Raw genomic sequence first — 71,683 nt, forward strand, 5'->3', positions numbered from 1 at the left:
TAGTCTTTGAGGGACACCCCAAGAAAGTCTATTTCTGTGCCTCAATTTCCTTGTCCCCAGTTACTCCCAAGGCCCTTCTTTCCATTCCATTTGTTCTCTATCAGGATGCATACCCAAACATGGAAGGGTTGCTCTTTTCCCCTCTGTAGCCAGTGAACCAATCACAACTTGGCCTCTGACTCCCTTTTGTGAGAGAAATCTCTGAGTAGGGCAGGTTTTCCACTCTGTTCCAGCTCCTGCAGTTACAAAGCAGTTTCTGATCTGCAACCAGGGGAGCCATGGACTTAGGCAGCGGATAAATGAGAATATGAGTGAGGAGCTAAATTAGATAATGACATCATTAGGTGATAATGACATCATTAGTAATGAGTTAATGCACAAAGAGATACATGGAGGCAGTAAAACGGAAAGAACAAGAGTGAATAAACAGAGGCATAAAGTTCTATACTGAGGCAAACAAATATTCCAGGCACAGTGGAGAATCATGGGAACTTAGAAACTAGGGTGATGGAATCCATAAGGCAGCAGTTCTTAAACTGGAGTGTACACCAAAAATCACTCGGAGGCTTGTGAAAACAGACCGCTGGTTCCCTCTCCAGAGTTGCTAATTCATTAATACTGCAGTGGGACCTGCAAATTTACATTTCTTACAAGTTCCCAGGTGGTACAGGGACTACACTTCAACAAACACTGCCAAAGGGAATGGGGAACGTTGCTATGTTGTTTGTAAGTGGGCCTCAAACCTAAGTGAGGCTCAAAGTAGAAGCGTTTGAGGACTGGAGACAAGGTTGTCTAAGAGGCTCCCCAATGCTTGGGCTTCGTGCCCACGACGAATAGGGTCCACGCCTGTGTTGGGGGCGTGATTGATCATCCGGGCTTATCGCGGGCATCCCTAAGGCCCCCCCACCCACAAGACCCGTCTTCTACAAGCCTTAGGAGGTTGGGGTCGGGGTTTCAAGCCCCCTCTCAAAGGAGTTAGGAAGGTAGCGTATTAAGAGAGCCCCTGGCCCCCTCCAGCCCCTCACCCCCGCATGGTTGGTGACCGGCCCCTAGAAGCCTAGGCCTCGGGCCGCGAAACGCCACCCCCCCTCCCCGGGGTCCAGCTCGGAAGGCGGGCACTTAGGGCGGGGTGGGGCTCCCTCCCTACGCAGGTAGGCTGCCCTGGGGGAGGGGAATGGAGGCTTCGGGCGGAGCCGCGGGATCCGAGCCAGCGAGGATGCTGGACGCACCGCAGCTTCCGCCTCTGGCGGTCGGCAGTGGGGGGCGCACCAAGACAGCAATTCGGGAGCTACGCTTTGTCCCCGTCGCAGCAAGGGGAGGGAGGGGAGGAGGGCGCAGAAAGGGCCGCGGGGACTGGACTGGAAGGCCGACCGGCTCCAGGCCGCACCTGGCAGGGCCCTGCGGGGGACGGAAGGGACGGAGACTCGTCCGGAGCCAGCCTGGGAGCGCGCCCCAGTCCCGGGCGGGGGACACCCTGTCCCCTGGGCGCCCGTCCCTCCGGCTCTCCCTCACTACAGCGGGCTCCTCCTAGCTGGTACCCCGCCGTGCGAAGCTCACTGGGGCGGGCGAGCCTCCCTCCCTCCCCCCCTCCCTCCAGGCCAGGCTTCCGAGCCGGGAGCGCAGTCCCTCCACGTCGCGGCGCCCTCCGGCCCTTCCAGTTCTCAGCCACCTTCCCTGTGCCCCGCTCCTCTGAGACTTACGGTACAGCCCCGCGCGGCTCCCGCCGACCCTGGGCCGCCGCAGGGGCAGCCGCGGCTTCCAGTCACACCCAAGGCACCCCGGTTGTGGCCTGCGCTGTTAGGGGACGCCGTCTCGGCCCTGGGCGCGCAGCGCTAACGTCAGAGAGAACCGGGCTTTTGCAGGCTGGACGACGCGGGTTCAAATCCTCCCCGGGGGGGGGGGGGGGGACCCTAGGCACGTTCCGCAACCTAAGAGTCGGTTTCCCGCTGCGCGACGCGAGGAACTGCACCCCCTCGGGGCTCTCTGCGAAGCTCAGTAGGAGGAATGGAACTAGTCCGGCTCAGGAGAGGGCTCTATAAAAATCAGGCCCCAGAACTCCTCACCACGAGGGTTTTTCCATTTCGCGGGAGGGCGAGGCTTAGCCCGCCCAACCGGTTGGACTTCCTCGCCTTGGGGCGGTTCTCCTGCCCCCACCGCGGGACACCGACTCCGTTTGCAGGCCGGCGCCACCGCGTCTCCTGGCCCGGCGAAGCCGAGTGGAGAGAGAGGAAGGAGGTGGGTCTGCTCCTTGGCCAGGGAACCAGGAGAGACAGACGTAGGCTCAGTGAGCTCGCAGAAACACTCCCAGAAGAAAACCCGCACCCGGAAGAAGCATTTAGGGCCATTTAGGGTTAGTGGAGTCGTAGAAGAGAGATCCCATGGGGTAAAATGATTCCACCCAGATAAGGGTCCCCGTGTCCCCCTGTTGGACCACCCTGACCAGGCCACAGTAGGCCACTTCCCTCTTCCTGAACAGGGATGAGAGTGGAGAGGGCACTGCTGGGGAAAGGGCAGGGCTTTCAGGCTCATCTGGCCTTTGGCCAGTCCAGGGCTTGGAAAGGGTTTGTGTCTGAACAAAATCTATTTACAAACACAAAAAAGTGAAAACTGTCTCCCTCCCTGTCCCTCTCCATGAGTAAAGGAACCAACCCATGGTGTACAGGACTCCCTGATAATAACTGGCCAGTTCCCTGCATTGCATTTCCCCCTTACCCTTAGGCCAAACCAAGTTGTGTCTTTTACAGAAGCCCCAGCCTGGCCATTCTCTCTCCCAGCATACACCTCCAGGGCCTCCATGCACCATGGAGGCAAATGCAGAGCCTGAAGAATATGCTCAGGTCAAGATGCAGGGTGGGGAGTCCCGGCCATACCCTCAGGTTTTGTTCCTTGGGTCAATCAATCCTGGAGGACAGTTTGAGGGAGGCAGCTGCCTTGTCAGAGAAAACACCTTGGTAAAGCAATACCCCCAATCAAAAGGATCTGGCAATTGTGTCTGGGCTTTGTTGGTTGGCATGGGGCTATTGTGGGGAGAGGAATCTCAGAAGTGGACAGCTAACTTCAATGCCTCTATGTACTTTTCCGGGGCAGAGGTTTGCCAGATATGTGAAGGGGTCATGACTCCCAAGAGGTTCAAGTGGGCAAGTATAACTCTAGTGAGTTTTGCCCCCTTTCCAGATGGATGCTCAGGGCCTCAGTGGATTTTTATGATCACAGAGGGACTGGACTTTGTCTCTTAGGGTCTCCAGAATCACTTGCTGAAGTTATCTTCCTGGTATTTTGGAACTCACACCTGAAAACTCTTCCCCTGTGCTCAGGGCAGGACACTTAGGCTCTCCTACCACAACTGTCCTAAGGATGGCTGCAGCCTCCCTGTGAGTGCATACACAATCCCCACTCAGCCTCTGATCCCTGTCTTAAAAAGAGGGCAAGACCTGGAGGCCTTCCCCAGGATACATTTCCAAATGAACTTTTTTTTTTATCTTTACTCTTCTTCATGGTCAGAATGAATGGCCAGATGTTAGTTGGACCCCCTACCCCCACTTCTCCCAATCCCAATGAATTCTTAGGGAGTGAGGAGGAGGAGAAAAGGCCTTGGCAAAAACCACAAGTGGAGTTCTTGGAAAGAAAGACTCAGAATGCAATGCTTGGTATTTTCTAGTAGCTCCAGTTGTTGTGAGTGTGGACTTGAGGCCAGAGGGATAGGAGTTCAGTCTTGACTGTCAGTTATATGTGGGCCTTCTCTCTGCATTTCAGATCACTCAGCTGCAAAAGAGGGATGATTTATATTATATTCTTCAGGCTTGTTGTGAGGGTGGAAAGAGCTAATGTAGCTGAAATGCTTAGAACAGTGATTACTCTGATCATGTGGGGTCCCCAGATTTCCAGATAGGGTTTCTCTTTGCCCTCTTGGGAAATCATGGATGAGGCAGAGTGAGAGCAGTCCAGAAATGTGGGCTCTGAGCCTTTCGGTTCTGAAGACAAGTGGCAACCTCTCTGAGGGGCCCCTGGTCCTACCTACATCCCAGAAGGGGCAGGAGGCTTGTGGAGGATTGCTTTATAGAGAGTTAAGGCACTGTTGGGTGTTTAGGCATCCCTGAAGGCCAGGGAGGGACTGGCCGGTCTAGTGTTTTGTACTCAGCCAGGCCCATTTGAGTCAAGACCACTGGTTACCTTATCACTGTAGGAGAAAAGGCACTAAGGCACGTCGAGGACTTTTAAAGGAATGTTGGGTAGATTAAACGAGAAATGGGCTTGTAATGAAAGGAAATTTTAGGATAGTAATGGTGAAGGAAAAACTCATACTATCTCTCCCAGGGTGGGAGGAGAGGTATACCTGAGCTTTGGTTGCTGGATGTTGGGGAATTGGTCCTCCACGAGAAAAGGAAACCTTCCAGTTGGTGGCTTGAGGCAGAAGCAAGCCTTAAGCTTGTGGAGGTCCTCAGGCCTCCCATACTGACTGCCCTGGGTCCTCCAGCCCTGGGATGGGCAAGCCGTGAGTGTGGGCTGCTCAGGCAGTTGTCTGAAGCTCAGGGTGGGAAAGCCACCTAAGACCTATAGGAACCTGGGGCTAACAGGAGTAGATGCAAGAGCCGCTGCAGGGCTGGCTGGCTCCAGGGACCTAAGGAGCAGTGGGCAGAAAGCATCCAGTTTTCTGTCCCAGACTCCTGGCCCTTCCCTCTGGGAGGTGCAGAGAGAAGGGGCACTTGTCCAAACCAGAGTTCCAGAAGCTGCATGTTCTCCCTGCAGGAGAAGCTGTTCTGTGGTCCGCCATGCAAGCTAGTGCGCCAGGGACTCCCTCTGTGGGGTGGGCGAGGGGTTGGGGGAAGTGGACTAGGTGTGATCCTCTGGCATCCGGACCTCTGGGCGTCTGAGATCGAGAGGGGACCTCGCTCCTGGAGGGGCGCGCTCTGCGGTGCTTCTGCGCTTTGGGTTTCCACGTGGGCGTTGGCAGCTGCAAGGGGACAAGACAGGGACCAACCCCAGAAGTCCCCTCACCCCCATGATTCCGGCGTCGGAGACCCAGCCACGCGGGAACTCCGATGTCCAAGCCGGAGACACGGCCTGGATGACAAGGGCCCAAGATCAACATCCACGACAGTTGGGCAACGCTTATTGTTTAAAAGCAAGCTCCCTTTGTTCTTGGGTTTTACCGAAGTGAGAAGCAAAAATAATTTTTCCTGATCAAAATTTCGCTGGCACCGAAGCAGCCAAACCAGCTTTCGGAAGCCTTCGCCCCTTCCTTTCGGGCGGGACGTGCGCCCGCCGCCCCGCCGGGAGGCCCCGCATCTGTCTGATGCAGATAACTCGGGCGGGGCGGCAGACCACCGCACCCAAGCGGGGTCCGAAGGCCACCGAGGCATTCCCCACCCCCTGCCGTTGCTCTCGGGAGCCGGGGGGTTTTTTGGGGGGAAGCGTAGCGGCTCCAGCGGATCAACGCGTCTGGTGACCCAAGCCCGGCTTCCGATTCCATTTAACACAAGCCGCGCATCTTATCTCCGCGTCTCCTCCCCGGGGGTTCCCACCCACCCCCCGGCCCAGCCCAGCCCGGGCGGAAGCGGAGCCTCGAGCTTTTGAAGTCCAGAGAATTTCAATCGGAGACGAGCCGGCTGGACCTAAACCCGTTTTCCCAGCGGGGGGAGGGACAGCAGGCCCTGGGCGGTGGAGGAAGAGGGTCTTCCCTGCGAGGGGAGGTGAGAAGCAGTGGGAGCCCAGGCCGGACCCCACTTAGGCTGCTATCACCCCCTCTCCGCTTTCGTGGGGTTTCCCAGGCCTCTGCGGGCCCGCGGACTTCACTCCCTTTGCGAATTTACCTTTCTTCTCAGTGTCGTCGGGAATAACCTTCATGATACAGTGATAACGATGCTATTAAAATAGTCCTTCCCCCTATACAGAAAGGCTAAACAAATTGTGTTCTTATTCAGCACCACCCCCCCTTTCTTCCTCTTGTTAAAAATTCGACTTCTCTTCATCTGATGTTGACGACAGGATGCTTTTGGAAGAAGTGACATTTGGTTAAACATTTTTGTTTTTTCCCCCTATGCCAGAGGGTGCAATAGGTCCCCAGAGACTTGGGGAGGAGGGCGGGGAGGTGGTGGTGGGATTGAGGCTGCTTTGAAAGGGCAGAGGTAGAAGCACAGAGAGGGATGGGGCGGAGGGGGCGTCCCTGAAGCTTCAGATCCGCAGCCCAGGGGAGGCAGCCCCCCACCCGAAGAGGCTGAGGCCCCCGCTGGAGCCTCCTTCCTTCCCGGGACAGCCGGGGAAGCCCCGCTTGGGTGGGCCGGACCCAGGAAGGAGACTCAAGTGGTACCTCTTGATCTCTCAATCCTACTCGGCTTTCATCTGGCAGGGAAAACCCAGAGGAAAAGAGGATCAAACGCGGAGCACTCCCATTGAATGCAAAGCTGGGGGCGGGGCGGGGAGCAGGGAGTCCCAGCGCGGACCCGGCCCGGAGGAGGTGAGCGCAGCGGGGGCGGCGGTGAGAAGGCGGCAGGCTCAGGGGGGCGGAGGAGGAGGCGGGGGGCGGGGGCGGGGGTGGGGGAGCAGAGGGTGGGCGAGGCTCAGGCTCGGTGCAGGATGGGCCCAACCGAGGCAGCTCCAACACGGGCTCTGCGGGCTCGACTTTGACAGGAAAGAAAGAGTAAGCCAGGTGCTCCCTCTGGCTCCGGCTACTGGCTGGGAAGGGCAGGGCGTGACAGAAACCCAGGACAACTCTGCGAGGCAGCAAAAGGTTCTAGGGTTTGATCCCCTCCAGTCCCAGTCGCTCCTGTCACCTTTAGAATAGTCCCTAGGAGTTTTGAACTAGCAGTGCTCAGCAGATGGTGGCTTTGGGAGTCCCCGGGAGTGGAGATGTTTATGCCCACGTTACCTTCCGGATCCCCCTGCCCGCCCCCCACCTCCACCCCAGGCGAGGTTAATGAGCATCTTCTGATTGAAGAGGGGAAGTAGAAAGCAGGAGTGAGAAGATAACTTTTGTCTTGCCTGAATCCCTTGCTTCCTCCACGACCTCCACAAGCCCACCGATGGCTTAGATTGAGGCAGGGGAAAGGGAGAGAAGAGTAGAGAAAGAGAAAGGAGGAGGAGAACAAAGTAGGAGATAGAACAAGACAAAAAAGATAGTGATAGACTTTTCTTTAGAATCTCAGAAATGGGGGCTTTTGCCTTGGGACTTGGAGAAGGGCGGGGTGCAGGGGGCAGCCCAGATGGCTGAGAGCTAGGAGCTCTGGGGAGAGACAGAGAAAAGAGAGTTTTAGGGATAGCACAGGGGAGAAGGGGCCTACCTTCTGCCCACAGCAAAGTGGGGAGAGACCTGGCCGCCCATGGCGGTCTGGCCCCAGCCCGCTGCTGAGAGCTGGCAAGGAGGGGTCAGTTTCCTAATGGGTTGTCAGACCTTCCCTGGAAGGAGACCTGAGAAGGTCTCCCAAAGACACCAAGCACTCCAAACTTCCCCCAGCCCTGCCCTAGAGGTTCCCTTTCTGTCCTCAAATATTTAGGAGTGCCCCTAGTCACTTGCTATTTCAGGGCATTTTTGGTGACGGCTCTCTTCTACCCTCAGTGCCACTGAAGCCCGTGGGCAGGAACTGGGGGAGAACCCTGTGTGCCAAAGCTCGGTGAACCCCCATGCCGTGTGCTGGGGCACTCTCAACCCCTACCCCCAGTTACTGGGTGAGAACGCCACGGTTTCCCAGCGAGCAGCCTCTGGCACTGCGGTCATAGGGGCCGCATTTCTCAGTGCCTCTTCACTCGCAAAACCTGTTTCCAGAGGAATTCGTTGACTCTGAACGAATACCTTAAAATATGGACAAGAAAAGAAAAAAGGCCACTCGTAGAACCTCTCCCCACCCTACATACCTGAAGTGCAGGCGAGGCCCAAGCAAATGGGAAAACGATTTCTTCTACGAATAGCCACCCGGAGGTCAAGCCGAGCTGTGGAGAGCTTAAGGCCACCTAGATGGGGGAAGGGGAATAAAAAAAAATCAGCAAACATTTGGAGTCAGCAGCTAAGACAAGCCCTTAAAGAAAAAATATTAAGGCATTTATTTCCTGCTCCTTCGGGAAGAAAAATAGCAAAGTTCTCTTGGTTTCCAGGAGGAAGGAGACATCTGGGGGTAGAGGGTGGGTGGAGGAAGAGAGGATACCCCAGGCTCAAGCTCTCCAGGCAACTGAGCGGTGGGAGGAGGGAATATGTTTTTCGGTAGCTTGTAAAAAAGACTTTGGAGCCCCTAGGAGGTTAGCTCGCCAGGACAGCCAGTTGTAATAATGACGAGAGAAGCGAGGCTTGTGGGTCGGCCTTCACACTTTTAAAATGCAGTTATGGATTCTCTCATCAGTGTTAGATCAAGGCACCAAGTTAAGAAAACAAAAGCCAAAACAACAATCAGGAAAAAAAAGAAAATCAGAAGCTTATTCAATTACCGAGTCCCGCAGCTCCTGCGGAACTCGCCGTGCGCGTTAAGCTCTCTTTTTCTTTCTGCGGAATTCCATTTGCATGCCCTCTGCCTGGGTGTCTCCCTGTCTCAGTGTGTGTGTCTCTCTGTCTGTTTTCACACTCTCCTCCCCATTCGAGCGAGGCCCACACCTGGCGCATCACTGCCGAGCCATTAGCTGCGGGTCTCCTTTCATCTTCGCTGTGGCAGACGTTTCTATTTATCCACTTGCGCTCGCCGAGTGGCGTCACCAGCGGTACTGTAATGACGATTGCAGCAGGAGGATGACAGCTTAGAAAGAAGAGGGCAATGGGGCTTCCTCCCAGAGGCGGTGCGGCACAGAGGAGCGCTCGCATCACAAGGTGACCCCAGCTCCCCACCGCCACCACCGCCGTCACCGTCGACATCGCACTCCGGCCGCTCCGCGCCCGCCCAGTCGCCTGGCCTCTCTCTCTCTCCCTCCCGCAGCCAAGATCTGTCCGACCGCTGGGGACCGGGGAGCCGGGGGCTAGGAGTCACTTGGGGCTTACTCCCTCCCCCCTCCGGCGGGCCCCGGGATGGAGAGCCGAAAGGACATGGTTATGTTTCTGGATGCGGGTCAGCTTGGTACTCTGGTTGGCAAGAGGGTCTCCAATTTGTCCGAAGCCGTGGGCAGCCCGCTGCCGGAGCCGCCCGAGAAGATGGTGCCCCGTGGTTGCCTGAGCCCGCGGGCCGGTCCTCCGGCCGCCCGGGAGCGCGGCGGGGGAGGCCTGGAGGAGGAGCCGGTGGACGGACTAGCAGGCAGCGCTGCGGGGCCGGGCGCTGAGCCGCGGGCAGCCGGAGCTGCGGTGCTTGGCCCCGGACCTCCAGTGTCCTCCGCCGACAGCCTCTCGGCTCAGGGGCAACCTAGCAGCTCGGACACCGAGTCGGATTTCTATGAAGAAATCGAGGTGAGCTGCACCCCGGACTGCGCCACGGGGAACGCCGAGTACCAGCACAGCAAAGGTAGCCACCGCGCCCCTTCTCTCCCCGGGCCTCCCACCGCGCCCACCTTGCACTTCAGCTCTGGAGGGGAGGAAGGCACTCCTTTCCCCCAGGGCAGGGTGGCTGGGGGGACCCACCTGAGCAACTCTCCCCTGATATCTGCGCCCTGGCGGGGGTCTCCTTCTGTGCTCTGGCATTGGCGGGACCGAGGGTGACAGCTGTGCTTTGCGGGAGGAGGGAGACGCAAGCCCTGGGCTTGAGGGGGATTCAAAGTGCACCCCAACCCCCTAGAGTTTTGTGGCACTGCTTCAACTGCTCCGGGCAAGACACCTTCCCCGGCGTGGGCGAGATCAAACGCGGGTCGGGGCAGTTTGTGGCTGGCGGGGTGTAAGGCGCATCCAGGCGCGGAAGCCCGGAGTCCATAAAGGACCGTAAAACCGCGGCTGACTCGGGCTGCCTGGGTGCTGCGGCCCTCCGACCAGTTTGCACGTCGGTCAGAGGTCCAAATTACCTTGTCACTTCCCGGGCTCGGTGGCGCCAGGTCGGAAATGGTCCCAATGATCTAATTGCCTTTGGTCTCCGGTTGCATTTGAAAAGGCAGAGCTCTGGCCCTCCCCCATTCCCCTTTCCTTCCCAGTCCCACTTCTCCACCCAAAGGAAAAGGAGCTGCAGGGGGCAGAAGCCCCACCCTTCCTTGGGTTAGATCCAAAAGGGATGCTGTCACACTGCTTTCACTTGGAGAACCCCTCCCTGATCAGGGGCTAGTTTGTGGGGGAGGTGGCCAGGCAGGGAGTCCCCCAGAGGGGGGTGGAAAGCTAGTAGGAGGGAGAGCCCACCAGCAGACACTCTTCCACAAAGCTATGGGGGTAGATGGGAAGACCCTGGTATGGAAGAAATACCACTTCTTGCCCAGGCAGCCAACACCTGGTTGAGCACCCACATCACTCATTACCATCTTGTCCATTCAACCCAGATTTCCTAACCATAGCATGCCCTCAGAAACCATATGCCACTCAAATATACCAAGGTAATAATGATATTCATACACACACTCCTATGCCATCCCTGCAACGGGTGCAACCTAGTACACATTCCCACACCTACACTGGCAGCCTGGCCCACACAAAAGCAAGGACCCAGCCTGTGTGCAGTATCCTACAATGCACTAAGACCCAGAGCTCACTACACTTCAGCACAAAGGTGCATTTCAACTAGTCTGTCACTTATGCACATCCTTGTCCAGTCCTGCCTACGGTGGGCAGAAAGCTCAGAGAGTCTGCATCTCGTCTGTGTCTCAGGGCAGGTGGCCAAGGTGGCTGAGTTTCCTGTACCCAGCAGGCCTTAAGAGAGGTCTCCCAAACAGCAGTCCAGCCAGGCCTGAGGGCTGCTTTGTGCTCATCTGAATGGTGAGACCCCATCCCTCTTTTCCCGTGTTCTCAAAGTCTCCTGTGCCCCAACGGAGGCAGAAACTGAGGCTACTGAGAGGAGGGGGGTGCCTTTCTACCCCACCATCCACATGCACACTGGGCCTACAGCCCCACATCAGCAGTGTTTTGTGTGTCTGTTGTGTGTTCTGTGTGTGCATGTGCTCTGGGCTCCCCACACAGGGCCCAGCTCAGAGGCATTGGCCAGCAGTCCAAACAGCAGCAGTGAAGCCCCCAAGAGCAACAGCAGCAGCAGCTCCCAGGGCACCCTGGCCTGCAGCGCCAGTGACCAGATGCGCCGCTACCGCACAGCCTTCACCCGGGAGCAGATTGCCCGGCTGGAAAAAGAGTTCTACAGGGAGAACTATGTGTCCAGGCCTCGGAGATGCGAGCTGGCCGCCGCCCTAAACCTTCCGGAAACCACCATCAAGGTATGAGCTCTGGCGACAGGCCACAGGGGAGAAGGGGTGTGCCCACTCAGCAGGAAGTAAATACCGACTGTCCACTCCCTAAATCCTGAGCCAAGAATCAGGGCCTGGGGTCTCCCTGCCCACGTGGTGGCTAGCCTGGGGGTGTCCAGGTCTGGTGCAGGCACCAGGTGTGTGCAGATTTACCTTTCCCACAGTCCCTAAGCAGGAACTGCTGGCGTTCGGTTGCCTCTGTCCCTTTTCTAGCCAAATACACAGTGGCAATGGGGTGCCTCTGCCCCGAGAGCGCGCGGCTGGAAGGGGAGGTGTTTCCGGGGAACCGCCGCCTGCGGCCTCAGACGGGCTGAGATCTTAGTCTACCTCACTCCTTTGCGCACCACCACCGGTTCTGGCACCCCAGGGGTCCCGGCCGCGTGGCCGAGGGAAGGAGGGACGCAGACTGAAGCCACTCCCCGAACCTCTCCGTACGGGATTCCAGCTCCAGGTGGTGGTGGTGGTGCTGGTCGATGCGCCCCCCCCCCCCCCCGCTCCCCCCGCCGGGGGCTCTGCCGCAGCTCTTCCCTGCGCTACCCGCATCCTCCCCTGCAGCGGGGCAGGACTTCTGGGCTCTGCGCTTCGGGCCGTGCCGCCGCCGAACCTGCTCCTCCCCCCCCCCCCCCCAGGTGTGGTTCCAGAACCGGCGCATGAAGGACAAACGGCAGCGGCTGGCCATGACGTGGCCGCACCCGGCCGACCCCGCCTTCTACACGTACATGATGAGCCACGCGGCGGCCGCGGGCGGCCTGCCCTACCCCTTCCCGTCGCACCTGCCGCTACCCTACTACTCGCCCGTGGGCCTGGGCGCCGCGTCCGCCGCGTCCGCCGCCGCCTCGCCCTTCAGCGGCCCGCTGCGCCCGCTCGACACCTTCCGCGTGCTCTCGCAGCCCTACCCGCGGCCCGAACTGCTGTGCGCCTTCCGCCACCCGCCGCTCTACCCGGGCCCGGCTCACGGACTGGGCGCGGCGGCCGGCGGCCCCTGCTCCTGCCTCGCCTGCCACAGCGGCCCGGCCAACGGGCTGGCGCCCCGCGCCGCCGCCGCCGCCGCCGCCTCGGACTTCACCTGTGCCTCCACCTCCCGCTCGGACTCCTTCCTCACCTTCGCGCCCTCCGTGCTCAGCAAGGCCTCCTCCGTGGCGCTGGACCAGAGGGAGGAGGTGCCCCTCACCAGATAAGGGGCCGCCCGCGGGCTGCCGGCTCCAGGACGCCCGTGGGTTGGGGGGCTCCCCCCGCCCCCCGCGGGGACTCAGCCTGCGCCCCCTCCCCGCCCCCAGGGCATCGAGGGGGAAAAGAAGGCCGAAAAGGACCAGAGAGGGACTCGGCCTCCAGGATCGGGACGCCCGGGAAAGCGGCCTGGCGGGCGCGTTTGGGGATCAGGAGTGGGGATGGGGACGCGGAGACCGAGAGACCTTCCTCTGGGGCGGCCCCTCCGTTTTTCACCGGACCCGTTGCCCCTGAGCGGGGCTGAGGCCGTGGCTCCAAAGCCAAATTTAGTAGCAACAGCAACCGATATGCAGCCGGTCAATCCCTCCTCCCACCCCTACCCCCCTGCCTCACCCGGGACCCCGCACCCCCACCCCAAGGCCAAGCCCAAGCACTGGAAAGGAAATTGCTGTCTCTCTGAACAAAATGCTGTGTATGCAGAGCAGATAGAGATTAATCTTTGCCAGCTTTCCCAAGGCAGGGCAAGGGGCTTGTGGATGGCAGTGGCACCAGCCATCCAGCGGAGAGAGTGAGGGGGGATTTACTGTCACGGAGGATCCTGATCCTCCAGGGAACCCAGGGGCTCTCTTGCCTTCCTGGAGCCTCGGTTACACATTTTCTGGTTCTGGCATCTACCAGCACCTGATCTCCTAGCTCCTCTCTCCTAGCTTCCTGATATCTCTCAACTTGCAACTCCGTCTGTCTCTACTCCTGCCTCCATCCCACCCCCACTTTTTGTTTAGCATTGGCAGAGAGGCTGCAGAAGCCTCAGGGCCTCTTGGCAGCTTTCTACCAAGTCTCTCATCTCCCTGGGCCCAATACACACCCTGATTAGCAAGTCATGTGTGCGAGGAGGGGTTTTGAATGTTGAATGTATAATAATGATCGCCATGCGTTGGGCCACCGAGCCCAGGGTTGAGCTGTTAACAAGGCGCCCAGGGAAGAGCTTAGGGAGCAGGGACCCGGTCTCCATCCTTCAGTATCTACCAGCAAATTAGAGGCTATTTCAAGCCTTTGCTTGTTCATCTTCCCTTTACCAAAAGCTTTCTGGCTCTTCCCTTTGCAGTTGGCATTTACATCCTTCTTCCTCTCATTTTTCTCCCAAGCTGCCACTGGGGCTTGGCTTTCAGATACTAGCAGGAGCCTTCGGCCCCTTCTGGGGACCTTGTCTTTCCCCATCACCAGGGTTTGTTTGGGAGCCACTCCCAAACTCTCACTCTCACACTCATTCTTGCAGCCGGTTTTTGGGGGATAGGAGAACGTGTACTCCTCCATAACAAGCTTCACTCTGACTGGGAGGGAGTGGTTCTTCCTGTAGGGAATGAGTTTGGTTTGGTTTTCCTTTGAAGCCTAAAGAATTTGCTGTTACAATTTGTTAACCATACTGCAATAAAAGCTGGACATAATTCTCACTTTAACATTTTAATGTTTTGGGAAGCAGGCAGTGCATTGATTCTTTGATTGCTAGTTCAGCCACCATCCTAAACTTGGGTAGAGAAGGAACCAAACGATGGACCCACAGACAGTCTCCTAAACTTCCCGTTGGACATTAGCAGGCTCCAAACGGTTATTGCACAGAAACGGGGAAGGCAGGCTCCAAGGGGCCCTGAGGTGCATGTTTTCTTAATTCTGTGCACATTAGGGGCCTTCCTTGGCAAACTGGCCCGCCTGGGGCTCACCCCTTCAATGTTTTCTTCTCCAGTTGCTCCAACCCTTGGAGGAAAGGAAACCCTGGACTGTGGTCTCTGTGGATCCTGATTCGACCCCAACCCCAAGTGGAGGCTAATGAGGCAGCAGGGGTGGGGGGGTGGATGGGGGGGGGTGGAGGGTGGGGAGTGGGGTGGTGGAGCTTGAGAACTGTAGGGAGCTAGGTTTGCTGGTCAAGCAGTGTCTGCACCTTAGGGTTTAAGGAGAGGAGCGAGGAGGATTCCTGGCTTGGGAATGGGAGTGTCCTCAAAATGAAAGTCTTCTCCAAGAATGGAATTCCGGCCTGGTCAGGGCAAGGGGACAGATGGTGCTCCAGCAGCCACCTCACCACCATCTTCAGTTCCAAAGGAGAGCCACCCTGGCTGGCTGCCTCTGAGTCCTGCACAAGCAGGGGAGAGATGGGTGTCATGAGGAGGCTGGGAGCTCAGAATTGCATGGACTCCAAGGGTCCTCTGCCAATGTGTATCAGTGGGCAGATGGGGGATCCTTAATGGGCCTCCATCTCTCTTTGGGTTCCAGAGAAACTCTCCTACCACGAAAAGTCCTGAGCTGAGGTTCCCAGCACCTTTCCCTCCACTCCTCCACCACTACCTCCCTCCCCCAGCCTTCCGTAGCTACCTTTGCAGCCCGAAGGCTCGCAGTGCCAAACCCAGGCAAATTTCGCGGTTACTTCGCGGCAGGCTAAGATTGCTTGCGACAGGTAAATGGGCTGCGGGTTGCCGTAATGCCAGGCGTATTTTCAGTTAATAGGGAGGGAAAATGAGGTGTCTGCAGCGATATTGGAAAGTACAAGATCGATGATCCGGCCTCGTGTCCAATCAGCAGCCTTTAATTGACTGTATTTTCTGGGTAATTGAGCCTCTCTTCCTCCAAATTGAAGTGGAAGATATAACAATACATCTTGCCAGGAGGAATTACTCATTACTTCATAATGAAATTTCCCTTTTGCCAAGGTTTGCGGTTTGGCGCTAGGCACCACTTCTTGCTCTGCCTTCTCCACCCCTGCACCTAAAAACAGGTTTTGCCCGCCTGCACCCAGCAACCACACCTGGCCCAATACCTACATTTTGGGGGGAGTGGGGGAGGACGAGAGATGACGGTGAAGAAGGCATTGGCCACTCCACAGCCTCAGTCTCCTTATCTGTAAGAGAAGGCTAAGACAAGCTACAGGGCTGACACGACATTTTTTTTTTTCAACATTCTAAAAGCCTCTACCTAGCTTTGCCCCATCTTGGCCCCATTTTGCAGGTGGGAAAATGGAGGCTCTGGATCTCACACAACTATTAGAGTCCCATGCAGCTATGAGCTTCAAGTTTGGGCTTCCCCTCCAGTCCCCTAGGCCCCTTTGGGGCCCGGAGTCCACCATCACCCCTTGTGAAGTCTGACACTTCACTCTTGAAGTGGGCTTCACACTTTTCCCTGGGCTCCTCAACCACATTGTGACCCGGCGGGGCCTGGGAGAGCAGAGCCGCGCTCAGCCGCTGTCCTCCCAGCCGGGCAAGACCAGCCGCCCCGCAGCCGGAGTGCACGCTCAGCGCTGGCCGTCGCCGGCTTGTTAGCGTGTGATTGATTGCCTTATTAAAGCGTGTTCTTGTAAGTGTGACCAAACTGATTGCATTGCATATGTTTGGGATAATGCTCATTTTAAACAACAGGATAAAGAGGATGAGCTGGGCAGAGCCTCCGAAGACAAAATGATTCCGGCCAGCAGCTCCCTAACTCTGGCATTAAATTGCCCAGTTACATAGCAAATCACTTGGTTCCTCCACCCTTGTCCCCGTTTTATTTTTTCCCCCCTGGCCTGCAATATGATCGCATCCCCCAGTGTGGTCTGCCCCACGAATGGCTGGTCTAGTGACAATATTGGTTCTGCTTTCTCAGCCGCTAACTGTGCATCCTCACACCTCAGGCGTCGAGTCCTCCGGCGCCCTCTCAGGCAGAGGGAGAAGTGATTCAGAATGCACCCTCTCACCTTAGGCTTCCCAAAGGGACAGGGTCCTGATGGATCCCCACAAATGGGAGCTTAGGTCTCCTGCAGCAAGTCGCAGGTCTCCCCACCCCCAACCCACCCAACCTTTTGGCCAAAGTTTAAAAGATTCTTTTGTCCCCCAGGCTTCTCCCGCTCGGTTGCCTCCATTATTTCCCAATTGAGGAAACACCCGCCACCATATGTCGGTGGAAGAGTGTGGGTGTCGCAGCGGTGGGTGGTTGAGGATGGCATTCTCAAAGTGAGAAGAGCTTTTCCTTCTTAGCATCTTCTTCATGCACCATCACCCCAGAATGTGAGAGGGAGTAGGAGTCAGTGAGTCGGGGGAGGAAAAGAAGGTTGGGCAAAAAAAGGGGGGGGATTTCTTCTAAATACTACACCCCCAACCAATCTTTGTAGCCAGGTTCTCTTTCTTTGCCTATTCCCTAAACAAAGAAATCCTCAGCCTTTCTCCACCCATTCCAGTCGACTTGCACGGGAGCCAAACTGCTGGCAGATTGAACTTCCTAAGGGACACCTTTGGGATACGCTGGTATTCTGATTTGTTCCAGATGATGATAGTCATCAGAACAAGTCAGAAAGGATGCCACTCTTTGGGATGTCATTCCTAAGTGCAATCGCTGGGATTCGTTTGCTAGATCCTGCTAAATGCATCTGGATATGTGACTTGGTCCAAAGGGCAAATTTCTCCCATCACTTAGCCTCTCCCTGGCTCTGCCAGGGCAGGCACATCAGACTGCATTAGGGGGAAAACCAAGGTGCAGTGTACCATGTGTGCCAACTTGTGGAACCCCGAAATGCTGACCCTGAGTGAGAAAAAAAAAAGCCAACCACGAAAAGCATGCTACCTTCTACAAAGCAAACAGAAACATAAAGTCCTTTCAAAAATCGCCTTCTCAGCAAATAAGTATGTGATATTCTGAGCAGGAGCAGAAGGAGAAAGATTGCCACTTAAAAATAACATGAAAGCATTAAGTAATTATTTAAAACAAGGCTGTTTAGAAAAATATTTGTATTTATTGCAGCTGCTCAATTGGCCTCGTTAAAGTCGGCAAGCATTTAAATTGTGTTACAATCTCATTTAAATCCCGCTCCGTTCCAGCAGGCTGAAGAGCTTGGATAGACCAATCACTTCATAATGATGATGAATGAGAAATTAATTCAGATACAAGCAAGACAATTTAGGCCTTCATCTGTTTAAATAGCCTTCCAATATTATTCGCGATCGCGGGTCACAGATTGAATCAATTGTCCAATCTTGTGAAAGTCATATCCTTGCATCTTCATCGAGATTATTTATAGCGCAGTGAGGGCTGCTGAAAGGTATACGCTGTTAACAGGGACAATTACTTAAAGAGAAGCGTTTATAAAATGGAAAACAAATGCCGGGGTTAGTAACAAATGGGATCAAAAGCAGTCGTTCCAATCCGGCTCCTCGAGGGAAGGGAGCGGGCGCGGCCCCCGCAGCACGCGGGGCGCCCGGGGCTCTGCGGCCGGCCTCCCCGCGGTCCAGGTGAGGCCAGGTCCGGCCGCTCCAGCCTGCGCCTTGGCTGCGCGCCCCCGGGCGGGCCCAGCTCGCCCGCTCAGGTGGGGCGGGAAGCCCAGCAGGGCCCTCGGAGCCCCCGCCCCAGGGTGAGGTCCCGCCCTCCCGGGCCGCGGCGGCTGCCCAGGGGACCCGAGGTCGGGCACCCCGGGTCGCTGCAGCCCCGCGGACGCAGACCCCAGGGTGCTCCGCTCTGTGCTGGGCGCTCGGCCTCGCCGGGGTGGGACCAGGTCTTGCTCGGCCGCGGAGCTCCGCGGGCCTTGTGGGGGTGCCTGGGGGCTTCTGGACCCTGGAAGCTGGGCCTCCCGAGCCGACCGCGGGGAAGGGGCCCCATTTCCGCAAGGACCCTCGTCCTTGGGGTCCCCAGACGGAAAGTCCCCAGTGCCCTGGGGGTCACTTCAGGTCCTCCGGGGCCTGCGCCCCGCCCTCCCCGAGCCGGCTTTCCTGGGTGCCCTCGGGGCCCGTGAGCAGCGTCCAGGTTCTGCAGAGAAGAGCCCTTTCCTTCCCCCTCCCGGTATCCGGATGTCACCCCTCCCGGGGCCCCCTCCCGCAGGCGTCCCCGCAGCCTCATGAGAACTCGGGGCAGCCGAGACGGCCGCCACGAACTTTGAGGCGACGCGTGCCTCCCCGAGGTGTCTACCTCCCCTTCCTCAGCCCAGTTAGGTAAAGACCCAGAACAAGGTGCGCGGGGAGGTGAGTTGGTGTTTCGGGACTCGGTACAGGCGCGCTTAGGTGTAACCGTGTGCAGCGTCTACACCGGCCCTGTGTGCGCGCGGGTCCAGGGAAGAGAGAACCTTTTCTAGGCGGCGCTCTTTAGGGATGTAAAGTGAGGTGGGTCGGAACAGAGAAGCAGGAAAGATCATTCGATGGACCGAGCCTGGAGTAAGAGAGGAGAGAGAGAGAGAGAGAGAAGAGAGAGAGGGAGGCTCCCAGCGAACACAGAGCGGAGTCCATGCGGTACAGCACACGCGCCACTCCCATCCGCGTCGAGGTGGTTTTTTTCTTCCTCTGTATTTCTGTGTTTTGAAACAAAAGCCCAACTAATGGATTCCTGGCGCTCTGAGGACCCACTCCCGGGAGCGACTTTGATGTATTGCTGTCCAATTAGTGCCTTTAATTGGTGTCCTCGGGGACAGGCCGGCCCGGAGCTGGGACACAGCCTCTTCTCGCCTCTCCTGCACACTGGAAAGGTAAAATTTATAACGCACTGTAGCAATCCCTTGGGACAGCGAGCGAGCGAGCGAGGGAGGCAGGGAAAGAAGGGAGAGGTACAGCTCCGCCTCGCAGACCCCGGATCCTGAAGGCGCGGGGTCACGGTTAAGGGTCCAGATCGCACGCTTTCTACGATTTCCTGACTCCCTCTCGGGCCTCGCAGGAGGGCTCGGGCGGCTGAGTCGCTGAGGATTATGAATTTGCTTGCAGAAAGGCCAAGGGAGCGCGCATTGTCTGTAGAAGCCCACCCCATGTGGTCTCTCATCTCGTTAATAATGGCTGTTTGTTAACAAGGATGCGGAGGTTAAATAATCCGGGTGGAAGATTAAACACGCCTCATCAAGGCGCTGGGAGCTGAGTTGCAGGGACCTGCACCAGAGCCGGCTCAGCTTGCTGGAGCCAGAGGAAAGGTGGCAATAATAACCTGCAGGTAGCCCTGGGGTAGAGGAGAGGGAAGGTCTAGGCCCCCTTTCAGGATGTTTCTACCTAAAGTCAGCACGGCCCGCACCCCTGCTGTGCTGGATAGAAAGCCCTAATGAAATGTGGATGTTAAACCCTGCCAGTAGTCTGCTGGAGGTCAGAAATGGAGGCCTGGGTCTGAATCCAGAGTCCCCCTTTGAGACTATCTGCTGCTTCCCAGGCCTGACAAAACCACACCCCTGAGAAGTTAGGGGCATTTGTACCCACAAGTGAATAGCACTGGATGGGAAGACAGACCACGGGGTTTCTAGCTTGGGCTCGGTTTCTAAATAGCTGTTGTGATGTGTATTACATTATTTTCCTAGCTTCATATTCCTACCCTATAGAATAGGGAGGAGATAGGGCTTGATAGAGATGTTGTATGATATTTCTTCTTCTTTCCTCCAGCTTTCACTAGAGTTAGGGAACTGAGCACCTACCTGGTCAGATACTGTCTCCATCCAGCCTGGGAGGATTCACTCCAGAAGGATTTTATTCAGAGAACATTTGAGGGCCTACTGCGTGCCTCTGCGCTGTGTGCATTTTTAAACTGTGAGAGCAGAATATCAATTTGTATATTCTTGTGTATGTCATCCCCAGATAGAATATTTCATAAAGGAAGATATGGAAGAAAGAACTTGGCAGCGAGAGTAAATAGAATGTGTGTGTATGTGTAGGGTAGAGAAACTGTAGAGCAAAGGGAAAAGGACTCAGAAGTATAGATCTTGCTGAGATGGCAAGAAGGTCAGTGAGGATAAACATGGAAGTAGTTCCCTGATAGAATGTCCTCTCCTGGACTCCTTTAGTGGTTTGACAGTGAGCAAAAGGTGAGGGATCTCTGAATTTGAGTAGATCTATGACTTATGCATCTATTATTCCCAATTTTCTACTTATATCTTGTTTCAGTAGAGTTCTACTCTTTAGCTCATTCCCAAAATGTCTCACTTTTTGAGTCCACCAAACAGGGAACTCAGCTGCTGGGCTGGAACTCTTCATGCTTCTGGCTGATGGGTGTCTGGGCTCAAGCAAAGCAGGGGGTAATCCACTGAGATTTTTCTTTAGATTAGCAGTTATTGTGACTCCTACCTTTCTCAGCCTTTTCTTGTAAAGTCCAGAGACCAGATCTGTGGTGCTAGGCAGTAAGGTTGGAGAGCTAACATTTGTGGAATACTTGTTACATGCCATTCACTGTTCAATGCTCTCCACGTGTTATTATCCATGCATTAGATAAGGGTGGCTAGTGTAGGAGGCAGGAAGGACTTGTGTGTCTGTTTTAAAGACTGCAACTCCACTCTGCCTTTCAAAAAGCCAATCTCCAATTTCTCTAATGGACATTCAGTGAGCAGTTTAGCCCAATGAATGAACCAATATATATTTACTAAGCACCTGGTATGTGGCCAATACCAGACTTAGGTTTATACAATATCTTTGTTGTCCTTCAACTTGGTGTTGATGTGGCTTTGATTGTGTTTGTAATGTATTACAACTAGTTTGTACTTTCCTCAAGAACTCAGTGATGCCAACTGTGGCTCGGGTGATTTTATGGTAGGAAATACATTTGCTTCGATAGGAACCGTGGCAAAAGAGAACTCATCTCTTACTTGATTTAGAGCCTGTACATCTTTAGCATCAACAGCTTTACATTATGTAAAATATAAAATATAAGCATTTTGACATCTATTTATTAAAACTTAAATCATTCAAGCAACTCAAAAAGCGTGGATTCTGGAACCAGAGTTCCTGGGTTTAAATTCCCAATCTAATGCAAATAAAAATAAAAATAAATAAATTCCCAATCTGCCACTTACAAGCTTATACCATTAAAAGTTTCTTAATCTCTCTGAGACACAGTTCTTTTATCTGCAAAATAGAGATGACAACAATAAGCCTGTAGTAGTTACCTCTTGCTGTTACCCCAGAGGTGAGTAGCTTAAATCAATAAACATATCAATTTCTGTGGGTGGGAATATTTTTACAGTTTTAGCTGAGTGTCTCTGGCTCAAACTCAGTCCACTGAGGCTGTGGTCTCATTTAAAGCTCAAGTGGGGTGGGTGAGCAGGGGATTGGCTTCCAACTTCACTCATGTGATTGTTGGCAGGATTCAATTTCTTGCTTGTGGGTCTTTTGACTGAAGGCCTCAGTACTCCACTGACTGTTGGTTGAGGGCTTATTTCAGTTTCTTGCAGTGTGGACCTCTCCATAGAGTAGCTCACAACATGGTAGCAGGCTTTTCAGAGGATGAATAAACAGGCAGTACATGCATACTGGAAAGAGTTGAGAGAGAAAGAGAGAGAAAGCAAGCCCAAGATAGGCCAGTCTTTTTGTTACCTAATCTTTATAAGTGACATTCCGTCACTTTTGCTGTATTATATTGGTTAGAAGCAAGTCACTAATCCAGCCCACACTCAAAGAGAGGGGAATATACGAGGTATCAAAGCCAGGAGTCAGGGATCACTGGGAGCTATCTACATGGCTACTGCCCACAGACCCTGTCTCATAAGGTTGTTGTGAAGATTATACAACTTTATATATATGAAGACCTTAGGACAGCACCTGGGTTTTTGAGTTTGTTTTGTTGTTGTTTTGTTCTTTTTAAGTAATCTCTACACCCAGCATTGGGCTTGCACTCACAACCCTGAGATCAAGAGTCTACATGCTCTACCAGCTGAGCTAACCAGGTGCAGAACAGAATTGCATCATTCTTCTGATACAATTAGCACTTATTTCTTCATCTAGACTTTCTATTTCAATGTCACTCATTTTTTCTTGCAAAGCTGTGTGAAAGAGTGTAGGAAGGGCAAGCAGAGTAACTGCCATGAGGAAAAGAGGAAAAGGAAGCAGAATGGAAAGAAAATAGACTGGAAGATTTGGAAAAAGTCCAGGGGAGGGTACCTAGAGATACGAGATAAACTAGGAGATTCTTTTTTTATTTATTCATGAGAGACACAGAGAGATAGAGGCAGGGACACGGGCAGAGGGAGAAGCAGGCTCCGTGCAAGGAGCCTGACATGGGACTCGATTCTGGGACTTCAGGATCACACCTTGGGCCAAAGCCAGGCACCAAACTGCTGAGCTACCCAGGGATCCCCCTAGGAGATTCTTTTTAGCTAATTTGTTCCTTACTTTTTTTTGTAAAAAAATTTTTATTTATTTGAGAGGTAGAGCACCATCAAGGGGGAGGGGTGGAGAGAGGAACAGACTCCCCACTGAGCAGGGAGCCTGAAGTGGGCCTTGATTCCAGGACCCCGAGATCATGACCTGAGCCGAAGGCAGATGCTTAGCCAACTGGGCACCCTTGTTCCTTACTTTTAAAAGATATTCTTTTCTGCACCAAGTGAATACTATTTGTAATCTTCTATTTGTAATCATACTCACTGACATTTGTAGAGTGGGCTCATACTTTTTAATTAAAAAGTTCCACATATGCTGTCATTCTTAAATTTTATCAAACCTATGTGAGACAAAAATTATTATCACCATTTTAGAAATGCAAGAAAAATATGTGATGGTTAATTTTATATGTCACCTTGACTGGGTCGCAAAGTGTCCAGATATTTGGTTAAACATTATTCTGGGTGTATCTGCAAATAGCCCTTCCCAATGCGAGAGGGCTTCATCCAATCTGTTGAAGGCCTGATAGAAGAAAAGACTGATAAAGAAGAATTCTTTCTCTCTGCCCATCTTCAAGTTGGGACATCAGTCTTCTCCTGCTTTCAGATTTGGACTGGGACTGGAACTTAAAGCTTTGACTTTCCTGGGTCTCTGCTTCTCAGCCCCCAGAATTATGTGAAAAAAAATTATATATAATTGGTTCTGTTTCTCTGGAGAATCCTGACTGATATACCCAGAAAAGTCACACAGCAAGTACATGGGGGAGGATTCCAGGACTCCAATTCAGATGGTCTTGCCCCAGGCCTTGGTTCTTTGTGCTATACTCTGCTGTCTCAGCTGCCTAAGTTTGTTTTATCATGAAGTTATGGATTCAGCTGGAGCCATGGAAGAGGATATGGCACAAATGTAGTGCTGGAGGTGGGGAGGCAATATGTCCAACACTAGACACCAGCCCTGCCTGACCTAGTGAGTGAAATCAATTTGGCTAAAAGCTGACCTAAAAAATAAGCAAAAAAGATGTCAAGTTGCAGCATCCAAAGGGGCTCAGTCCTGATTCTATAAACTGTCAGTCCTGGGCTAGTCAGTTAGGAAGGTGGACCCCAGGAGCAACAGGACAGCAGTTGAAGATGTATTAGTCCTCGGTAGCCGGAGGTAAGAGACAAAAGCTGTGGGACTGGACAGAGAAATTGGTGCAAGGAAGGCAAGACAAATAAGGCTCCCAGACGTGTTCAACTGGTAGAGTTCAGGTTAGGGTTGTGGTCCTAGAGTCCCGTGTCCTGACAGACCCTTCTTCTTTAGTAAAAGAAGACCTGTTCTCAGTGGGGCAAATGGCCACCTATAATAAAGGCTACATTTCCCAGCCAGCTAGATGTGGCCATATGATTAAGTTCTGGCCAATGGGATGTGAGCAGTGTGACTTCAAAGGAAGTGTCTACCAAAAGGGGTGTGTGCGTGCCATTCTTCACCCCTTCTTCTTTCTTCTGGCTGGAACTTGACATAATGGATGGAACTCAAAAAGCCATCTTGGACCATGAGAAGGAAGCCATGTGTTGAGCAAGATAGAACGAGATAGAAGGAGCATGGATCTCTAGTATTGTGGAATCTCCCTGGACCACCTACCTCTGGACTTCTTTTACAGGAGAAAGAAGTAAACATCTATCTTCATTGAGTTACTCTTATCTTTCTGTCCCATGAAATGGAATGTAATCCTAACTAATAGAGTATCTATGATTAAGTAGGGTAAAAGTGAGTAGGAGCCACTTTGGCACGCTGATCACACAAAGACAGCCCTTGGAAGGAAACAAACCCTTAGTACCCAGATTTACATCCCTTTGGTAATGAAGATGAGGAGGTGACGCATGTGGTATGGAGCCTAGAAGGTAGATTGTAGGATAGGGAATATAGCATGGGGAGAACATAGGTTTTGAGGAGAGAGTCTGATTTAAGTTCTCATTTTGTTGCTTATGGGCTGAATGATGTAGCACGTTGTTTAACTGCTTCAAACTGCAGTCTCCTCATCCTGGGATGGTGGTTTTCATTAAATGAGATAATAAGCATAAAGCACTCTAACTCCTTTCCTTTTCTTTGTTCTTTTTCTAATCTTTTACCCCTAATTCTAACTTCCATTTACCCCCTGGACAGGGAATATGATCTAATCTCAAGTACTACCTTCTCTGGGGTGAAGGAAGGTACAGGCCACTTATGTAAGTCTGGCCTGTTGGGTTTTGCCACATAACTAGGGCAGACTGGTTGTAGTTTTAACCATGGGAAGTTTCAACGTTGGCTGCCTGTTACAATCACTGGCAGACTTTTCTGAATCTGATTCTTGGAAGGAAACAAACAGGTAGTCTGGACAGTTACCAAAGCTCCCCTGGATAATCCTAATCCACAGTGAAAATTGGGACCACTGGAGAAGAGAAAGCATAGGCATGCCCTAGCACCTTTTAGGTACTCAGTAAATGCTATTAATTGTAATTGAACTGAGATGGGGATTAGTAGGAAAAGATCTAGGTCTCTTTCTTATCTTTAAATATAGATGACCCACTCAGATTATCTACTGACCAACCCAACTTTTAGTAGTATGGATATACCAACTATGTAACTGGAGGTACCCTGCCATTTAGAAACCGGAATGACCCTCCAGATCATTTGGCCAACTGCTTCACTTTATGGGTCTTTGAGTTTTCTCTAGGCAAAATGAATCTTCAATGGCTACTGTGGATTTAGAGCAGACACAGGATGTTGCACAGGAAATATGCCACCTCTATTCTCATTTTGTTTTGTTGCCAAGGAGGGTGTGATTGTACATTCCTTTGGTGTTTCACTTGGGCAATGCTAACATGTCCAGATCCAAAGGTCAAAGCTGCATTTTTTTCTTTTTTTAAAAAAAATATTTTATTTATTTATTCATGAGAATCACATAGAGAGAGGCAGAGACATAGACAGAAGGAGAAGCAGGCTCTCACAGGGAGCTCTATGTGGGACTCGATCCCCGGACCTGGGATCATGCCACTCAGGCGTCCCCAAAGCGGCCTTTCTTAATGATGCTCTAAGAACTTCATTGAAAGTTGACATTCCAGTTGTTCATCTCTGGGGTCAGTGATTGAAATTAGTGAAAGGCAGACTGCTGAGAAAAACAGGTCAATGGGGCACAATCTCACCAAGATGTCACCCCACTAAACTACCAGGAAAAAATGCAAAGGAGGAGTTACAAGCTCTGCTTCAGGATCCAGAAAGTAAGCTTGCATGTCGACTTCAGTGTGCCTTGGGGTAGGGGAGAAGCTTTGGAGAGCTCTGCTAGTTTCTGTTATCTAGATGACCAGAACTGGCCAGGTGGCTTTGGGAATCATGGTTGTTTAAGATCAGAGATAAGGTTTGGGGGTACCAGTGATTCTGGACAAAATATGCATAAAAACAGTCCTCTACCTCCAAAGAGAATTTCTAGAATTCCGGGAAACTGCTCTTAGCACTGCCTGAACAGAGTCTGCTTCTGAACTACCATGATCTCCCTGTAAAGGAGTCAATAATTCTACTTTCTGCGGGGGAAAGGTTATTAATTTTTTTTAAAGAAATAGATTTAGTTCAGTATATACATAGTAGCTCTTGACATGCCGGAGACATCTTGGTAAGGATATCTTTTCTCTGTTGCCATAGCCAGAGGCTTGCATTTGCTAGGGTGCCTGGATCAGATCAGAGGAGATAGAAAAGAAAGGCAGGGTTGAGTAAAATGGCAACTCTCAGCACACCACTCAGATCATAAAGCAGGCAGGTGGAAACAGGCAGTGCCACTTGGGTCTGGAGACCCACACTTGATTTGAGCTCATGGTGTAAAGTGTGCACGTTCTTGCTCTTGATGGTACCTAGAGGAAAGCCACTGATCACACTTTTAGGATATATTGACCATTCTACTAAGCTAGAGCTATCATTTGGGCCTGGTGAAAATCTCACTCTTATTTTATCCACAACAGGATTTTAGTAAGATGTGACAAAAGGTCCTTTGCTGGTTTCATTGTATTTCCCGATCTGTGGAGGAATCTGGCTTGTGGACAACATAGTAGGAGTGCCATGGACACTTAGATGACTTCACGTGACTATTGAGGGTGGACATTTAATGGACTATTCTGTTTATATGTCACAAGATTGCCTCTTGTTTGAAAGAATGGAGTGAGAGTTTTACGTAGACTCGGAAGAAGCAGAGGGGAGTTCTAAGTTTTATTTGCTGTGTGTGCTGGTTTCCTGGACTATTTGTGGAGAGGTCTGAGTCAAACTCTTAATTTTTTGAACACTGCATTTCTTTTTTTTCTTTTTTTGAGGTAGAACTGATATTTAACCCCATGTAAGTTTCAAATGTACAAATTTTGCATTTCTTAATGACCTTCCTACAGTGAACTGAAGTTCAGATCCACTTCCTATGACCCCTCTATCCACAGTACTACTCAGGAATACTCTTCAAATTGGAGTCTTCAGGGGATCCCTGGGTGGCTCAGTGGTTTAGTGCCTGCCTTTGGCCTGGGGCATGATCCGAGAGTCCCAGGATCAAGTCCCGCGTGGGGCTCCCGGCATGGAGCCTGCTTCTCCCTCTGCCTGTGTCTCTGCCTCTCTCTCTCTCTCTCTATGTATATCATGAATAAATAAATAAAATATTAAAAAAGACAAATTGGAGTCTTCACCTTCTTAGGATGGGATCCACAAATTTTTTTTTGAATTTATATTCAGTTAGCCAACATATAGTACATTGTTAGTGTCAGATGTAGAGTTTAGTAATCCACAAAACTTTTTAAAGGTTACCAGAAATCTTTAGAGGCAGTTTCTGTTGAAAGATAGTTGTGAATTTAACTGGATGCCATTCTAGCATAGTATATACATTTCTGGATGTGTGCTATGCTTAGGTTTGCCTAGTGGTGGGATGGTACTTTGCATCAGCAATGACTTTGATATGGACTCCTATTTTTTAGCGATCAACTGCAGACCCCTTAATTTTTCTCCTTATCTGTGAAGTTAAGGTCCAGTGACATAATGATTCAGTTTGGTCCTTTTGTTGCAATGTAATTTTTAGACATTTTGCCTAAGAGGTTTCCTTGGCTTAGTAAGTGTTCAAATTCTTTATTGATGGACAATCTTGTTGGTTAAAGAAGGTTGCCTCAGCTATTGGCTAATATATATGGTTTAGAATAAATTCTGTGCCTTATTCCTTCCTCCTTTCAAAGTCAATTATTTCAATTTCAGGACAAAACAACACTTTGTTGGGAGAAGAGGTATGTGAAATAGCCTCATTTTGGGCTTGCTGTAGGCACTCTGTCTTTATTTTTTTATTTTTAAAAAGAATAATTTATTTATTATTTGAGAGAGAGAGAGAGAGAGAACATGGGGAGGGGGTACAGGAGAGGGGCAGAGAAAGGGAGAGAGAGAGAATCCCAGGCTGAGTGTGGAGCTGGATGCAGTGCAGTAGATCTGATGACTCAGATCATGGCTTGACCAGAAACCAGGAGTCTGATGCTTAACCTCCTGAGCCATCCAGGCCCCCAGGCACTCTCCCTTTAATCCTATTCTTCAGGCAGTGTCTCCTTTCCCATCACACTGTCATGAAATGCACAGTGAATGGCATAAGGACCTAACAATGTGGTGTGGATGGGGTGAGGAGAATTGATTTCCAAAATTTTGCTTATCAGTTACTTGGTACAGTAAAGTAGGTCAGTGTATATGCTGATTTTGTGAAAGGTGAAAAATTAAACTTCTTCAATTGGCTTATCTCAGAGGAAAATGTTTTATCTCAGGAGCTAAAAATGAGCCAAATTAAAATGAATATTCATGTAAGATTGTTAAATGACTTTCAAAGGGTTAAATCTTTTTTTTTTTTTTAAGATTTATTTTTCCTTAAGTCATCTCTACACTGAATGTGGGGCTCAAACTCACAGCCCCAAGATCCAGAGTCTCACATTCCACCAACTGAGTCAGGCAGGCACCCCTCAAAAAGTTAAATCTTAAAAGAGTAACTTCTAATTTCAAGGATTTTATAAGCTCTAGTTGTAAATATATGAAGGATTGATATAAATTGACTTACTTTTATGTACTTGGTTGGGACATGCAAAAGTTTTATGTATTTATTTTTAAAACATTTTATTTATTTATTTGATAGAAGAAGAGCACAAGAAGGGGGAAGGGGGTATAAGAGAGGCAGGCTCCCCACTGAGCAGGGAGCCCTGCATCTGTGTAGCTCCATCCCAGGACCCTGAGATCATGACCAGAGCCAAGGTAGACACTTAACTGACTGAGCCACCCTGGTGCCCTGAAAAAGCTTTATTAAAAGGAAGTGTTTTTTTGTTTTTTGTTGTTTTTTTTTTAATGTAAGCTCTACGCCCAAGGTGGGGCTTGAACTCATGACCCTGAGATCAGGAGTCGCAGGCCATACCAACTGAGCCAGACAAGTGCTCCAGGAATTGTGTATTTTCAGTTATGCTTTATTAATGATTTGCATTATAAATTGGGGAATATGTTTTTATGTGAATAATTTTGACCTGAAAAATCCAGCTTCACACTTCCAGTATTCATGTCAGGGAGTATTCTCTATCCTTGCTCTCTGTGCCTTTAATTTTCCTACTGTCTCTATTTAAAGAAGCCAATCAAGCAAACAGTCAACCTGTGTGAATTTCAGTTCCCATTGAACACAACACTCAATGATCTCTGCTTGTTGTAAATTCTGTGGAACCTGTAACATTGGTTTTGCTATTGCTTGGGAGTAATTTCAACTCTTCAACTGGAAGTGCAGTATGAATACTTTCTACGATAGCTCAAATGGAAGTAGATCCAGATTCATAAGACACATGGTTCCTTACTCAACACCAAGAAGGGTAACCTGATGTATTGGGAAAGGTGTAGACTTTGAAATCAGGAAAGTTTGAGTTCAAATCTCCCTTTACCACTTACCAGCTGTGTGTGAAAATTAACCTTCTAAACTTCAGGGTCCTCTTTGAGGAAGGATACCTACCCAGCTCCTGTGTAATAAAGAATGTAAAACTGATAGCAATGCCACTACCTTCCTGCTCCCCACCCCCTAAAGACTGAGTAATTAGTAACACACACCCTTCTGACAATTCCTGTACCTAAAGATAAGGTAGGAAGCTTTGAAGTGCAGATGGTATCAACAGGGATAATCTTCCCTGGAGGAGATGTATACTAAGAATGGAGTGAGAATTGCAAATTGTAGCACTACATAGATAAGTTTAAAATCCCTTTTGGACCATTTTGAATTTTGGAAATATCAAGGTGATGTGAGGCACAGTAGCTGGTGCAAAGGCTTTAGAAGCCCTGGTTGGTTTTGTACCGTGAGTTGTTTGGTGAAAAATACACAGAAAAACCAAGCCACTGGCAAAGGCCAGTGGCCCAGGGAACTCAACGAACAGGCCAAGGCCACTTTCTGGATATGGGAGGCCTTCTCTTTTTCCTTTTTCTCAAAGATCCTGAGATAATTTTCAGAGGATCGGTTTGGGAGTTTGGGCCATGGGATGAATTCCAATCTCATTCTGTCCCCAATCCTCTCCCAGGCCTATGCCTGTCCTGGACGGATGCTTCTCCTTATCCCCCTTCCTCCACACACAGCTAGAGCTGTGTTTTCCAAACTGTTGAATGTTTCTCACAATAAAGAAAGGCATATCATGACCCGATACACACACACACCCTGAAACAAAATTTGCTAAAACAATATTTATATTTACTCATACACTCTGATGGTTTCTTTTCCATTCCATTTAAATCCATTCCATTCCAAAACATGCAGTTAACCCACTAAATTTCTTGACTCATTAAAAAATCTTGACCCACAGTTTGAAAAGCACTAGCTTTAGATGACTTCTCAGTGATACTGGCATGTTAGAGTTTTGTACACTAGAGAGCAGTCATAGGTTCACCTTCCCTACCTGCACTGCCTCCAGCTTTATACCCAAATCATGTCCAGGCTGTCACAGGTCCAGAGATTGGCCTGAACTGATTAGGCATTTGGGGGCCATTCATATACTTTCCATAGTTTTGAGAGCCCCAGAAGGTTCCAGGCTAGATTTCTCCATTCTTAGCCTAAAGCTGATTTGGATCAGAAAGCTATGGGCACATGGCCAGAGGGACTTTCTTAAGGTCTGAATTTTTTACAGAGGAGGAAACTGAGGCCAGGAAGTGTAAGTTAATGACCATATGTAAGAAAAAGGAGAGGGGTGCCTAGGTAGCTCATTCAGTAGAATATGTGACTCTTGATCTCAGGGTTGTGATTTCAAAACCCATGTTGGGCATGGAGCCTACTTAATTTAAAAGAATAGGAGAGAAAACACTAATCATGTTTGAATTAAAGTTAAATGCTTGTCCTCATATGCCTGTCTTTTTTTAAAAAATATTTTATTTATTTATTCATGAGAGACACAGACAGAGAAAGAGGCAGAGACACAGGCAGAGGGAGAAGCAGGCTCCATGCAGGGAGCCTGACATGGGACTCCATCCTGGGTCTCCAGGATCAGGTCCTGGGCTGAAAGTGGTGCTAACCACTGAGCCACCTGGGCTACCCATCATATCCTTGTCTTTTTTAAAAAAATATTTTATTTATTTATTCATGAGAGACAGAGAGAGAGAGAGAGGCAGAAACACAGGCAGAGGGAGAAGCAGGCTCCATGCAGGAAGCCTCATGTGGGACTCAATCCCGGGTCTCCAGGATCATGACCTCGGCCAAAGGCAGATGCTCAACTGCTGAGCCACCCAGAGATCCCTCATATCCCTGTCTTAATCCTTTATAGCAAGTCCTAAAATTTACCTTTGTGGGCTATCTCAGATCCTTTAGGCTGCTGAATAATTGGCCTGACTAGATCTGAAAGTATAGGCCTTAAGGGAGTATATTTTCCATTTTTTGATATTTGCAATATAGTGCTTCAAAGCTTTCATTTCATTTTTGTTTCTTATTTTTCAACTTTAGTATTTTGCTTCCTATGCCTGATGCTAGATATTAAATACTCAACATATAGATTTTTTCCCCTTAAATATGTATTATAGAACACAGCCTAGGGGTACCTGGCTGACTGAGTCAGTAGAGCATGTGACTCTTGATGTTGGGGTTGTGAGTTCAAGCCCCACACTCAATGTAGAGATTACTGAAAAATAAAAATAATCTTGAAAAAAACCCCAGTGCCTAGAACATGAATGTCCTTAATATTTGATGAGTGAATGGCTAAACAAACATCATACTTGTAAAAATATTTAAAAACAGGGATGCCTGGGTGGCTCAGCAGTTGAGCATCTGCCTTTGATTCAGGGTGTGATCCCAGGGTCCAGGACCAAGTCCTGCATTGGGCTCCCTATGAGAGTCTGGGTGTCTCTACCTCTCTTCTTTGCATCTCTCATGAATAAATAAATAAAATCTTAAAAAAAAGATATAAAAAAACTTGACAGTTGGAGAGAGGATAATTGGTAAATGGCCACATTTAAATTTTATAAATATGCATCCTGAATTACTTTCACTAGCAGAAAGAGGGTGAGGTTTGGAGTCAGTGATTAGAAGGTAGTGCTTCATTTTCACATTTTGTGGTTCAATTTTGGCCAAGCCAAAGATTTTCTTTTACTTTCTTTTTAAAAGATTTTATAGTGTTAACTATATCCACATTGTTGTGCCCCAATTCCCTTTATCTTTTGAGAAAAATTAGACTAAATATAGGTGCTATGTCCGGACATCAGTCAATGTTTCATTTATATGCATGGTGTATTTTATTTATTTATATTTAAATTCAATTAATTAACATATAGTATATTATAGTATCAGAGAGTTCAGTGATTCATCATCAGTCTTTTTTTTTTAAAGATTTGTTTATTCATGAGACATAGAGCGAGAGAGACAGAGAGAGAGAGGCAGAGACAGAAGCAGGCAGAGGGAGAAGCAGGCTTCTCCCAGGGAATCCAATGTAGGACTCCATCCCGCATCCCGGGATCACAACCTGAGCCGAAGGCAGGCACCCAACCGCTGAGCCACCCAGGCATCCCTCATCAGTCTTTTTTTTTTTTTTTTAAGATTATTTATTTATTTATTCATGATGAGAGAGAGAGAGAGAGAGAGAGAGGCATAGACACAGGCAGAGGGAGAAGCAGGATCCATGCAGGAGCCTGATGTGGACTCGATCCCTGGGCTCCAGGATCACGGCCCAGGCCAAAGGCAGGCGCTAAACCGCTGAGCCACCCAGAGATCCCCCCTTATCAGTCTTATATAACACTTAGTACTCTCTACATCACACACAGTCCTTAATGTCCATCACTCAGTTACCCCACCCCCAATCTCCTCCCCACATATGGTGTCATTTAGGCACCTAAACTCAAAGTTATTTTTGGACTGTCTGTCCTCTTCCACTCAAGACTTCACATTCTTCTTTATTCCACCCCGACTTAAAATTTTTTTGACAAGCCTGTGATTAAAATAATTAATTAAATTCAGGCAGATATCTAAGTGACTTAAGAGGAAATCAGATACAAATCTTCAAGGAGATAATCGCTATCAGGGGACAAATCTTTATGGAATTTCTATACATCTATATCAGCGTTTGTCTCTTGAAGCCTGCTTGTTTGGTAAACAGCCTGAGATGATAGAGATAATATCTTATTCCTTGGCAGAGGGCAGACTAATACAATTAATATCTCTCTCCAGGGTAGGTTTGCTAGCAGTCTTCTTGTGAGATTCAGGGTTTCCTAAGCTCAGAGGACCTCAGCTGTGACACAGACCCACTGTGTGTACAGTATCCTCCTGAACCACTCCACATTGCCTCCATGGGACTTGGACAACCTGGGAACCTGATGCTGCCTGCTATCCCTTGAGTAATGAACTCCTTGGTCTCTGACCAGGGAGTCTCAAGTCTTTTGCTAGTATGTATGAAATAGTAGCAGGTTAACTGGTTAGTTTGTGAGCAGGAGAGTCTCAGATCCTTGCTCGTTCTTGACTATAGACTGGTTAGAGGCCATAAGGCAGTACAGAGAACCATGATAGCAGGGAAGAAACTGACAAGCACTGTACAGGAGATCCAGACAGAATAATTTGGCTATTTGCCAGAAAAAGGGAAGTTAACTTCAGTTAATGCGGGTTAGCAAATCATTAAGAACAAAGTAGTTTTAAAATTGGGGATTAGAGATGCCTGGGTGGCTTAGTAGTTGAGTGTCTGCCTTTGGCTCAGGGTGTGATCCTGGGGTCCTGGATCAAGTCCTACATTGGACTCCCTGCGGGGAGCCTGCTTCTCCCTCTGCCTGTGTCTCTGCCTCTCTCTCTCTTTCTGTGTCTCTCATAAATAAATAAATAACATCTTAAAAAAAGGGGGGGATTAAAGGATGTAGAATTTGAACTGGCTGAAATACCAGAATGGAGGGAAAAATGTCTTCAGGAAAAGGGAACGTCTTGAACTCCAAACTGATGTAGGAATGGGGCAGGGTGGTAATGGGCTGATTAGGGAAAAGAAATTTCAGTGACAAGTAATTAAGATTTATAAAAGACAAAGTTTCAGTATCCTTTATAGCAGGACTCAAGTCCAGGACTTTGGATCTTGTTTTTGAGTCATTTCTATACTTTTCTTTTTTTAAATAATTGCCTTGAAAATTTTAATATGTTAATTAACTCAGTAAAATTTATTTTTTTGCAGATAGTTTTATGAATATTCACACATGTATAGACTCATTAATCACCACCAGTCAGAAAACTCATCACTTCCTGAAACTCCCTTAGCTATCCTTTTGTAGCCACACTAACTCCCGCTGGCAACCACTGATCTGTTCTCCCTGTTTCTCCTATCAATTCAGTCAATTTTTGCTTCATGTATTTTGAAGCTTTGTTAAGTGTATATACACTTAGAGTTATGTTTTCTAGCGAATTGACTCTTTTATCATTATATAATGCCTTTGTTTATGCCTGGTGATTTTGTTTGTTCTGAGGTCTACTTTTTCTGATATTAATATTACCAATCCAGCTTTTTCTTGGTTAGTGTTTTTGTTTTTTTACTTTTGATTTACCTATATCATTTATTTATTTATTTTATTTAAAAAATTTTAAAAAAGATTTTATTTATTTATTCATGAAAGACACATACAGAGAGACAGAGAGAAAGAGAGAGAGAGAGAGAGAGACAGGCAGAGACACAGGCAGAGGGAGAAGCAGGCTCCATGCAGGGAGCCCGATGTGGGACTCGATCCTGGGTCTCCAGGATCATACCCTGGGCCGAAGGTGGGCACTAAACTGCGAAGCCACCCAGGGATCCCCCCTATATTATTATATTTAAAGTGAGTTTCTGATATATTGTGCAGAGTTTGGTAATGTTTTTTAAAAAATCTATTTTGATAATCTCTGTCTTTCAATGGCATGGTTAGGAATTTAAATTTAATGTAATCATTGATATGCTTGGACTTATGTTTGCCATATTTTATGTGTTTTCCATTTTTTTTTCCCTCTTCACTCTTTTATTTCTCCTTTTCTACTTTCTTTGGGTTATTGGAAAATTTTTTTCATATTGCATTTTAATTTATCTAGTTTGTTTTTTCTACATCACATACCTCTTTGTATATTTATTTTAGTGATTTCTCTAGTGATTACAATATACACAATCTTCACAACTTTTATACTTTATCAATATTTTATCACTTTGCTATTTTATCACTTTAAGCAGATGTAGAAATTTTACCAGTTTCTCTCCTTTATGTTTTGTTTTATGTATTACACCTATAAATGGAAAAACTCATCATAAATACTTATATAATATTTATAATTTATATTTATGTTTAAATACAAATTATATTTGTAATTTATAATTTTTGCTTTTGGTCATCAAGCATATTGTAAAGAACTCAAGAGAAGAATAATCTTCTACTGTTACCTGGATAATTAAAATTGCCATTTTTTTTTTCATTTGTGACGTTTGAATTTCTTTTTAATGTCATTTCCCCTATGTGTGAATGATTTACTTTAGCAAGTCTAGCTGGTCTGCCAGCAACAAATTCTCTTAATTTTTTCTTCATCTTAGAATGTATTTATCTTCCTTCCTGTAGGATATATGTATATTTTTGAAGGATATTTTTGCTGGATATAGAATTAACTCTTGATTGATGATTATTTTTTTTTCCTATCCCTTAAAATAATGTTCCACTTGTGCCTTGCCTTCATAATTTCTGATGAGAAATCTGCAGTCATTTGAATTATTATTCCCCTGTAGGTAGTGTGCTATTTTTCTCTGGCTATTTTCAAGATATTTAGTTTTCTGGAGCTTGGTTATGTTGGATATGAGTGTAGATTTCTTTGATTTTGTCCTCTTTGGGGTTTATATCTTTCACTAAATTTGGGACATTTTCAGCCATTATCTCTTCAAATATTTTTTCTTCACTGTACTCTTTTCTCTCCTTCTGGGACTCTGATGATATGAATTTTAGACCTTTCAATAATGTTCCACAACTTTCTAAAGCTCTGTTAGTTTTTTTTTTTCCTTTTTTTAAAAAAATTTTTAAAAATTTATTTATGATAGTCACACACACACACACACACAGAGAGGCAGAGACATAGGCAGAGGCAGAAGCAGGCTCCATGCACCGGGAGCCCAACATGGGATTTGATCCCGGGTCTCCAGGATTGTGCCCTGGGCCAAAGGCAGGCGCCAAACCGCTGCGCCACCCAGGGATCCCCAGGTTTTTTTTTTTTCCAATCTTTTTTCTTTCTGTTGTTATATTGGATATTTCTTGATCTATTTTCCAGTTCACTAACTTTATTCTACTATCAAGTTCTTGTGAGTTTTTAATTTTGATTATTGTATTTTTAAGTTCTAAAATTTCCAGTTGATTCGTCTTTATATTTTCTATGTTCTTGCTGAGATTTTCTATCTTACCTTTTGGCTCAAAGTGTTTACACTTATTTCTTTAAGCATCTGTATCAGAGTTACTTTAACGTTTTTTTCATCTGTCTAATCTTGGGGTTGGTATTGCCTTTTCTTATGTGAGTTGAAATTTTCCTAGTTTTTCAGATTTTAAGCAATTTTGGATTGTATCCTAAACATTTTTTTCTTTTATCAATCAATCAATCAATCAATCCACTTGTACTTAGGTCCCAAGTTCTGACTACTCTTATGCAGGTTATGGTTTCAATGTCAGTACCATTCTTAGTCTTTGTAAGGTTTTTTAGATCTGTCTCACATGTGTGCCACCCAGTGGCCAGTCTGGCACCTGGGCAGTGGTCTGTTGACTTAGTTCAGTTTTCAAAGTTTCTTATAAGCTGTTTAGGAACAGAGCCAAACAGACATAGGATAGAGGTAAGCCCAGGAATTCTAAAAAGCTTTTCAGTATCACCTTCCCAAGCTCCACTTTTTCTGCAATCTGTCTGGAACTTTCTGTTTCCCTGAAGCTCACCTTTTTAGTCCTATGTATATTATCATTGTGCTAGTGTCTGGAGCCGAGCAGCAAGAACAGAGAGAGAAATAAAGTATTGGGAGTTCACATCACCCCCCCTTTATTTTTTTATTTTTTTTCACCACCCTTTAAACCACACTTTCTTGGATAAGAGAAAGTCTTCTTCAGATTTTTGGATGCCTATAGCCTTCTGCTGTTGCCACAGTGGCTGATATAGCTGCCACTACTATGGATACACTTGAGGTGGCTGGGGCATGAGAAAATGGAGAAAAGAGAAAAAAATTCAGTAATTTCTTCATTTTTTCCTGAAAGTTATGAGTCCCTTTTTATGTTTCTCAAGCCATACTAGAGTGCTTATCCTGGAGCTATCTTTGTCAGTGCCCTGGTACCCACTCTGGGTTTTGGCTGTCTTGAATTTGGCTGAGGAATACCAGAGGAAAAATAAAAGACTTGCCACTTGTTCAGTGGTACTTTGAATTACATTCTTTTTCTCCATTTTGCCTACTATTATTTACTTTTCAAAGTCCTGACATTCTGACCAGATTTTATAACTGCATTCAGTGGGAGAAACAGAGTAGACCCTTACTTATCCTGATTTGGGTCCTCTCTTATACTACTCTAGAAACATGGGAGGAATTTTACTTCTACTACTGGTGATAAAAGGAGGGAAATAGCCGAAATGAATTTCAAGTTCTCATCCAGCTCTGATGAGAACCAATTCATCTCTCTGCATTAATGCCCATTATATCATGGAATTCCGTTCATCTCAAGGAGGTTGTTCATGAGGAAGACCTGATAAACAGGGAGTTGCTATCTGGGACCAAATATTAAGCATGTCCTAGCTAGCAAAATAAATATTTCTGCAATTGGTAAGTGAAGGAAAGTCTTTGACACAGACCTGCCATTTCCTTAAAAGTAAAAAATCTATGGTGTTTTGTTCTTTTCTGTTCTTATTGTACATGATCCAATTTCTCTTTCCATTCTAGCCTTGGCTAATGTCATGTACCTCTGAGGACCATGTTGTCCTTTAGTGTTTCTGGAACTTCCTTGTGACAATGGGGGCCCTAATTGGAAATAAACACTTCTATTGTTTTTATGCCATATGGAAGCTGATCTAGAATAGTGGAATTAAAATGGAAATATTATATTCTAAAGTCTAGCAGGGTATGTTTGCTACACAGGCTACTTTAACCCAGTATTTTTCCTACTAGGAAGATATCAGGCATAGACTCTCTTTCCTAATACCCTTGTGGATGCCATTTAAAAATATCTTTGCAGCAAGATCTACTCACTGAGGCAAATTTTCCTGGTCCAAAGCAACAGAATTATTCCACATACTTTCTTTCTTTCTCAGAGAAATATGATGGCATATTCCCTTCCCATACTATTTTAGTATTTTAGAGAGCCCTGGTCCATTGAAAAGTTTGTAAAAATCATCCTGTTTAGAACAAATAATGGTGACCTGAACTTTTTCCATGTCATCTGTAAACTACTTTGTTGTTAGGGTCTATTCTTTTGACAAACATTTTGACATTTTGACATTGTCAACATAAGCCAGCAGACACAAGGGTATATGAAGGGATATGGAGGATAAGGAGGAGGAGGAGAAGGGGGAGAAAGAAGAAGAAAGGAAAAAAGACAGAGACACTATTTTCCAGATTCTTCAAGAGAATAGTCTAGTATAAATACTTCTATTTTAGTGTGATAAATGTCAAGACACGAGTAAGGGTTAGGGATATGGAGAAGAGGAATTTCAACAAATAGCTACTAAATCTTTGTATATGCCAGACCATATGCTAGGTGGTGGGAATACAATGATCTGGCCTAGAGTGGAGGACCTAAGAAGGCTTCCCAGAAACAGTCATGTTTGAGTTGAGTTCTGAAGGATAAGTAAGCTTTAACCAGTAAAGGAGAGGGAGGTGCATATTCAAATACTTTATTGTATGAGTGAGATTGATGTGTTTGAGGAACTGGAAGACCAATGTGATTGGATCAAGGAGAATTAGTGGGAAAGAGACATAGAATATATCTGTAGAAGTGAGTTTTGTGTAGATCTATGTAGGAATTTGGGGCTTAGTAATGGGGAGCCATTTAAGCAGGGGAGAGAGCCTGACGAAAGATGGATTTACATTTTTTTAAAGATTTATTTATTTATGATAGACAGAGAGAGAGAGAGAGAGAGAGAGGCAGAGACAGAGACACAGGCAGAGGGAGAAGCAGGCTCCATGTGCGGAGCCCGACTTGGGACTCGATCCCGAGACTCCAGGACTGCATCCTGGGCCAAAGGCAGGTACCAAACCGCTGAGCCACCCAGGGATCCCCTTGTTTTTTTTTTTTTTTTTTGATTTGCATTTGAAGAGAATACTATGGCTACAACACGGAGAACAGATTGGAATTGGTTAAAAGTAAATTTGGTGAGGGATGCCTGAGTTGCTCAGTAGGTTGAGCATCTGATTTTGGCTCAGGTTGTGGTTTCTGGGTCCTGGGATTTCACCTGGTGTCCACCCCATTTCCAGCTCCATGTCTGGCCTGGTGCTCAGTGGGGAGTCTGTTTCTCCCTCTCCCTATGCCCCTTCCCCCACTCATGCATGCACACACTCTCTCTCTCAATTAAAAAAATAAAATCTTAAAGAAGAGAAAGAAGTAAATATGGTGAGACTAGACAGGAGATGATTTTGGTGAGAAAACTGTTTAAGGGGTGGGAAAACTCAGAGTTGGCATTTTGTCTGTGTTTGAAGGATAAGTAGGCATTTCCCAGTTACCTAGAGAAGAAGAGGATTCTAGGTATTAAGAGAAATATTGAAAAGGTCTGTGAGGCTGGCTTCTTAGGTGTGTGTGTATGTGTGTGTGTGTGTGTGTGTGTGTGTTTGTGTGTGTGTAGGAGAAGTTGAGAAGTTGGAAATGTACATTGGGTCTAGATTGTGAGGAGACTTTGCCCTTTTGTAGAAGATAATGAGATTTTCTATGCTTTTAATCTTTTGTTTTCTTAAGATTTTACTTATGTAGTGAAAGGGAATAGAAGGGAAGGGAGAAGAAATGGGTAGGAAATATCAGAAAGGGAGACAGAACATAAAGACATCTAACTCTGGGAAATGAACTAGGGGTGATGGAAGGGGAGGAGGGCGGGAGGTGGGGGTGAATGGGTGACGGGCACTGAGGGGGGCACTTGACGGGATGAGCACTGGGTGTTATTCTGTATGTTGGCAAATTGAACACCAATAAAAATACATTTATTATTTAAAAAAAAGATTTTATTTATGTACTTGAGAGAAAGAGAGAGAGCACAAGTGGGTGGAGGGGGAGAAGCAGATTCCCCACTGAGCTGGGAGCTCGAGGTGGAGCTTGATCCCAGGATCCTGGGATCATGACCTGAGCTGAATGCAGATGCTTCATGATAGAACCACCCAGGCACCACTATGTTTTTAATCTTATAGTGAGATCATCAGATTGTAGTTTAGCACATTCACTGTCAGCAGGGTAGAGAATAGACAGAAATCAGTAGGGAATTATTATAGTTGTTTAAGAGATGAGAAAGTAGCAAAGAGGCAGAGGGAATAGATTCCAGATATATTTAGGAGATAGAATGTTCAGAATTTCTTAACAGTAAAAAAAAAAAAAAAAGAATTTCTTAACAGTGTGTGTGTGGTAGGTGAGAAAAGGGAGGAGTTCGGAATGACTTTGTGTTTTTTTGTTTGTTTTTGTTTTTAAGGATTTTATTGTATATATATGTAATATATAAAAATAGATTTATATATTATATATGTATTTTATATTATTATAGAATTAACATTTTTATTTTTAAGTAATCTCTACATTCAACATGGAGCTTGAACTCACAACCCAGAGTTCAAGAATCTCATGTTCCATTGACTGAGCCAGCCAAACATCCCCAGGGTGACTTTGAGGCTCTATTTGGGTAGATGGTTAAGCCATTAACCACAACTGAGACTATACAGAAAGGGGAATTATTATTCTTGGAGGTTAGAGGAAGGGGAGGGGGAAGGAAAAGAATGATAAATTTGGTTTGGGAAATGTTCAATTTAAGGTGCTTAAGACATGTACAAGTAAAGATGTCCACTTGACCAAGAATAACCAAGACTATCATTTAATGAAGTCCTACCGTGGGTCAGACACTGGATGGAGGAATTTCAATAGATTTCCTCATTTGGCCATAGCAACAGCCCTAGGAGGTCAGTGTTATTGGTTCCAATTTATATATAAGGAAATTGAGGTGCTGAGAGTTTTAGAACTCTCCTGTACTTGGCTGACAACTTCATTATGTTGTCCTTTAAAAGCCTTCAACAAATCCCCTGTTGAACATTCCACTTTTGGACTATACACTTTCTACCAAGAAGTCCTTTACTTTCTCCATCCATCTGCCTTCTCATGTGCCACATGTAAGCATAGAAAGAATGCTGGCAATTTGGAATGGATTGCATGTTCAATCTCAGCCCTTCCACTAAATAGCTGTATGGCTGTCGTTTGTAAAATGGAGAAAATTTAATGCCAAATCTTTACTTCTCAAATAAGCAGAAATGTTCAAACATCTATTTTGTTAAAAAATATAATGTAATATATTATAAAATATAATGTAATATATTAATATAATATATTAATAAATATAATGTAATATATTAATAAATATAATGTAATATATATTATATAAAAATGTAATACTTTTGAATGAACAAACATATGCTGCTGGCTAGAATGTGAAATTTGTGTGATTTTAAGAGCAATCTCTAAGAACGCAAGAACTGCAAAGAAATTTCATGGCTCTGGTGGACTGTTTTGAACTGCTTCCTAAGATCTTCATGATGAAAGTTCAGCCTCCACAGGCAGGGACACCTAATAAAGAAGGCTGAACTGCCATGCTTTCTATTAATATCTGGAAGGATAGTAATGAGGACCAAGTAATCAATGATATACTTTAATTGAGGAAAGTACTTTGTTATGAAAGTCTGGATAAACAGGACCTACCTTCATTTCAGTTTTTGCTTTAATTACATTTTTTATGCCTGTCCTTCACCCCAGCAACTGATTTACAGACTGATCTTTACCGAGGCCAGTCCTTGCCGACACTGGCGTTGTCACGGGGTGGTGAATACTGTGGGTAAATGCATGTTCTGATTTGCTCTGCTTTTAAAGGCCAACCTGATCTCCTTGTCTTTCTGACTGGCTATGACTCACAGCCCACCTGAACCCTGGGCCCTTGGGACTCCCATGAAGGGTAGAATACTATGTTTTTTCCCTACCCATTCACACTTTCCCAATTTGACTGGTTCAGAACTGGGGTTGAAAATGGGAAGACCAGGCTCCATTGCTATGGTTACCATCTCCATGGATGCTGACTATCAGGAATCCTTCCACATGGACTCAGATCCCACCTCTTCCAGAAATTATTCCCTACTGAATAAAAATGAGTGTTGGGGCACCTCTCTGGATCAGTTGGTAGAGCATGTGACTTTTGATCTTGGAGTTGTAAGTTTGAGCCCCATGTTCGGCGCAGAGATTACTTAAAGATAAAATCTTAAAAAAAGAAATGTGTGTTGAACTCTTCACTCACTTCCTTAAGGTTTCTCTTGAATTTTACCTTACCTGTATCAACAAACTCACCTACATATTTCTAAACATTGAGTAAGAATTTTTACATTTAGAGGAGCCTGGGTGGCTCATTTGGTTAAGCTTCTGTCTTTGGCTCAGGTTGTGATCCTAGGATCCTAGGATGGAGCCCTCCCTGCTCAGAGGAAAGCCGGTTTCTCCTTCTCCCTCTGCTACTCCCCCTTTTTTTTTTAAAAAAAGAATTTTTACCTTTGAATCCAGTTCAAATTTAGGTTACAAACTGAATCTGTTGTGTGTTGTACAGTGTAATATTAACAAACTTAAACTTAAAAAGTCATAAAAGTAGCATAAGCTCCTCAAAGGAAACAATGAAATATTTTGGTGTGCTCCTTTCAATTTTAAAAAATTTTCATTTCTATTGCTCTTTTAAAAGTATAACTTTTGGTACTTTAAAAATGTATCTTTTGGCACATGCATGAATATATTTTTAGGGATCCCCGGGTGGTGCAGCGGTTTGGCGCCTGCCTTTGGCCCAGGCTGTGATCCTGGAGACCCGGGATTGAATCCCACGTCGGGCTCCCGGTGCATGGAGCCTGCTTCTCCCTCTGCCTGTGTCTCTGCCTCTCTCTTTAAAAAAAAAAAAAAAAAAGAAAATATATTTTTAGCTGAGGTTAATTATGGTAGACTTCAGGGAAGTTGTATGTGAAATTGTTTGCACATAGGAGCATATGCATTTTTTTTTCCTGGGGAGAGAGCATGCTTTCTATCAGACATTCAAAAGAATCCATGACTCTAAACATCTTGAAATTCGCAGTAAATTTGCACTATATTTTTTCCACTACTCTAGAAAAGCACGTTTCCTAGAGATGTGGGTGATGTCAGTATATTACTGGGGCCATGACAGGGATCAGCATTTTCATTTTTTTGTTTGCATTGAATTTGTCCTTGTAAAGGATTGGTTCTTAATTTCTCCTACAGAATGTAGGCGAAAGCTTTTGGGCAACCACAGTGTTTTAATTTCCATGATTCTGTTAGATGTATGCAGTGGGAGGAGCCAGAGGGGTCATTGCTCAAGGTGACAAAACATAGAACATATAGACAATCAGCAGTTCCAGATCTCACAAGGGAGGAAGGTCTGACTTGCTGCTGGGATTAGAGTTGGTCCTCAATATCATATCAGAGCTGATTTAGTGTAGTTACTAAAAATAGCAAACATGTACTGAGTACTTACCACAGACTAGATACCATTCTAAATTCTTACATGCATAATTTCACTTAATCTTCCCCATAGCTTATGAAATAAGAAAGGTTATTATTTTTTTAAAGACTTTTATTTCTTTATTCATGAGAGACACACACACACACAGAGGCAGAGACACAGGCAGAGGGAGAAGCAGGCTCCCTGCAGGAAGCCGGACATGGGATTCGATCTCGGAACTCCAGGGTCACGGCCTGGGCTGAAGGCAGTGCTAAACCGCTGAGCCACCCGGACTTCCCAAGAAAGGTTATAATCTCCATTTTAACAGGTGAAGCGTGGAGAGTTTAAGTTAGAGGTGAAGGCAGCATTGGAATTCAGGCAGTTTGGTGCTGGGGCTGGAAAGCCTGATTCCTATACTCAGTTGCCTCTGTTGGCAGTAAGGGCACAAGCCCCTAAATTTGTATACTATATTTTACCTGCTACCTGCTTGCAAGTTTGTTATTTCATCTGTTATTTGACATAGTCTTGCTTTTGTGAAGTCAACATATAGTTATTGCATGTTTTTGATGGAAGATAGGCATAATTATCATTTCTCTTTGACAAACTAGGAAAGTGATGTTCAGTCTGTGTGGTTTTCTAAAGCACTCAGTGGCAGAAAATGAGAAGCCTGGGGATTTGTACGCAGATCATGTGACTACAGTCCAGAAACCTTGCCTCTGAATCATAGTTTATTATAGACCATCCTGGTCAATATTTTGGGGAGCGATTTCCAAGTATTTGGAAATATTTTTGAACGATCAGTTGATTTCTGTAGGCACTTGGTGGTGTCCAATAATAACAAATAAAGTAGATGCTAGGTTTGGCTTGATTGTTATCTCCTAGCTTACGAGGGCAAGAAGCAAGTGTGTAAGTGAAAAGAAAGAAGAAAATTTACTTGCTTGCTCTTGATTTGTGATATCCTATAAAGACCTCTAGAAACTAACTGGATGAAAGAACCTAATTTTCTAAAGATTTATTTCTATTCTGAGCATTGAGCTTACTATGCCATTAAAGGACCCTTCCGCTCTTGTGCTTAAACTTTTTCCTCTTATGTTAATGACATTTATCTTTCATCACTGAAGATAAGTGTCCCATTGGAGAAAGACATGAGCAGGATGTGTGGAATCTCATAGCCTGCAAAAGAGGGACATGACAAATATTTTATATAGAAAGCTACTAAGAAGTAACATTCTTGAATATGCAGATAAGGTTCCTTTATTAACAGACATTCACATTTTTAAATAAAAATGTGCTTATAACAGACCCGGTGAGATTTTTGTAATTATCCTTGTTATTAGAGGGTTTGATTTACATCAATACGATTGACGATGAAACTGCTCAGCAATAGATTTTCAAGATGCTGTACTTCACACATAGTACATTACATTGATTTTCTCATTTCTAGATATTACAGCTTAAATGTTTCTCAAATGCTGTGCAGAGTAGTGAAGATTTCAGAAGACTGAGATTTTATCCAGTATGGTAGATATGCCCTGCAATTGGGCTTCCCAGTGGGGCAACACATTTTTGAGAGAAACAATTAGTGTTGAGTAATTAGTTACAGAAGGTGTGAAAAGGGATCCCCGAATGCCAAGATAAAAATGCTTGACAATTAAGTGCAAATTATTTAGCAAAGATGCCACATAGTAATATGGTATATTTGTAATCAGCATTTTAATGTTTCAGACCATTTGTTATTTTTAATGTAGTACTAGGCACACTTTCCTATATGTGTGTATGTATGAGTATACATATATAGATACATATTTCATTTACCCACTTGGAAAAAGTTAACTGATATTTTAAATTATAAAAGGAATATGCTCATGGAAAAAAATTAAAGCTATATACAAGTCAGAAGCATATACAGGGAAAAACAGACGTCTGTCTCCCTAGTTCTCAATGCTCATTTCCACCACCCAGAGGAAAACGAGGGTAAAATTTCCTGCCATAAATGTTTAGTGTCATATGTATGAATGTCCTTGAAAAAACTGTTTTTTCAAATATTATTATAATACCATTTACCAACTTGCTTTGTTTAGCAAACAATGTCTTAAACTTCACCTTTCTACATCTGTACATATAGATAAGATCACTTTCATTCTTTTTGATGGTTGTGTTACACACCATCGTGAGAATGTACCCATATTCATTAAGCAATTCCTTATTGGTGGACATTTTGGTCATTTCTAGTTTTATTTTTTTCCTCTTTTCATTGCAAACTCATGCACAGGAATGCTCATTATACTGATATCTACCCACATGTGTGCAGGTGTAGTGTTGGATGGTTTAGTAACTTCCTAGAAATGGAATCTGTGGGTAAAGGACATGTCCATTTTTGATGAGAGAGTTTTATATATTTAAGAAAATCTGTGTGAGGGGCACCTAGGTGGCTCAGTGGTTGAGCATCTGCCTTTGGCTCAGGTTGTGATCCCAGGGTCCTGGGATCGAGTCCTGCATCAAGATTCTTGTGGGAAGTCTGCGTCTCCCTCTGCCTGTGTCTCTGCCTCTCTCTGTGTCTCTCATAAGTAAATAAATAAATAAAATCTTAAAAAAAAAAAAAAGAAAAGAAAGAAAATCTGTGCGGAAAGTGAAAAGTACAAGTTCTTTTCTCAAGCTCTGACCTCCCCCCCCCCATAACCACAGTTAAGAGTTTCTTAGTATCCTCATAACTTTAAAATAATATATATTTCATGTTATGTGCATTTAAAAATACAAATGGGATGATTCAGTATGGAGTGTGTGTTCACTTTCCATTTGCTAGGTAATGTGAAATTGTCCTTCCAAATGATTACATTTGTTACATCCCATCAGAAGTGTGTGAAGATACCTTCCCATCCCTACTGTCCATGACAGCCAGCCTGGATATTATCACACTTTGCATGTTTTGTCAGTCTCCTAGGGGAAATAGCATTTAAATATTATTTAAACTTGCCCTTATTCATTTGTGAATAAGGTGGGACCACATTTGATTGACCTTTTTATTGGTTTCCATCCTCTCTTAGCACTTATAATCACACACAAGTATCTCTACTATTACTTGAAGCAAGAGGTCCACTCTGGGGACACCTGGGTGGGTCAGTGGTTGAGCATCTGCCTTCAGCTCAGGTTGTGATCCCAGGATTCTGGGATCGCAGGGAGGCTGCCCCTCCCTCTGCCTATCTCTCTGCCTCTCTCTGTGTGTCTCTCATGAATAAATAAATACCCCCCCCCCCCAAAAAATGTCCATTCTGTCTCTTGATAAGATGCTATGTTTCCTCTTGATATCCTCCAGTCCCAAAGATTGGATCTTTAGAGTACCTGTGTGTTCCCCTTTCTCTGTCTCCTTCCTCTCCCAGATGAGATCTTTGAAATCCTGTACTTGGTATTTCCTTCACCACTTCTCTTCTGCTCTCATCTCCTAGGTTAGGCTGAGATGGTTAGTAATTTTGCTTCTAGACTACGTTTCTTAGATGAGATACTTGGGTGATCGATTCATTGCGTCCTTTGATATATGCAGGTATCTTCCTTTCACCTCTATAGGTGAGCGATATTTAGAAGGACTTTAGCATTCTTAGGTTGCAGCTTCCCTTTTCTCAAATACCTGTGTTAGTTCACCTCCCGTCTGGAGGAGAAGATCAGTGTCAAGAGAGCTGTTTTTTGAGTTACTTATTCCACTGTAGAAGTTGTGAAGCATCTCTTTTTATACCTAGAATTAAGGAATTTTACAGTGATATTTCTAGGGATGTGTCTTCAATCTCTGAACTTATTAGAAATTTGATAAGTCTTTTTAAGCTGCAAAGGAACATTTCTTCCATTTGTTCATCATCATCACTTTGTCTCTCTTTAGAGCTTCTACTCTTCACATAATAGGGATCCTGTAAGACTCTCAGCCTTTCCCTCATATTTTCTGCCTCTTGTATTTTTGTTCTATTCCTTGAGATTATTTCTTCTTTTTGCCTCTAATTCATACCTCCATAGTGATCAACCACGCTCTTCTCAAGTTCATCTACTATGATTTTTAAATCAAAGAAAAAAATCAGTTTTATTTCCATCAAATTATTTTGTGCCACAATGGAATCTCCTTAGTGCTCTTATTAGTTTTTAGATAGAATTAAGTAAGAGACCATCTAGAAAGACCCATATTTTTACTGAGACCCATATTTTTACTGGGGTTCCTAGGTTTTCTCACAGTTGCAGTGTAGATAAAATCTTGGCCACCTACTCTATGGTCCACTTTGTTGCCCTCTCTACTGGGCTGTTCATGAGAAACAAATTCGGCGATGTCCAAGTAAATCCTACTCTGAAGAGGATCAGAAGGTAAGACATTTATTTATGTATTCACTTTGGCAGCACATATGCAGAAGGTAAGGCATTTATTTCTACTGATGTTTCTAAAAGCATGTGGGATAATATTTTTAAGCTCATGGACAAATAATGGAAATAGTCACATGGATTTGTGCTATGAGAATAACTCTGGAAAGACTCCACCAGGGAGTTTCTGATTTCCTTCAGATATTCTTTGCTAAATGTCACCAAGTTTCATTCTGATATGACTCATAGGCTGTGAAGCAGAATTGGCTCTGCTCCCTCTAGGAATGACTTAAACCTTATCACATGACAGTTAAGTGAAAAAGATGGAAGTTTACAGGGCAATTACTCTCAAAATCTCCTCACTCAAAACTAGTTTGTATGGCTTTTCTGCCAGCCTACTACTGATATTGTGTATGAAAGCTACATAAGGCACAGTAGGTTTAGGGTGTGGTAAAAATTGTAGGAAGATACGGAGACACTGGGTATTCCAGTGGAGAAGAATAAACATGCTTGTTTTGGGTCCTTTTCCAAATACACATCTGTCTCCTGGATTATTATTAATCTATTAATAATTACTATTAATCTATTTTGTCTTATGGCATCCTGGATGCTTAAATTATTTGATTTCTGTAATTTGACATTTGAGATGTCTCACCAAGGTAGGGAGGAAGATTTAAGATATTTCTCTTGCTACTTCATCACTAGAGAAACGAAGCATAAAAAAAAGATACCATATAGTATCTTTGGAGCCTCTCTTTGATTCTGAAACTCTGTAGGCAAGAAGTAGAATGTGCGCTCCTTATATAACTCCTAAACCCAAGTTACCAGTGGCCCCTCCTACTTGAATCCACTGATATTTTCAACTCTTTCTCTCTCTGCCATTTTTATGGCATCGGAATTTCATGAATCACTGCCCCCTGCCCTCAACCTCAAGCTCTTTTGACCTACATGGTACACACTCCTTTGATTTTTCTCTTAACTCTCTGATCACTCTTTCTCTCTCTTTCACTGGTTCTTCTTTCTCCTCTCATTGTCCAAGACCCAGTTCTGGATGATTTACTCACTCATCCAATTATTCAGCAAATATTTACTGAGCACCTAGTATGTGTCTGGCACTGTGCAAAGAAGTGGTCATGAAAGGATGAATAAGAAGGCGATATCCACTTTCATAGAGCTTGCAATTTGAAGGGGAGATAGGCAGTAGGCAAACAGGCAAAATAAGTGAAATTACAGATTGTGATAAGTACAATTAAGGAAATAAACAAGGTTTGGTAAGAGAGAACAATAGGGCTTGAGTGCACAAGACCTGCTTTAAATAGCGTAGTCTGAGAAGACTTCTCTTTGGAGGGGAGAACAACATGAGAAGGAGCCTCTGGGGGAAATTTGGGAGGGAAATTCCTCTCTAAAGGGACAGGTGCAGAGTCCCTGAGAAGGAGCCAATAGTCATGGTGGCTATGAAATAATGAGTTAGGGGGAGAGGGGCTGTGAGAAGTATTTAGAGGGATAAGTAGGACCCAGATAATGCAGGGCATTGTAGCTTAAGTAGGGAGTCCAGATCTGATAGGACATCTTTGAATAGTGTTAAGACGGGGACTATTAATCAGTTAATTAAAAAAAAAAATGCTTCGGTTGAAGTGTGGAGAACTGACTGTAGTCCTGTAGTAGAACAAGTCCAGAAACAAGGAACTAGTTAGGAAGCCATGGGAGATATTGTTGACTGGTTACATAAAAATTACTTCTAGTCTCTTTGCTCTTTTCACCACACTATCTGGAAGCCTTGTTTTTACTTTCCTAACTTCCCTCGTACCTGTAGGTGGCCATGTGCCCCAGTTCTGAGCTTTGTGCCATAAAAGCAAGTCTGCTGGAAGGCCTCTGGAAAAGATATTGTGCTTCTTTCTTTTTTTTTTTTTAATATATTTTTAAAAGATTTTATTTATTTATTCATGAGAGACACACACAGAGAGAGAGGCAGAGACACAGGCAGAGGGAGAAGCAGGCTCCATGCAAGGAGCCTGACATGGGACTCGATCCCTGGTCTCCAGGATCACGCCCTGGACTGAAGGCGGCGCTAAACCGCTGAGCCACTGGGACTGTCCTACTGTGCTTCTTAATAAAAGGAACAGATATGAGGGTTGGCTGGTGCCAACCTACACCCATAGCCATGTACCCTTGCTTTCTGCCTTTGATCTAATGATATCTGGAGTTGTTCTGCAGCCATTTTGTGGCCATGAGGTAGAGGCCAAGAAGGTTACAGAGACACAGACATAGAACCACTTAAAAAAACCTGTAGCCACCTTGTCCAGACTTTTTGATTTGGAAAGAACTAAAAGCCTTTATTATTTAAGCCCCATTATAGTCAGCTGAATTGTTACCTACAGCTGAAAGCATTTCTAACTAATGTGGAGGATTTTGTAGGATATAGATGAGAGGTGATGATTTGGACCAGGATGTTAGTGCTAAGTACCAATTTGAGGCAGATTACTTCATGTTCAACTCTGGTCTCTTTTTGTGTCTCTTTTGATGTAGCTACATTTGCTTGTGTTTTATCTCCCCATGTCTAAATGCTCCAACAGCTTTTTAGTTTCCAACCCTCAGTTATTCCATTCTCCATCCAATCTTCCCATAATTGTTGGGACAATATCACCTCCCCATGCCCCCATTCAAGAGCTGATAATAGGTCCTGATAGTCACTTTGAACAAACCTAAAGTGGTTCAGCCTTGTATTCAAGGCAATACCAGATGGACCAATTCTACTTGTACAATCCCATAGGCTCATGACTCCCTAAACACACTGTCTGCTTCAATTTCCGGTTATAACTTTGTTTTCATTCGTTTAAGGAGTATCCACCTGCCTTCTATGTCAAACACTTTGTTGAACACCATATTGTCACACATGCTCCCTAATTTGATCTTTACAACTAACCCATGAGATAGGTTATCATCCTCATTTCATTGATGTCAAAACTAAGAGTTACAGGGGTTGTAGTGTTTAAGGTCAAAATGCTGGTGAGAAGCAGAACCAAGATTTCAACCCAAGTTTTCTTCTTTCTTTCTTTTCTTTCTTTCTTTCTTTCTTTAAAAAATTTTTTTTAATTTATTTATGATAGTCACAGAGAGAGAGAGAGAGAGAGAGAGAGGCAGAGACACAGGCAGAGGGAGAAGCAGGCTCCATGCACCGGGAGCCCGATGTGGGATTCGATCCCGGGTCTCCAGGATCGCGCCCTGGGCCAAAGGCAGGCGCCAAACCGCTGCGCCACCCAGGGATCCCCCCTTTCTTTCTTTCTTTCTTTCTTTCTTTCTTTCTTTCTTTCTCTTTCTTTCTTTTCTTTCCTTTTTAAAGATTTTATTTATTTATTCATGAGAGACACACAGAGAGAGAGAGAGAGAGAGAGAGGCAGAGACACAGATACGGGAGAAGTAGGCTCCATTCAGGAAGCCTGATGTGGGACTTGATCCTGGGACTCTAGAATCACACCCTGGGGTGAAGGCAGGCACCAAACTACTGAGCCACCCAGGGATCCCCCACAACCCAAGTTTTCTGATTGCTAAGCCCAATGCTGCAGTTCCAATGATCTCAACCTAGAACATTCTCTGGTGTTCTGTCAGTGTACATCTACCACTACCTCCTCCCTCTTTTAAGAATGTTCTTGAAATTTGGCTCATGCAGGAGTCTTTGTCATGTTTTCTTCAAGGCTTTGTATATAGTTGGGATTTAAAATTTTTTTTTTAAAGATTCATTTATTTATTTTTAGAGAAAGGGCATGCCAGCAGGGGGCTTGATCTCATGGCTCCTGAGGTCATGACCTGAGCCAAAAACAAGAGTCAGACCCTCAACCAACTGAGGCAACCTAGGCACCATCCCCCCTTTTAAAAATTTTGAGTAGGCTCCATGCCCAACGTGGGACTTGAACTTGTGACCCTGAGAGTAAGAGTCACCTGCTCTACTGTCGGGCCAGTCAGGTGGCCTAGAATTTTTTTTAATGATGGTAATATTTATTAAAATTGCTTAATTTCATTTCTCTGTGGCCTGTCTGTCCAGCGAGACTTCAGACTTTCCAAGGGCATGAGCAAGCAACATATTCTTCTTAATTTCCTGGTATTAGCTTTGCATATGTGAGGAAATGCAGTAGGTGATTAATTGATGCTTTTCTAATAAATGGGCAAATAAAACAATGAGAATCGTACATTAAATCTATGTATCTGGCTCCACATAATTTGCCATATTCTTGATTTTATTCCTATATTCATAAAATCTAAGTACTAATAAACACTATTTTCTTGTTTTTTACCACAAAAATTCCAACACGTTCCCTATTATGGTAAGTATCGTATTTGATAAGCTTTCTAATTAGCATTACATTTTAAATGCCTTTAAAATGCCCCATTACATATTTGTCCAATAGTCCATGACAGTTCAGATATGTAATTGCTATTATGGATTACCTGGTGACCATCATTAAGTAATTAGAGAGACTTAACCATGTGTAATGCTAATTGGGAAAGTTATCAACTATGGGCAGTTAAGATAATAGGGAACATGATGATTTTGTTTTGGAACTGCAGTGAAAACATGGCTAGAGGGAAATGGATGACTCTTCTGTGAATTTAGTGCTCAAGGAAGTAAGTAGCCATTTTACGGTGGGGAATTCGGCACCGCAGAGGACGACTTGTGAATCGTGTCCCCCTTTTCTGTCATTCTGTGAATGACTGACTCTGACTGCCAAAACACTTCTCCTGGACTGCTCTGGGGCGCAAAAGGGGTCAAGCTCTGAGCACAAAATAGCTGGAAGGGCCCTTTATCTGCCTCCTCCAAGCACCCCCAAATCAATACCACTCTATATCTAGCCTTGCTTTTGTAGCTCTACGATCTATTAGGCCGCCACTCAACATGTTCTATTAAGTTGTGTGTCGTCTTTTTTTTGTCCTCCCTGAAAAAGTGATGACTGCCTTGTTAAGAAATCACCCAGGATTGCCTCACATTCTCACTAAGGCCACTTGACCCTGACCACTGTTTCAAGCCGTTCCTGGAATGTTGGAGAATTGTGATGGCTTAAGAATTGTGATGGCTTTGGGAACATTTCGTTTTTTGAAGAAATAGTATTTCACTCTTCCCAAGTGGTAAGAAATAGGTTTGGTGGGAGTGATGAGGGAATAAAAACCAGTTGTTTAAATATTAGAAACATAGGGAGGTGGAGGGAATAATAAATATTAGAAACCCAAATGAAATGATATGCAGAATTTTGCATGTATCTGTGTGTTTTTCTCAGGAAAAGGACTAGAACTTGCACCAGGTTCTACCCACTGCGCCCTCCAGCCTTTTGGGAAACTGTGAGACACGCGCGTTCCATGCCAGGCACCAGGGAGTGGTGTCCTGTAGGAGCTTAGAAGGCTCTATTGTTAATAGTGTCAAGAGATGGAATAGCTAGGGTCCAGTGTTAAAGCAAACATTCCCATTTCACAGAGCTCTCCTTCACGATTACATGGCAATAGCTATGGGAACTTCAGGCTCAGCCCGAGGTCATCACTGTCTGTCGGAGGACTGCTGGCTGCTTTGAGGCCCCTCTGGGGTCTTGGGAGAAAAGAGAAGATGGTGGCATTTTTTACTCCTCATGCACAGAATGTTCCAGAATCGCTTTGCCACCTTCTGACTCAGGCAGTTGTGACTCCTTTTACAGAGACAGTTTTTAGGTAGGCTTGGAGTATATCTCACTGGCACAAGAGTAGCTGATCTCGGCAATGATTGTAGGGCTAAGGTCATACCAGTAGTGCACGTGGACCCATAGCTGTGCTTCAGCCACATTTTCCCTCTCCACCCAGTCATACCTGGGGACACAAAGGGTGTGTTCAGACACCTAAGCTTGTCGTTTGATTTTATCCACTCTTACCCATGATCGTAGTGATATTAGGGCCGGGAAAATCTCTTGACTTCTCTATACATGGAAGTCAGGGTAAGATAAGCAAAGTAAGGATGATAAATTTGGCAGATAGTTTCTCTTTCATTTTTTTAAAAAAGATTTTGCTTATTTATTCATGAGAGACAGAGAGAGGCAGAGACACAGGCAGAGGGAGACGCAGGCTCCCTGCAGGGAGCCCGATGCAGGACTCTATCCCAGGACCCCAGGATCATGACCTGAGCCAAAGGCAGATGCTCAACCACTGAGCCATCCAGGCGTCCCGATATTTTCTCTTTTAGATGAAATTAATGCATCTTCATACATTCTATCCTTTCCCCAAATTGAGCATCTGTTTAAGTGTGAGTGGGCAAGTTTGCCTTCTTCTATTCAGGTTGGAAGCAATTTTCTGGTTCATTCTTTCATTCTCTTCCTTTGGCAGACATTTGTGGCATGCCTCCATGTGCCTGGTGCTGGATTGTGTGCTGTGAAAGAAGCAGGGAAGGCCGGTGTCCTTCCCATGCCCTGGGGCCATTGGACAAGGAAAGCTTATCATGAGAAGTTTAATAAGTAAGCATTGAATAGCAATTCGAGGCTGTTTATGATCACAATATTCCCCTGCAGGAGGCGGGACTTGACCGAGTCTTGGAAGATGGCAGAGGGGAGGCAAGGAAGACATCTCAAGTGGGAGAATTGGTGTAAGCCAAGGGTTGGAGTTAAGGAATGCAGTGTGTGTGTACATGCGTGTGTGTGTGTGTGTGTATGCGCACGTGTATATGTGTGTGTGCGCACACAAGAATGCATATGTTTAAAGGAAGGAGACAAAACTAGTAAGGTAGACTCGGAATAGATCCTGGAAGACCTGGAATTTTAAGGGCACTTAAAACTTGATCCAGTACATAATGGAAATTATTATAGAAGTTAGTGAGCTATTGAAGGAAAAATGTGACATTTGTAAAGCCCCCATGATGTGCCAGGCTCTGTGTTGTTTCTTTACTTATATAAATAATTTAACTTAAAATGACCTTTCTAGGAATCATCCCTATTTTTCAGTTGGGAAAACCAATTTAAAAATACTTTTAGGGGGATGCCTGGGTGGCTCAGTGGTTGAGTGTCTACCTTTGGCCCAGGTCATGATCCCGGACTCACAGGATCGAGTCCCACATCGGGCTCCCTGCATGGAGCCTGCTTCTCTCTCTGCCTATGTCTCTGCCTCTGTGTGTGTGTGTGTCTCTCATGAATAAATAAATAAAATCTTTAAAAAATATACTTTTAGGGGTGCCTGAGTGGCTCAGTGGGTTAAGCGTCTGCCTTTGGCTCATGTTGTGATCCCAGGTTCCTGGGATGGAGCCCTGCATTGGGCTCCCTGCTCAGTGGAGAGTCTGCTTCTCCCTCTCCCTTTGCTCCTGCTCATGCTCTCTTGCTCTCTCTCTCTCTCTCTCTTTTTTTTTTCTCTCTCTCTCTCAAATGAATAAATACAATCTTAAAAATTTTTTTATTATGGACATTAAGTGCCTCCTGATAGTACAAAAATCACCTATGAAATGTTCTTACCAAAAATAGAATTTTTGTGAGATCAAGCCTCTAAACATTTCTAATAGTTTACAGGACATACAGAGGACAGAGGAACATGTTGATGGATTCAGAGGGATACAAACAACAGAATCTAGAATGTGAGCAATTACAGGGTTAAAAAAAGTTTATATTAACTTTCAAAAAGAAGAAAAATTAATATATTAACCCTCTGTATATTTATCACTCAGCTTCAGCAATGATCAGTTATGGCCAATCTTGGTTCATCCATGCCCCTTACTTTTCACCCACCTTAATTATCTTGAAGGAAATCCCAGTTGTCATATTACTTTATAAATATTTCAGTGTATGTCTTTCAAACATAAGGACTCTTCCAAAAAAAAATATAGCCATGATACTATCCTCCTACCTAAGTTAATAGCAATTCCTTACTATCATCAAATAGTCATGATTCACATTTTCTTGATTGCCTCATAAATTAAAAACAAATAACTTCTTTCATTGCAATCAGAAAGCAAGTAAGATCTCTCTGAAAATTGGTTGCTATATCTCTTAAGTCCCTTTGAATTGAAAAAGTCCCCAGTCTTTTTTTTTTTCTTGGGATTCATTTGTTGAAGAAACCAGGTTTTGTTTGTCCCTAGAATTTACCTCATTCTGGATTTTGCTTCTATGTCGCCTTGTTCCATGTCACATGTTCTTCTGTCCCTTGATTTCCTGTAAACTGGCACCGATAGCCTGCTCAATCAGATTTCAAGTTCATTTCTTTTTGGCAAGGATCCTTACAGGTGGTGGTGTGTATTTTCTAATTTAAGCAAGTCTACAGCCAGTAGTAAGTCGAGCAGCCCTAAAGTTTTCACTGAGGTCTCTCTGGTTCCAGAACCGTGCTCTGGCCATCGCTCGCCATTGCCCACTAAGATTAATCTGGCAGCGAAGAATGGGAAGAATCGACAGGGCTGGAGGCTAGGAACAGTGAGACTAATTCATCTTAACATTTATGTGTAGACACTCCACTAGGCAGGAAGACAGCGGGCGGCTGCTGTAATGATCCAGGAATGCAGTGATGCAGAGTGTGACCGCAGGGACGCTGGTCTCTCTGGGGAAGAAGGCGCAAGCCACAGGATCTGGGAACATTTTGGTTTCTGTAGTTATGTCCTAAGGAGTTGCAGGCACCTGGTTATGCAGAAACCCGTAAGTTTCTGTGATTTTTGAATATCCTACTGACTCTTAGGTTAATGGAGGGATCAGAATTACCCAGATTATTAATAAATAATTTTGATGACTTAAAAAAATATTGTAATTTCTTTGTTCTGCTGCTTTTTCCACAAAGCATTTGAGATGAAAAATTTGTCCTTTTTAAACCACATACTTCTTGTTGAATCACTATATTGTATGCCTGAAACTAATACAACACCATATGCTAACTGGAATTTAAAAAGATAGTAATAAAAAATTTAAGAAAAATAAATTGCGTATGCTTTTTTTTCAGATAATATCATTACAATGTCATTAAAACACACATGCAACACACACACAAACCCTCCATCTCAGAAATGTTTAACATAAAAATCCCATATGACAGAGCCCTGGTAGTAGTGAAGAGAAGGGATGACCCAGAGCTTATATTTAGCAGTAACTCATCCTATGTTTGAATTTGTTTGGCATGTATTCTATTTGTAATGATAATAAAAAAAACTGGGGGGCACCTGGGTGGCTCAGTGGTTGAGCACCTGCCTTTGGCCCAGGGCATGATCCTGGAGTCTGGGGATCGAGTCCCACATCAGTTTCCCTGCATGGAGCCTGCTTCTCCCTCTGCCTGTGTCTCTGCCTCTCTCTATGATCTCTCATAATAATAATAGATAAATAAATTCTTAAAAAAAAAACAAACCAATAGTACAGATGTGATTAAAAGTATAATAAAATGACATCATATTAGACATTCTTTTACAAATTCCTTTTTCACTTAATAACTTATTGGGGAAGTGGAATAGTAACTATAAAGGCATAATTATACAGTTATAGTAGTTATTATAATAGGAAATATTATGCATAAGGATATAAAATATATAATATACCTATAATAATATAAAACATTATAATAATTATATAAAATCCTATTGTATTATTATATAATTATCATACGGTTTCTGTGCAATCCCTGTATATAGTAAATTGGCATTGCTTAGAAATTCTTATCATGGAGGTAAAAATCATACTTCTTTTTTTTTAAGATTTTACTTATTTATTCATGAGAGACACAGAGGGAGAAGTAGAGACATAGGCAGAGGGAGAAGCAGGCTCTATGTAAGGAGCCTGAAGTGGGACTTGATCCCGGATCCTGGGATCACGCCCTGAACCGAAGGTAGACACTCAACCGCTGAGCCACCCAGGCATCCCCCAAAATCATACTTCTTATTAATTGATCAGCAGTAGGCTTATAAAATTCATTAGGACAAATAATTGGCATGCTGTTTCATTCTGGGAACCCAGAAGCACTGTCTTAACCCTGCTGTTAGTTTGTTCTGGCTCTAGCCACTGCCTAGATTTTTGGCCCAACAGACCACAGTCCAGGAAGCTCTGTAGTGTGTAGACCTTCTCAGGACACTTATTTTCCTTATGGGCAGAGTGTTGGGCAGTGGATCTCTTCCTTTCTTTTTTTTCTTTCTTCAAGTTTTGCCTGTAGGATCTTCTTGCCAAATAACTAAAGACTAATTTTTCCATATACTATGTCAAGGAGAGACTTTGTGACAAACATACTTGTCTGTTAACCTTGTCTCTTAATCAGGTACCTGAGTGCCTGGGACTCGAAGTGAGTTTGGGCACTAAGGTTCCAGCAAAAGTAAAAAGCAGAGTTCCTGTCCCAAAGTTCCAAAATATTATTGTCCTCAATAACCCAGTGCTGAAATGAAACTCAGTCATTTTACTTTGACAATCTTTCTGGTGACTCCAAGTCCATGTCCCCTCTCTGAACTGACAGGCTGTGGGATGGGTTTGGAGGTAACGCTGCAGCCAGAGACCAAATATTGAGTTTCTGCATTCATCTGCGGTTGCCTCAAATGTGGTGCACAGGCCACAATGCAATTAAACACCCACACTGCCAAGTTCAGTCTCTGAATGTGCATCTCCCTAGGCCTGACTTGCATATTAAAGACATCCACTAAACATACAATTTCAATGTCTAATCTGTTTGTCTGTCATATGCACCGATCCCAAGTATACCTTATTTTTTAGTAATTATTTTGAAGACTAGACATCAGAGATATGAAGCTTGGAATATAATTATCCAAAACTGTACTCATCATTAGCAAAACAAAAGCCATCCTGGAAACTGAGTTTATGCAAGCATATTTCTGCCAGCTTGGATTTTACATTAACACATTATCTGCAATCGCTTTCTCAAATGGAGTGCCATTTACACATATCTGCCAAGCCTCATCAAAACAAACAAGCCCCTATAATAAGAGTTAGCATATAAAGGAGGGTGGACAGAGCAACAATCTTTTCCCCAGGGCTCTCTTTTATCAAACAACCCTGCCCAAAGAATAGAGGCCAGTGTTTTATGTTTCAAGTGTACCATATGGCATGATATGAGCGCACTTTAATGACTTATTAGCATATTCTTCCAACTAGGCTTTCCTGGTTAAACCAGCTTGACAAAATCTGAATTTTAAAATATTTGCATGAAATCTCCTGGAATAAACAAGGCTTGGGTGATTTGTTTGCTTATACTAGTAGATGAAAGAGAAGCCCATTGATCCTTCATGATAAACATCAGGTTGGCCACCTCTACCCGAGCCCTGAGAAACTGGAGATTTTTGGAATGTCTACAGCGTTATTTAGACATTTTGTCTCCCAGGACATGAAGATTCCCCACTTGCCTAGATTCTGTGCTTTAAATGACGCTTCCCCTCTCCTCTGTGACCTTGATCCTTCCTTTGTGGAGAATGAGATGCTCTGGCTGAGGTCTGGTGCCTGCCTGCATCATTAAAAAGCCTTTTAGCATTGGGGGAAGGACAAGTCACCAGTCAGGGCTTGAGGCTTCTCATTGTGGCTTGGTTAGGGAATGATGTGAACCTAAGAGTGAGTCGTGTCTCTGTTGGGACTGCTTGAATGGTCCCTGAAATTGGGTTATGTGAGGAGGAAGGTGAATAGAATGGAGCTGTCCATGCTACCTCGACAGAGGAAGCTAGCTTCTCTGTTTGTATGGCACATGCTGTAGCATCTTTTTCTTTTCAGATTTGTCTAAGAGTAAATGTCCCATTTTCCCTCTTTCCCAAGTTAGTACTTGGTACAATTTGTGGATCAGGATGGCCTGGTGGAGGTTGCCAGTGACCACATACGATAAAGGTGACAACCTTTGTGACCCCACAATAAGGCTGCCTTGTCATCTCTAGTACAACCACAATAACATGTGAATGTTGATTTCACTCTAGAAAACCTTTCTGCTTTAGGGCAGACGCTAACACAACCCCCTTCGCTTTCATTATTTTCCAGATGCAGGTAGTCATGTAGTACTATTATGGCCAATGAGACGTAAATGGAAGTCAGTGGAATACAGTTTCTAGGACAGCTTTAGCTTTTGTTGATAAAAAGAGATAAACCTAGCTGGCCTGTGCCTTGTCCTTCCTTCTACCGCTGCCTTTTGTGGAATGTAGATGAAATCGCTGGAGGCACTGCAACTGTCTTGCAATCATGAGATGACAGGCAATAGGAAAGAAGCCAAAACACTAAATGTGTGAAACAAATCGATTAGAAAGCAGAAACCAGACTTGCTCAAATCAAGCAAACAAGTCTTCTGATTTCGAGTACTATATTTTTTTCTTTTTATTTTGTTATCAAGTCAAAAGGCAATACTTGTTACTGTTACTGCACTTTTACTAAAAGTCAGACCCTAAGCTAATCTTTTAACATGTATTACTTTATTTAAGCTTTGCAACAACCTGGTGAAGAGCTATGGACTGAATTGTATTCCCCAAAATTCACATGTTGGGGCTCTACTCCCCAGTGTGATGGTATTTGGAGATAGGGTAACTGAGGCTACATGAGATCATAGAGTGGGGTCCAATTCCAAAAGGATTAGTGTCTTTATAAGAAGAGGCATCAGAGAGTTTTCTTTCTCTATCACACTCTCTGCCATGTGAGCACATGGAGAGGAGGCAACCATTTACAAGCCAGGAAGAGAGTCTTCACCAGAAACAAAGTCAACTGGCCCTTTGGTTTTGGACTTCCCAGTCTCCAAAAGTATGAAAATAAATTTCTGTTTAAGCCACCCAGTTTGTGATATTTTGTTATAGCAGCAGACTAAGGCAAGTAAGCACTATTATTATACCCCTTTTGCAGATGAGGAAACAGAAACACAGAAAGATTAAGTATCTTTAAGGTCACAGAGCTGGTAAATGGCACTTATCTTTAAGAGACAGCATCCTATGACCAGTCTATGGTTAGTCCTACTAGTGAGGTTATACCAAATGATTCCAATTTCTAAAGGTAAAACAATAATACTTCAGAACAGAGGTTGGCAAACTTTTTCTGTAAAGAGCTAAGTGGTCATAAGTAGTTTAAGCTTTGTGGACTACTTGGCCTGGGCTGGAACTACTCAGCTCTGTAGCTGTAGGTGATAGTAGCCATAGACTCTACATGAATGAATGGGTGTGGGTGTGTTCAGATAAAGCTTAATTTACAAAATCAGGTGGTAGGCTAGATTTGATCCAGGCCCAGGCCATGGTCTGCCAACCATTGCTTGAGAACAGTATTAAAATGACAGTTCTTTCTGAGTTAGATATGCTGGGTTTGAATTCCACTGTGTAACTTTAGGTAATTCATATAATCTAGGCCTCAAGTTAAAATGGTAAAATCCGCTCAGCCAGGGTTGTTGTCAGGATCATGAAAGATACTAGATGTGGAAGGGTTCTGAAGAAGAGCAAGTGCTTATGCAGATACAATTTGATACCAGTATAATTTGATACCTGTCAGAGTGCCTCTGAAAACTCCTCCCCAGACAAAACATCTTGGGTTTAAAGACTGGAGTCAGCTGAGGGTGATTGGGAGCCTCCAGGGGAGGGCTCCCCTCCTCTCACCCGGGGTCTCTGGGTGCCCATCAGGCCACAAGTTCCCACTAGATGTGGGGTGCAGTGGGCCCTTTGGCGGATTACAGCCTCCTTGTATGGAGAACTCTCTTTGGATTTGACTTGGGAGTTGTTTATTTGAATTAGGGGTGGGCAGGGAGAAGTGCCACAGGGAGTGTGATACACCCACAGTGGGCCATCCAGCATCTCTGCAGGACACATGTTTAAAAATGAGAATGGGGAGGAGGGGCAAGATGGCGGCAGAGCAGGGTCTCCAAGTCACTTGTCCTCAACAAATTACCTAGAAAACATTCCAATCATCCTGAAAATCTACGAATTCAGCCTGAGATTTAAAGAGAGACCAGCTGGAACGCTACAGTGAGAGGAGTTCGCGCTTCTATCAAGGTAGGAAGACGGGGAAAAAGAAATAAAGACACAAAAGACCTCCAAGGGGGAGGGGCCCCGCGAGGAGCCGGGCTGAGGCCGGGGCGAGTGTCCCCAGGGCAGGAGAGCCCCGTCCCGGAGGAGCAGGAGCTGCACCAACCTTCCCGGGGGAAAGGCCTCCCGGGGAATTGGAGCAGGATCCCCAGAAAGGCGGGGATGCCCTCGGGCTCCCTGGGACAGTAACAGAGGAACTGCGCCCCGGAGAGTGCGCCGAGCTCCCTAAGGGCTGCAGCGCTCGGCGGGCCCCGGAGCAGCTCGGAGGGGCTCGGGCGGCGGCTCCGCGGAGGGGGCTGCGCGGCTCCGGGAACAGCTCAGCGGCGGCGGCTCGGGCGGAGGAAGAAGCTCCGCGGAGGGGGCGGCGCGGCTCCGGGAACAGCTCGGCAGCGGCGGCTCGGGCGGAGGAAGAACCTCAGCCCGGAGGGGGCGGCGCGACTCCGGGAACAGCTCGGAGGGGCTCGGGCGGCGGCTCCGCGGAGGAGGCTGCACCGCCGGGAGCGCGAATCCAACAGCGCAGGCCGCGGAGCACAGGGCGCCGGGACACAGCCCAGGATCCGGCCTCCCCCCGGGACAGGCAGAGGCCGGGAGGGCCCAGGACAGCGAGGACGCTCCTGCCTGGAACTGAGCAGATCAGCGGCCCCGCCTGGGAGCCTCCAGGCCCTGCAGACGGAGAGCCCCGGAGCTACTGCGGGGGCTGACTCCAGGGTCCCAGAGCTGCCCCCGCCACTGTGGCTTCCTCCCGGGGCCTCACGGGGTGAACACCCCCCACTGAGCCCTGCACCAGGCAGGGGCAGAGCAGCTCCCCCAAGTGCTAACACCTGAGAATCAGCACAGCAGGCCCCTCCCCCAGAAGACCAGCTAGAGGGACAAGTTCCAAGGGAAGTCAAGGGACTTAAAGAACACAGAATCGGAAGATACTCCCCCGTGTTTTTTTTGTTTTGTTTTGTTTTTTTTTGTTTTGTTTTGTTTTGTGCTTTTTTTTTTTCTTTTCTCTCTTTCTTCTTGATTTCTGATTGCGTCCCCCACCCCCCCTTTTTTTCTTTTTTCTCCTTTCTTTCTTTTTCTTCTCTTTTCCCCCCCTTTTTTTCTTCTTTCTCTTTTTTCTTTTTCTCTTTTCTTTCCTTCTCTCTCTTTTTCTCCTTTTCCCAATACAACTTGGTTTTGGCCACTCTGCACTGAGCAAAATGACTAGAAGGAAAACCTCACCTCAAAAAAAAAGAATCAGAAACAGCCCTCTCTCCCACAGAGTTACAAAATATGGATTACAATTCAATGTCAGAAAGCCAATTCAGAAGCACTATTATACAGCTACTGGTGGCTCTAGAAAAAACCATAAAGGACTCAAGAGACTTCATGACTGCAGAATTGAGATCCAATCAGGCAGAAATTAAAAATCAATTAAATGAGATACAATCCAAGCTAGAAGTCCTAACGACGAGGCTTGACGAGGTGGAAGAACGAGTGAGTGACATAGAAGACAAGCTGATGGCAAAGAGGGAAACTGAGGAAAAAAGAGACAGGCAATTAAAAGACCATGAGGATAGATTAAGGGAAATAAATGACAGCCTGAGGAAGAAAAACCTACGTTTAATTGGGGTTCCCGAGGGCGCCGAAAGGGACAGAGGGCCAGAATATGTATTTGAACAAATCCTAGCTGAAAACTTTCCGAATCTGGGAAGGGAAAGAGGCATTCAGATCCAGGAAATAGAGAGATCCCCCCCTAAAATCAACAAAACCCGATCAACACCTCGACATTTAATAGTGAAGCTTGCAAATTCCAAAGATAAGGAGAAGATCCTTAAAGCAGCAAGAGAAAAAAAGTCCCTGACTTTTATGGGGAGGAATATTAGGGTAACAGCAGACCTCTCCACAGAGACCTGGCAGGCCAGAAAGGGCTGGCAGGATATATTCAGGGTCCTAAATGAGAAGAACATGCAACCAAGAATACTCTATCCAGCAAGGCTTTCATTCAAAATGGAAGGAGAGATAAAGAGCTTCCAAGACAGGCAGGAACTGAAAGAATATGTAACCTCCAAACCAGCTCTGCAAGAAATTTTAAGGGGGACTCTTAAAACTCCCCTTTAAGAAGAAGTTCAGTGGAACAATCCACAAAAACAAGGACTGAATAGATATGATGACACTAAACTCATATCTATCAATAGTAACTCTGAACGTGAATGGGCTTAATGACCCCATCAAAAGGCACAGGGTTTCAGACTGGATTAAAAAGCAGGACCCATCTATTTGCTGTCTACAAGAGACTCATTTTAGACAGAAGGACACCTACAACCTGAAAATAAAAGGTTGGAGAACCATTTACCATTCAAATGGTCCTCAAAAGAAAGCAGGGGTAGCCATCCTTATATCAGATAAATTAAAATTTACCCTGAAGACTATAGTGAGAGATGAAGAGGGACACTATCTCATACTCAAAGGATCTATCCAACAAGACTTAACAATTCTCAATATATATGCCCCAAATGTGGGAGCTGCCAAATATTTAAACCAATTAATAACCAAACTGAAGAAATACTTAGATAATAATACACTTATACTTGGTGATTTCAATCTAGCTCTTTCTATACTAGATAGGTCTTCTAAGCACAACATATCCAAAGAAACGAGAGCTTTAAATGATACACTGGACCAGATGGATTTCACAGATATCTACAGAACTTTACATCCAAACTCAACTGAATACACATTCTTCTCAAGTGCACATGGAACTTTCTCCAGAATAGACCACATACTGGGTCACAAATCGGGTCTGAACCGATACCAAAAGATCGGGATAGTCCCCTGTATATTCTCAGACCATAATGCCTTGAAATTAGAACTTAATCACAATAAGAAGTTTGGAAGGACCACAAACACATGGAGGTTAAGGACCATCCTGCTAAAAGATGAAAAGGTCAACCAGGAAATTAAGGAAGAATTGAGAAGATTCATGGAAACTAATGAGAATGAAGATACAACCATTCAAAATCTTTGGGACGCAGCAAAAGCAGTCCTGAGGGGGAAATACATCGCAATACAAGCATCCATTCAAAAACTGGAAAGAACTCAAATTCAAAAGCTCACCTTACACATAAAGGAACTAGAGAAAAAGCAACAAATGGACCCCACCCCCAGCAGAAGAAGACAGTTAATTAAAATTCGAGCAGAACTAAATGATATCGAGACCAAAAGAACTGTGGAACAGATCAACAGAACCAGGAGTTGGTTCTTTGAAAGAATTAATAAGATAGATAAACCATTAGCGAACCTTATTAAAAAGAAGAGAGAGAAGACTCAAATTAATAAAATCATGAATGAGAAAGGAGAGATCACTACCAACACCAAGGAAATACAAACGATTCTAAAAACATATTATGAACAGCTGTATGCCAATAAATTAGGAAATCTAGAAGAAATGGATGCATTCCTGGAAAGCCACAAACTACCAAAACTGGAGCAGGAAGAAATAGAAAACCTGAACAGGCCAATAACCAGGGAGGAAATTGAAGCAGTCATCAAAAACCTCCCGAGACACAAGACTCCAGGGCCAGATGGCTTCCCAGGGGAATTCTATCAAACGTTTAAAGAAGAAATCATACCTATTCTACTAAAGCTGTTTGGAAAGATAGAAAGAGATGGAGTACTGCCAAATTCGTTCTATGAGGCCAGCATCACCTTAATTCCGAAACCAGACAAAGACCCCACCAAAAAGGAGAATTACAGACCAATATCCCTGATGAACATGGATGCAAAAATTCTCAACAAGATACTAGCCAATAGGATCCAACAACACATTAAGAAAATTATTCACCATGACCAAGTAGGATTTATCCCTGGGACACAAGGCTGGTTCAACACTCGTAAAACCATCAATGTGATTCATCATATCAGCAAGAGAAAAACCAAGAACCATATGATCCTCTCATTGGATGCAGAGAAAGCATTTGACAAAATACAGCATCCAGTCCTGATCAAAACACTTCAGAGTGTTGGGATAGAGGGAACTTTCCTTGACATCTTAAAAGCCATTTACGAAAAGCCCACAGCAAATATCATTCTCAATGGGGAAGCACTGGGAGCCTTTCCCCTAAGATCAGGAACAAGACAGGGATGTCCACTCTCACCACTGCTGTTCAACATAGTTCTGGAAGTCCTCGCCTCAGCAATCAGACAACAAAAAGACATTAAAGGCATTCAAATTGGCAAAGAAGAAGTCAAACTCTCCCTCTTCGCCGATGACATGATACTCTACATAGAAAACCCAAAAGCCTCCACCCCAAGATTGCTAGAACTCATACAGCAATTTGGTAGCGTGGCAGGATACAAAATCAATGCCCAGAAATCAATGGCATTTCTATACACTAACAATGAGACTGAAGAAAGAGAAATTAAGGAGTCAATCCCATTTACAATTGCACCCAAAAGCATAAGATACCTAGGAATAAACCTTACCAAGGAGGTGAAGGATCTATACCCTAAAAACTATAGAACACTTCTGAAAGAAATTGAGGAAGACACAAAGAGATGGAAAAATATTCCATGCTCATGGATTGGCAGAATTAATATTGTGAAAATGTCAATGTTACCCAGGGCAATTTACACGTTTAATGCAATCCCTATCAAAATACCATGGACTTTCTTCAGAGAGTTAGAACAAATTATTTTAAGATTTGTGTGGAATCAGAAAAGACCCCGAATAGCCAGGGGAATTTTAAAAAAGAAAACCATAGCTGGGGGCATCACAATGCCAGATTTCAGGTTGTACTACAAAGCTGTGGTCATCAAGACAGTGTGGTACTGGCACAAAAATAGACACATAGATCAATGGAACAGAATAGAGAACCCAGAAGTGGACCCTGAAATGTATGGTCATCTAATATTCGATAAAGGAGGAAAGACTATCCATTGGAAGAAAGACAGTCTCTTCAATAAATGGTGTTGGGAAAATTGGACATCTACATGCAGAAGAATGAAACTGGACCACTCTCTTTCACCATACACAAAGATAAACTCAAAATGGATGAGAGATCTAAATGTGAGACAAGAGTCCATCAAAATCCTAGAGGAGAACACAGGCAACACCCTTTTTGAACTCGGCCACAGTAACTTCTTGCAAGATACATCCACAAAGGCAAAAGAAACAAAAGCAAAAATGAACTATTGGGACTTCATCAAGATAAGAAGCTTTTGCACAGCAAAGGATACAGTCAAAAAAACTAAAAGACAACCTACAGAATGGGAGAGGATATTTGCAAACAACATATCAGATAAAGGGCTAGTTTCCAAAATCTATAAAGAACTTATTAAACTCAACACCAAAGAAACAAACAATCCAATCATGAAATGGGCAAAAGACATGAAGAGAAATCTCACAGAGGAAGACATGGACATGGCCAACATGCACATGAGAAAATGCTCTGCATCACTTGCCATCAGGGAAATACAAATCAAAACCACAATGAGATACCACCTCACACCAGTGAGAATGGGGAAAATTAACAAGGCAGGAAACAACAAATGTTGGAGAGGATGCGGAGAAAAGGGAACCCTCTTACACTGTTGGTGGGAATGTGAACTGGTGCAGCCACTCTGGAAAACTGTGTGGAGGTTCCTCAAAGAGTTAAAAATAGACCTGCCCTACGACCCAGCAATTGCACTGTTGGGGATTTACCCCAAAGATTCAGATGCAACGAAACGTCGGGTCACCTGCACCCCGATGTTTCTATCAGCAATGGCCACAATAGCCAAACTGTGGAAGGAGCCTCGGTGTCCATCGAAAGATGAATGGATAAAGAAGATGTGGTTTATGTATACAATGGAATATTACTCAGCAATTAGAAACGACAAATACCCACCATTTGCTTCAACGTGGATGGAACTGGAGGGTATTATGCTGAGTGAAATAAGTCAATCGGAGAAGGACAAGCAGTGTATGTTCTCATTCATTTGGGGAATATAAATAATAGTGAAAGGGAATATAAAGGAAGGGAGAAGAAATGTTGGGAAATATCAGGAAGGGAGACAGAACATAAAGACTCCTAACTCGGGGAAACAAACTAGGGGTGGTGGAAGGGGGGAGGAGGGCGGGTGTTGGAGGGGAATGGGTGACGGGCACTGAGGTGGACACTTGACGGGATGAGCACTGGGTGTTTTTCTGTATGTTGGTAAATTGAACACCAATAAAAATTAATTTAAAAAAAAAATGAGAATGGACTCTTCCTTCTTGCCCATGCCTTAGGCAGGCTGAGGGCCCAAATGAGAAACCAGATAAACTCTTTCTTCCACTTTTATTGCTTTTGCTTGCTGGACATACTATTTATTTCTTAATGTGAGATAGATAGTATATACAATTTCTGACCTCTGAGAAATGTTGTGGTCTCTGAGAATTTAGGTAGCCAACTTCTTAAAAAAATGGAGAAGAAAAAGGCAGAAGAAACTTCTTAAAATCATGTTGTAGGGGTCCAGGGAGAGCTTCTTTTAAGTGTCGTTGAAACTTTTTAGCATCCCCTTCAAAGACCTTTGGATTTGGGTCTCAACTACTCTTCCTAGCTTCCTCTCCAACCATATTCCTTACCTGCCAATGAATAGTCATCCCTCGGTGTCATGAGCACACCCTTGTTTCAGTTCTGTATTCTGGAATGCTCTCCCATTTTCACTTTCCCTCCCTGTACATATATACTCTTCCTTCTTGCCAAGTCTTTGCCTTTTGAGGAAGCCTCAAAACTGAAGCCTTCTTAGGGACCTCCCTGCCTCCCACCCGGAGCAACAGAACCACTCCCTCCCTCTCTTCTATCTCTTCAATGCTTCCTGTAGATCTTCTGTTTTTTATTTATTTAATTTATTTATATATATTTTTATTCATGAGAGACACAGAAAAAGAGGTAAAGACAGAGAGGGAGAAGCAGGCTCATCATATGAAGCCCCATGAGGGACTCGATCCCCAAACTCAGGATCACGCCCTGAGCTGAAGGCAGATGCTCAACCGCTGAGCTACCCAGGCGTCCCTGTAGATCTTCAGTTTAACCCTGAGGTTGTATCATTTTATTGATCTTTGTGTTCCTCAGAGTTTCTTATACATAAAAGGTACTTAACTAAGTACAGGCGGAAAGCAGCCAGGAGCAGTGAAAGAAGGGGCCTGGTATGAATAAAGAGGCTCCAGTTCTCATATCTTCACGGATTGGTATGCAGCCTTCTTTATGTGTGAGACAGTGCTTTGTAAACTGGAAGATGGCATGCATATTCAAAGTCCTACTCTAAAACAAATCCCTTGTTGTATTTATGGCCTTCATGCTGCTTGCCTTTAATTCCTTGGGTATATTTCCAAAAGAAAGATCTCAATCAATGGAACAGCAATTTGAGAATAAATCAGGGTTGGTTATGCTCTTTTATCTCCACATGGGACTGAATCTTCTCCGAGATTCAGAGCATCTTATTTCTGGCCATGTCCTCATGTATCTCTATTTTCATGTTCTAACCTAAGACCAGGGCTTGTTTAGCATGTCAGAGTAAAGACAGCCTGGTCTCTGAAATCTGATCCTCACCAGCTACATCTCTAGCTACATCTCTAGATGGCGTTTTTCTGGAACCCTCCTTCCTGCGATTACCCTATTAGACCTTGGTCTGCTGCATGTCATCATCTCCTTAGCCTCATTTTCTGTGGTCAGGAAGTCAAGGGACAGCAATGCTGGCAAATCTCTGAAGCTTAATGTGTCTAATTAACTCACATATGCCACAGACAGGAGCCTGCACTATTTATGGCACAGAGAAGTGAGAAAATGTCCCCTACCATGGGTATCAGGTAACTAACACAGTTCTGCCAAAGTTTGGTTGTGAAACACGAAGCCTCTGAAACCCGTTGGTGTTAAGTGCACACCAAATATTCAATCCAGACATGTCGTGCTTGAGCTATTCTGGGGCTCATAAACCTTTCATCAGAATCAGAGGTGAAATATTTGGTCTTATTTGTAAGTCCCATATTTCTAAAGACCTTAGGGGCTCATTTAGTATTCCCAGCAGAAAGGTCACAAGGTTGGTTTTCAGGGGTCCTGGTTTAGTGGAACTGATGACTTCAAGCAGGAGATACTTTCATGATTTTCCAGAGACCAGTAGCTGGCTCCTCCTGCACAGTGCCTGCTCCATCCCCTTACCTCACCCTTACCACCTCCCCACCCCCACCCCCAAATCCCTAAACACAAACACTGATGTAAAGGGCTCTTCTGTGCCCTTTAGTTTTCTGACCGAAACACTGAAAGCTTTATTTACCAGTAATATTAGGGAAGGAGCCTCATCCTTTTTAAACAGAGTGCATTACAAAAGGCTTTGAAAGTTGTAGTTTTGTTGGCAGAGAGGAGGTTCCTTGATTTCATAGAAGCCTGAAATGTCAGTGATAGGGGGGTCTTTTGAGATCATTTAGTTCACCCTTGGTTTTAGAGGTGGAAGGATTGAGATCCAGAGACAAAGAGGCTAGGTGACCAGGCACCCAGCTCACAGCTGGACTGGGACCCATCGGCACCCTGCTGCATACTGGCTCTCAGATCCCTGGCAGAGAGACTCAGGATTGAGTGAGATAATTCCCCCAAAGTACTTAGTGCAGTGCCTGGTAGCTAAGTATTAGCCACTGGTGTTACTGTTACTGCTATTATTTCCTAGATGACTTCTTTCTGAGTTTTCCTCGCATCTAGCTTTGCCTTTTTATGTGACGAGCAAGATACCCATACCTGGGCCTCAGGAGCTGCCTTGTTATGAGATGCTGTGATATACTTTTAGAGAATGCAATTTTCTTATTTTCTAAAATGCTCAAAGCCTCTAGAGTTTCAGAAACCTCATGAACAAAATATCACAACAGGCTACTTGTAGATTCCTATTATCACATAAGTTAAGAACTAAATTTTGCAAACAGAGGTGAACATGTTTCCCTTATAAACAAGCTGTGTACTTAAAGTTGCTGAAAAGTTGTCTTGATGCTTTTGTTTCCCTCAGAGTGGTTTATTTCTCACTTGGTGGCTTGTTAGAGATGCATTGAAAGCCTGGGGCCATTAATCTGCAAGTGTTATCTTCTCACTTGCCAACTTCACTCTCTGGAATGTTCTTTTTTCAAACAGGCTTCCTTGGAGGTGGTGGCACTAAATCAGGCCTCTGGTGGAGTCTGAGACCTTTCCTCTGGGAAGATCACCTCCTAGCACGCCTTCCTTCTGGGAGCCTTTTCCAGAAAGTATGCTCTAGCTCTTCTCCAGGAGGGAGGTGGGCAAGAAGGAACTCATGGCTTGGCCCAGGACTGACAAACACTTGCTAATGTTTACTGAGCCCGTAGTATGTGCCAGGCTTTGCTTTAAGCATTTTATATATTTTTTCCTCCTTGAATCTACATAGAAATCCTGTGAATTGTGTACTATTACTAGTTCACCTTGCAAGTGAGAAACTAAGGCATCCAGAGGTTAAATAACTTTTTAAAAAAAGATTTTATTTATTCATTCATGAGACACACACACACACACACACAGAAGCAGAATCTTAGGCAGAGGGAGAAGCAGGCTCCATGCAGGGATCCCAATGTGGGACTCAATCCCTGGACCCCAGCATCACACCCTGAGCCAAAGGCAGACACTCAACCATTGAGCCCCCAGGCGTCCCTTAAATAACTTTCTTAAAGTGACATAGTGCCTTCCCAAGTGTCTAAGGCAGGATCTTATTTTCAGAGCCTGTGCCCTGCAGGGCACTGTCTCTTCAAGGTGACTCATCTGCTACTGGGCAAATCAACCAGGTGTTCACCAAAAACAGGATTCAAATGTATAA

The 71,683-nt window shown here is 45.2% G+C and overlaps 1 protein-coding gene and 1 long non-coding RNA gene across 2 annotated transcripts in view; one reads left to right on the forward strand and one right to left on the reverse strand.

The window, feature by feature from the left end:
- LOC140599580 (uncharacterized) overlaps positions 1-2,051 on the reverse strand; it is a 7,743-nt gene extending 5,692 nt beyond the window's left edge. Inside the window, exon 1 of the long non-coding RNA XR_012002391.1 lies at positions 1,701-2,051. This is a non-coding gene — a long non-coding RNA (uncharacterized lncRNA). The remainder of the gene's footprint in view (positions 1-1,700) is intronic.
- A 6,876-nt stretch (positions 2,052-8,927) lies between these two features.
- Positions 8,928-12,449, forward strand: EVX1 (even-skipped homeobox 1). Its single transcript, XM_072762727.1, has 3 exons — positions 8,928-9,407; positions 10,994-11,241; positions 11,901-12,449. Exons 1-3 carry the CDS (start codon positions 8,981-8,983, stop codon positions 12,447-12,449), a joined length of 1,224 nt encoding a protein of 407 aa, XP_072618828.1. The 5' UTR covers positions 8,928-8,980.
- The last annotated feature ends 59,234 nt before the right edge of the window (positions 12,450-71,683 follow it).

The sequence above is a fragment of the Vulpes vulpes genome, chromosome 7 (assembly GCF_048418805.1).
Source record: "Vulpes vulpes isolate BD-2025 chromosome 7, VulVul3, whole genome shotgun sequence".
Taxonomy (NCBI): Eukaryota; Metazoa; Chordata; class Mammalia; order Carnivora; family Canidae; genus Vulpes; species Vulpes vulpes.

What these genes read in the sequence shown, in the direction of transcription:
- EVX1 (XM_072762727.1), top strand. Translation starts at nt 8,981, where the DNA reads ATGGAGAGCCGAAAGGACATGGTTATGTTTCTGGATGCGGGTCAGCTT. An exon ending in CGAGTACCAGCACAGCAAAG is followed by an intron (nt 9,408 to 10,993) that starts GTAGCCACCGCG and finishes CTCCCCACACAG; the next exon opens with GGCCCAGCTCAGAGGCATTG. An exon ending in TTCCGGAAACCACCATCAAG is followed by an intron (nt 11,242 to 11,900) that starts GTATGAGCTCTG and finishes CCCCCCCCCCAG; the next exon opens with GTGTGGTTCCAGAACCGGCG.